This window comes from Macaca mulatta, chromosome 11 (assembly GCF_049350105.2).
Source record: "Macaca mulatta isolate MMU2019108-1 chromosome 11, T2T-MMU8v2.0, whole genome shotgun sequence".
Taxonomy (NCBI): Eukaryota; Metazoa; Chordata; class Mammalia; order Primates; family Cercopithecidae; genus Macaca; species Macaca mulatta.
The window spans coordinates 10,090,687-10,150,362 of record NC_133416.1 but is presented as its reverse complement, the minus strand read 5'-3'; the positions used below and the strand labels follow the sequence as shown (position 1 = coordinate 10,150,362).

The window sequence follows — 59,676 nt, the reverse complement described above, 5'->3', positions numbered from 1 at the left end:
GTCCAATCAAACTTTCAGAAAGCTCCTATGGTTGTAGAAGTCAGTGAAGGTCGCTTTGGTTGTATAAGTAATTGTAATAGTTCAGATAATGTAATTTAATAATCTAGTCAATGAGCTCTGTAGTCAGTGAGACTACAATTAATTCTAGCTTTGCAAGTTATAATGGGTGACCTTTACTAAATTACTGCGTGTCTACTAACCTAGTTTACTAATCTACATTGGGAAAAATAATTTATAAAGTATACTACATGCAAAACTAAACACACAACCTGGGACATGTTAGCACTGAATATATAATATATATTTTGCCTATTTTTAACACAATTGCCATTTTATTATTTCTGATTGGCATTAGAGTGTGTAAAATAACTCATTAATTAGGCATCTCATGTCAGTGTGGTACATCTGTTTTGCAATGTTCGGTTCAATTGTTTCAGGTCTTCCAATTGTTTATAATTCAGGTCAGATGCATTTTATGGAAATGACTTCATCCTTGCTTTTATTAAAAATTAAAACTACTTTCATTAAATCCAGGTATGAGATTGAGAATTAATGTTTGACATTCACAATTTGAGGTATCCATTTTAAAAAAAATTTTTAGAGGTTGCTCTAAATGTAATATACAATTAAGCCAGTAAGGATTACAAAATCCAAAATGAATTGTTCATTGTCATGATGGTTATGGGTTTCACTCTGAATTACATTGATTGGCAAACCTATTATTATGTGTGCATCTACTTGAGTGATTCTCCACAGGCAATAACTCTAAGAAATTCTCAAACGTATTTTATATTTTGGCTCGTTTTTCACCTTGAATTATTCACATGAAGAGAGTTCTACCTTGATTTTACTCTATATAAACTTTATGTCAGGTGCATCACAGTCAGTATTTACAATCTTCTACTAAATGAGATGAGCAAGTAGAGAAACAGGGAGAGTAGCAACACATACCTTCTGTCACCAGAAAGCCACACGCCCTTCAGTGGAGAGGTCAGGTTACCTCCTAAAGACACAAACCTTATCTGTGATCTTCACAGACTGCCCTTTGAAGGGTCAGAGTGAGGCAAGAGTGGAAAAAGTAGATTCCTCGCCAATGTGTCACTCCAGATTTGAACAGGAAATTCTCACCCTAGGGCTATTTTGAATCAGTTTATCTCATCACACACTTTAGAATATAGGAGACTTAGGGTGGCTAGTGTGTCATTTAGTTTGTCCATTTTCAAGTGCCTCTTAGAAATTATTTTTATAGTCGCCAGGATGGGCGGAGAGCAGAGATTTGACCCATGGAGTTGATTGTTTCCTTCTCAGTCACAAACACCAAAATCTTGTAACTTTTTTAAAGTATCATAGATGTTTACTTTCTACCTTTAGACAAGCTGCCTAAAAGTTGGCATTATATACTTCTTTATCATACACCTCTATCACTGTTATCATACTAAAAAATTTAAATAATCTTATCAATCGGAATTTAATGTACTTGTCACTTTTCAGAAAATGCTACGTTTTCAACTTTACTGTAACTGACATGAATTTTCAAACTTATCTTCTTGATTTCTTTGCCGTAGTTCTTAAAATTCCCTCATTCATTTTTCTTCTTTATGTAAGTTAACCAGATTCCTCTGATTAAAATAAATCTCTTGAAAGAATAAAATATTAAACAATACTGAACTATATCTTTATGCCAGAGACTGATCTAATAAAAAACTACCTACAATATTGTTCACCGATTCCTTCTCTAATCATGACTTATTGTCTCCATTTTAATAGAAATATTTGTTGTAAATGATTAAAGCTTAAGTTAAACTAAGTAGGGAGGTAAAAGCAATTTTTAAGATATCACCTACTTAAAAATGGGGAGGACAGAAAACAGAGATTTTTTAAAACATAAGTAAAATGATACATGAGTGCCGGGGTGTGGTAGCTCATGTCAGTGATCCCAGGATCCAGAATCACTGGAGCTCAGGAGTTTGAGGTCAGCATGATACACAGGATGAAACCCCATCTCTTCAAAACAAACAAACAAAAAAAATTAGCCGAGGATGCTGGTGTTTGCTTGTAGTCCCAGCTGCACTGGAGGCTGAGACTGGAGATCGCTTGAGCCCTGGAGGTCAAGGCTGTAGTGAACTGAGTTAGTGTCACTGCACTGCAGCCTGGCTGACAGAGCCAGACCTTGTCTCAAAAATAAGTAAACAAAAATTAAAAAAAAAAAATGGTATACGAATATCAGGAAAAAAACTATAAATTATCTAGTCGTATTAAATAAAATCTTTTCATCATTTATTTTCTATCAAGAAAAGGGTGAATGTTTATGCATAATTCTATTGCCCAGGCTGGAGTACAGTGGTGCCATCTCAGCTCACTGCAACCTCCACCTGCTGGGCTCAAGTGATTCTCCTGCCTCAGCCTCCCGAGTAGCTGGGATTACAGGCGTGCACTAGCATGCCTAGCTAATTTTTTGTATTTTTAGTAGACGAGGTTTCACCGTGTTAGCCAGGATGGTCTCAATCTCCTGACCTCGTTATCCATCTGCCTCAGCCTTCCAAAGTGCTGGGATTACAGGCATGAGCCACTGTGCCTGGCCATTCTCTGAAATCTAAAAAGTTGAAATTTAAATCTATATTTATTTCTTTGCACTGAGAATTATTATTTGCCCTTCCATCAGAATGGCTAATGTTGGTAGGTGTATATGTTTTTCTGTAAAATATATTGTAATATATTTTCACAAAATAAATTAATAATGTTATATGCATATATGCTTGTGTTTATATTGTATCTATTTCTACTACAAGTACATTTTTTATATGTACATTTTATTACATTTTCATTAACTAGGTTTTTTCTGTTAGTCATATTATGGAATTAAAACAGTAAAATCATTCACTAAGGATGCCACATAACATAACATATCATTCACTAATGTTTTCTGTTTCAGTTTGAAATACTGATGTCTACTACTGCTACAAACATCCACTTGGAGTTTTCCATTAAATAGTGTTATACTGTTATTGTTTGCTTAATGACAGGGATACTTCTGAGGAATGTGTCTGTAGGCAATTTCATCCCTGAGTCAACACCATAGAGTGTATTTACATAAACCTAGATGGTACAGCTACTACACACCTATGTTATATGGGATAGCCTATTGCTCCAAGGATACAAACCTGTACAACATGTTACTGTAGTGAATAACGTAAGCAATAAACAGAATGATAATTTTTGTTTATCTAATCATATATAAACATAAAAAAACAGTAAAATATCATTTTAAAAAAAGGGGGAAAAAATGGCATGCTTTTATAGGGCACTGACTATGAATGAAGCCTGTGGAAATGGCATTTTCCCTGGGTAAGTCAGTGAGTAAGTAGCAAGTGAAAGTCACGGTCTAGGATATTACAGCACACTACTGCAGGATTCATAAACTCTACACTAGGGTACACTATAGTTATGCAGCACGTTTTTTCTTTAGCTAATAATAAATTAGCTTACTGCAATTTTGCTGGTTTCTAAATTTTTCAATTTTTGAAAACTTTCTGCCTCTTTTTAAATATCCTTTATTTAAAAACAGAAATTGCACGGCCTTAAAAACTATTTTCTTTATATTCTTATTCTACAAGCTTTTTTCTATTTTTCATTTTAATTTTTCTTTTTAACCTTCTAAAAAAACTAACACAAACACACGCATTAGCCTAAGCCTACACAGTGTCATCCAGATCAATATCACTGTCATCCCCTCCACATCTTGTCCCACTGGGAGGTTCAGGGGCAATAACACATGTGCAGCCGTCCTCTCCTATGGTAACAAGGCCTTCTTCTGGAATTCCTCCTGCAGGACCTGCCCAAAGTTGATTTTCAGGTAACTGATTTTGCAGAAGTAAAAGGAGTACACTCTAAAATAATAATTAAAAGTACACTACATTAAATACATAAACCAGTAACACTGTTTATGTATTATCATTATCAAATGTTATGTAGTATATGTAATTGTGTGTGCTATACTCTATTCCACTGGCAGCATGGTAATTTGTTTACATCAGCATCACCACAGACATGTGAATAATACACTGTACTGCAACTATTGCTATGACATCACTAAGTCATAGGAATTTTTCAGCTCCGTAATAATCTAATGGGACCACTATCTATGTGCAGTCTGTCATTGACCAAAACATTTTGTGCCATGTGACTGTATATCATGTTCTTTGTTAATCGAAATACAGGTTTCTACTGTTTGAGCATTTAATGTGAATGAAATTTATGCTTATACAAAGGCACAATAAATATATAAAAAGAAAACAAAAATTACACAAGATAACTGGAGTAATTAGAATTTACTGTATATGATGTGTACATATATATATGTTTATATGACCTAAATACACACACACACACAGAACTTACAATGATTAATATTAGGCGTCAACTGGATTGGATGGAAGGATGCCTAGATAGCTGCTAAAGTGTTGTTTCTGGCTGTATCTGTGACGGTGTTGGCAGAGGAGATTGATATTTGAGTCAGCGGACTGGGCGTAGACGACCCATCCTCAATGTGGGTGGGCACCATCCAATGGCTGCCAGAGCGAGTAGAACAAAGCAGCGAGAAGAAGGTGGGGTAAGCTGCCTTGCTGAGTGCTCGACTTTAATTTTTCTCCCGTGCTGGATGCTTCCTTCCAACCCTCCTGCCCTTGGACATCAGACTCCAAGTTCTTCAGCCTTTGGACTCTTGCAATTACACCAGTGGTTTTACAGGGGCTCCTGGGACTTCGGCCGCAGACTGAAGGCTGCACTTTTGGCTTCTCTGACTTTAAGGCTTCTAACTCAGACTGAGCCACTACTGGCTTCGTTCTTCCCCAGCTTGCAGATGGCCTATTGTGGGACTTTGCCTTGTGATTGTGTGAGCCAATTCTCCCTAATAAACCCCCTTTCATATATACACGTATCCTCTTAGTTCTGTCAGTCAGGAGAACCCTAATGCCGAACGTACATATGTATTACTGTGACTATTGCAAATAATGGCAATATCTGGTTTCCTATGGGTTATGGGTAAGTTGGAATTCAATAAGAACTGAAAATGTACTTTTAATGTAACATGAAATAATTTTCAATGAATTTAAGATATTAGAGTGAATTAGTTATTAATGAAAATAAAATTTAAATATCTTCAATAGATTAAACACAGATTCCCAATGAAAACTTGGATATTCAAAAAGAAGACTTAAAGGAATTACGTGGATATACCGAATTGGATATTGAATAGTGTATTAATGACAAAGTTTCCAACACTGAAATAAATATTTATATTAGAATTTGGGGAGCAGATACAGGCTAATTGGTAAACAAAATAGAGAGTAATCTTACTTTGTTTGTACTGGTATAATAAAATATCACAAACCAAGCAATGTATTAACCATACAGATATATTACTCACAGTTCAGAGAGCAGGGAGGCCCAAGATCAAAGTGCCAGCAGGTTTGGTGTAAATTGTATTAAATTAACAAGTTTGCATGTGGAAAGTAAACAATGAAAATATTTATTATGAAAACATAAGTGAACAACAGAGTTTAAACACTTGGTAATGTTCAATCAGAATGTAATAAAATTAAGTTATAATTAACACCTGTGGTTCTATATTTCAATACAAATAAAATACATAAGGATTATCTTTTAGAGATTGATAATTATATTAAGTATAGAGTAATTTGAAGGTAAAAGCAAAGAATGTATATATTCAGTAATAACTGTTGTCTTTATGAGACATTCCTTTCATGTAAGCATAAAGAAAAATGAATATGAAAGTAGAGCTACCATATGATCTGGCAATCCCACTCCCAAGTATATACGCAAAAGAAAGAAAATCAGTATATCTGAGGGATAGCTGTAATCCCATGTTTGTTGCAGTACTGTTCACGATAGGCAAGATGTGGAAGCTACCTGAGTGCCCATCCACAGAGGAATGGACAAAGAAAATGTGGTATATATAAACAATGGAGTAATATTCAGTCATAAAAAGAATGAGACCCTGTCATCTGCTACAACATGAATGGAACCAGGGGTCATTATGTTCAGTAAAATAAGCCAGTCACAGAAAGACAATCATCACATGCTCTCACTTACTTGTGGGATTTAAAAATCACAACAATTGAACTCATGGAGAGAGAGACTAGAAGGATGGTTACCAGAGATTGAGATGGATAGTGGAAGGGTAGTAGTATGGAGGTGAAAATGTTTAATTAATTTCTATAAAAATATTTACAAAGGATGAATGAGACCTAGTGTTTGATAGCACAACAGGGTCACTACAGTCGATAATAATTTAATTGTACATTTTAAAATAATTAAAGAGTATAATTAGATTGTAACACAAAGGATAAATCCTTAGGGAGATGGAAACACCATTTTTACATGATGACATTATTATGCATTGCACGTCTGTCTCAAAACAACTCATGTACCCAATAAATATATACACCTACTATGTACCCACTGAAATTAAAATTGAAATATTTAAAAAAGAAAAGATGAAGATAAAATATTTAAAAACATACCTTGCCCCACGAACTGGTAGAACACTATTACAGTTAATGTGCTGTCTTAATATAAGGCAAGCCCTTTACTGGAATTGAAGAAGCATGCTTCATAATGTTAGATTAACTTTCCAAACCACTAGTAATATACATTTTTATCATTGCATGTACCTAATGATACAAGTTCAACATATAATTGAAGAAAGTGAATGAGTAAACAATCATAAATGGGATTTTTAAACACTTTTCTCTCAGTGCTTAACACATAAACAGGCCAGGGAGCCTATAGAAAGATTAGAACTAGACAAGTAGTTATCACTCATATGCACACACTCACACATATGTAGAATACTCACATATTTAATTTCACATATTTTTCTCAAATACACTATAAGCTCATAATTCTAAGCATATTAGTAAAAAATATAGGACTACGATTTCAATGTAGTGCCACTAGCCAAGCTTGGCCAGTGGACAGTTAAAAAATAGCTATTCTAACACAGCATTAATTAATACAAAATAAAGAACATGTAAAACCAGTTTCTCAGCACACTAGCCACATCTTTGTGTACAAAGATGAAGAATATTTCCAGCTTCATAGAAAATGTTCTAACTACAGTTTACCTACCACAGAAGTCAATAAAAAAATCTGCCAACCTTACATGGTTTTAAATTCAATAACACATGTCTAAATAACATATGGGTGAACGAAATTATCAAAGTGAATGGTCACAAATTTTATATGAATTATACGGAAAAAAGAAAGTCTTTCTTGTAAAAACTGATTGCCCTCAATGTACATATATTACAAAAGATGGCCTAAAAATTAAATTACCTGTGAATGCACTGAAATAAATTAAAAATAGAAAAGCTAAAATTAAATACAAGTAATGTATAAGAAAAAAATGAATAAACAGTAAACAATCACAATAAAGAATAATGTTACAATAGAGAGAAGAGAAAGGCCAAAGGTATTTTCATTGAAAATGTCTTTAAAGTTTGATGAAAGACTACTAAGAATATACACCTATTAACACATCCACAAAAATAATAAATTTAACATTTTAAAAAATTGATAAGGGCTGGGCACAGTGATGCCTCCCAAAGTACTGGGATTATAGACTTGAGCCACCAGAACTGGCCTATTTCTAGATTAAGCATGGAAATACCATTATGGTCTGTACAGTTATTTAGAGGCAATAAAAGTATATTTTTATTACATTTTAATGTCTATATGAAATAGAAAATTCATGAATACTCATTACCAAATGCAGTACCTCAAATAGAAATCTGAGTATATCCTACATGTATTAAAGAAACTCAGTTTAGACATAAACTTTCCTACAAAAATAGTCTACAAACAGATGGCATAACAGGGAATGATAACATTTAAAAATAAAGCAGTACTCTCAACAAATGCTTCCAGGTTATAGAAAAACAGAAATTCTTCCCGAGATAGCCTGGATACCGAACCTTTCAAGAATATAGTTATGAATAAAAACATGGTCAAATATCCTTGCGAACACGGATGAAGAAACAAATCTTACCCTACATAAAATACATCTGCACCGATTTTTTTTTTTTTTAAGACAGAGTCTCCTGTTGCCAGGTTGGAGTGCAGTTGTGCGCTCTCGGCTCACTGCAACCTCCCACCCCTGGTTTAAAGTGATTCTCCTGCCTCAGCCTCTCCAGCAGCTGGGACTATAGGTGTGAACCACCATGTCCAGCTAATTTTTGTATTTTTAGTACAGATGGGGTTTCAGCACGTTGGCCAGGATGGTCTCGATTTCTTGACCTTGTGATCCCCTTGCCTCAGCCTCCCAAATGGGTTGGATTACAGGCCTGAGCCACCACACCCAGCCAGCACTGATACTTTGATATTTTATGAGGGAAATATACAATGATCATCATGGATTTATTTCAGAAACAAAGGCGGGTTTAACATTTGAAAAAATAAAAGTAGTTTATAAAAAGTTATATAAACAAAACATATATCACTCCAACTGACACAAATTAATAAAAAATGTTACAATTGATAAAAATCTATTAGAAAATAGGAATATTACAAAACTGCTTCAATACGAGAAAAATAGAATGAAAAAGACACCAAGCTTTGTAAATATGAATAACATGTTGAAGTATTTTTTGCCAAAACCAGAAAACGATACATATGATACACACAGAACTTTGATTGTACCTTCTGTTCAACTATGGGTATAAAACCCTAGCCAGTGAAAATAAATGAAAATAAAACTAAGTTATAGCACAGGGATTAAAAAAATAAAAGTGTGATGATTTGCAGATAAATGCTCTTTATATAGAACATCCAGAAAAAATCAATAGTTGACATAATAGATTCAAATATATAAAATCAGTGGAATAAGTAGATATAAAATAAAAATGCAGACATCAATTGTATTTCTAACAACAAACATTACTAAAGAGAATTTTAGAATCAGGATGCCACTTACAAAAGCATGAATATAAAATACCTACATTTCTGTATGACTTCAATCCCCCAAAATACAAAATACAATAGAAGTTAAAGATAACACAGTATATTGAAGGAAACACTATGTCGATTAGAAAAGTGAATATTATAAACAAGCTAATCTTTGAAAATTAGAGAATAAATGCAGTCACAAACAATCCCACGAGAGGCTTTTTTTTTCCCTGATGGCTTTATTGAAGGGTCATGTACAAAGTATAAATTTCATCCACTTAAAATGATTAAAAATCAATGATGTTTAGTATATTCACAGAGTTACAACCATCACCACTACTGAAATTTAGAAAGTTTTCATCATGACAGAAAGAAACTTTCTATCAATTAGTGGTCATCTCCTATTTCCACCTCCCTTAGGCATTGGCAACCACTATTCTACTTTCTGTCTCCATGGGTTTGACTGTTCTTGATACTTCACAGAAACTGACTCATAAAACATGCAACTTTTAGAAAGGCTGAATACCACAAATATCATGTTGTGAAAAACGAGCCTGACACGAATGCTGGGATATCTGTACTTTAGTAATTGTGTGTATCCTACTTCAATAATTGACTTAGAATTTTCTTATTAGAGCAAATAACATAATTCATTTCAAGATTTATGCAATCATATTATTTCTATTTTAAGAAATATAAAATTTATCTGATGCACTGCAAATGCAAACGCTTTACTTCTAAAGCTTATGCTTACAATGATATATTTTTGAAGATCCACACTCGTCTGAAAAAAGTCCACGTACATGTAGCATTGCACAGTTATGTTCAGCATTATCTGACTCTTTTATCCTGTAATGGAAAGAAATCCATATTCTGTTACATTTTAGGCAAATGATCCATGAGACAAAAACATTTTCCATGTACTGTAAGAAAAGAACTTTATGGAAAAGGGCAATTAAATTTCTCATAATATTAGTAAGAGTCATTATTCTGAACACTCAATAGCGTGGTTCCCCTTCATCCATGGGTGATATGTTTCAAGACCCCAGTGGATGCCTGAAACGGCAGATAGTACAGAACCTATAGAGAGATTATGTTTTCTCTACACATTCATAACTATGATAAAGTATAATTTCTAAATTAGGCACAGTAAAAGATTGACAACAATAACTACCAATAAAAATTATAGCAATATGCCAACAGCACTACTACTGTGCTTTGAGGATATTCTTAAGAAAAAAGTAAGCATGGCTTTTTAATAAAAACAAGTTCTGCAATTCCCTGAGAGTCCATCTCAAGCTTGTCCAACTCGCTGCCCATGGGCCGCACGTGACCCAGGACAGCTTTGAATGCGGCCCAACACAAATACATAAACTTTCTGAAAACATTCTGAGATCTATATATATACATTTTTAGCTCGTCAGCTATCATTAGTGTTAGTGTATTTTATGTGTGGGCCAAGACTATTCTTCTTCTTCCAATGTGTCCCACAGAAGCCAAAGATTGGACACCCCTGGTCTATTTGATAACCAAGAGGGTTACTAGGTGACTAATCAGTGGGTAGACATTATGGACTACTATGATCCTTTGTAAAATATTTATGTCAACATTTCACTAACTTTCCACATCTTTCTTCATGTCAATGAGTCCACATATATTTATTCATATTATTCTTCTGAATTTACCATTTATATATATTTTTATATAGCACCATACAAAACAACTTACTCATGTTTGAAAGTCAAACCGTTGATTGTCACCCATGGATGATGACTGCTGTCACGAAACACATCAATCCATGAGGAAGATAAAATGGAGGTCAGGAATTTCTAAAAGAAAAGGAAGATTTTTCACTTAAATAATAATTATGAAAACATTATAAAAGCAATATATTAAAGTTGAAAACCACTATTTGCAGTACCAAAATTTTTCATAAATGTTTATAATTTTGATATAAATGAACTCTTCAACATTTATACTTAGTACTTTCATTCTTATTGTCATGTTAATAAGGACCTTTTAATTCTTGCATTATAATAGTGACCACAATTGACCAAATAAACCCAGGAAGGATTTAATAAGTTTAGTGATACTGCGCATTCATTCCTCCAGATACTGTGACTAAATCAATCTATTTTTGTACTATATGTCCCAGAGTTGGAGATTTAGAAGCGGAATGAGAGGTTGTCATTTGGAAATAAATGACATAGAAGCTACAGATTGGGTTTTCTGGGCACCACACCATTCTTTAACTAGATAAGCCCTCACTTTTAACTGATTTGGTTTTGGTGGAATAACAGTGGTCCTGACCGGGTGGTGTAGACTCATCTCTCTCTGGTACTCCCGGCTAAAAACAATTATAACCCTGTGATTAATGAAAGATAACAACAATGGAGAACTCTGAAAGGCGGAAAGAGATAGATGACATTGTCTGGGACCCTAGCATCAGGGATCAACAAAGTGTCCAAGCGAGCATGTGAAGTCCCCCATCCGACAGAAGAAGGTGACCTAGGCCTGCTGTTTCACCACACCCAACCTGGCAACAGGAGGAGGCCCAGCAAAGCTCACTCCTGCTCTGTATTGAAGGGGAGTCCCCTCCACAACACCAGGCGAGGCTGGTACCACTGGCGAGGATGAGCTACCAGGAGACCTGCTATCAATACAGCCAGAGGAAGTGCTTCCTTCTCATTCCAAGAGAAAGCAGGGTGGATGTGGGTGAGGGGGATCAGCAAAGCGACCCCATGACTACCAGTGCACCACCCAGGGTCCTCTTTGTCCCTGAGGGCAGGAGACCCACTTCCCCATCCAGAGACAAGGACTCAATGGATTCTTAGTGTTCTTTGTACATAGTACAGCAGTGAACAGTAACATACTACTGATAACTGCAATAATATGGAGGAATTGCACAAATATCAGATAGGAGTGAAAAACACAGACATGAAATTCACATTGTATGATTCCCTTTATATAAATTCAAGAAGAGGCAAATGCTATTTATAATATTAAAAGTCAAGACAGTGTTTTGGAGAGGAGTCAGGGTAAGTGACGGGTGTACACACAGGGGTGGAACTGCTAGAGCTGGAAACTTTTATTTCATGATCTGACTTGTATCACATGAGTTCATGCACTTTGCAATCGATCTGCATGACCAGATCATATCATACCCGATAAAATTAGATGCAACATTTATTGTGTATTCAAAGTATTTATAGAAGTATGGTTTTCCTTGAAAACAAAAACTGATAATGAAAGTACATTAGCAGTATATAACTTTAAACACATTATTAAGTCAATCAATTGAATAATACATAAACTTGAAATTATATAAGATAAATACATGTACACACATATAGATGTTTACTACAAATGTATTATTCACTGAAAGAAGCTTTTCATAAAATCTTTGAAACATTTATATCTTACCATTTCTTCTTCATTATCTATAGAAAGCAGACTAGAGTTCTTTGAAGTACAGGCCAGCAAACTCTCTGCCCAAGTTCTTTTTTCCTTGCCAATGTAATAACAACTTTTGGAATATGTAATCCACTCCTCAGGACAATGGCCACAGTGACGTACTAAATAACGATATGAATTACTATGCAGAACAATATGAATGTTTACAAATGAAAATTCGTTTACATATTTGCAACAGTATAAACCTATATGTGCTTAACATATTTATGCATCCTTACAGGCTTATAAATATATGTTTTTAAATAACCGAGTCAGTCATACACACATGCACAGACAAGGGTTAGCCTCTCATCCCTAACTGTGTTCCCATATAAAGCAAACCAACAAACAAAAATACACTCTCCACATGTCTTGAACATCACTGATACACAACTGCTTTTTTAGGATAGTAAAATTATTCATTTCATATCATCTCATAGCAGTAGGAAACTTCTGTTAATTGGGAGAAAGAGGATAGAATGATTTTAAGTGAATATTTCTACTTATTGGAGAAAAGGAAATGCTGCCTTATAATCTTTGTTTATAAATATTTATGGCTGAATTTTGTGGCTTATTTTCTGCAAAAATGCCATTATTCTCTTACATGCCTTAAAACAGACACAAAATATAAATTGTACTAATATCAGAATGTTGAAAATAAATATGTACCTTTCTGGGTTCTTGTATTCGGGAAAGAATTGTTCTGTTCCAGGACTGTAATAGAAAAATTAAAATGAGTTTTATAAAAACTAATATCTAGATAAACCATAATGAGTTTACTTTCTTACTTTGAAACTTTGTGTGTTATTTAAAATGGGAACAATCTTTAATAAAATTAACTTTTCCTATAAGAATAAATGAATAGATCTTTGAAAGAAGCATTTTTAAAGACTTTAGTACAAAACTTCACCATCGCTTATAGTATTTGATGAAACCACTTTCAAAAATTAATTTGTTTTTCTAAATTCTTTTCTCCTATAGCATGCCTTTGAATTATGAAATCAGGAAATACATTGTGTGTGTATGTGTGTATATATATATAGGTAGATAGATAGATTACAAACACAAAAAAATAAATACATGTTCTCTACAATGATTTTGTTATTTGTGTTGTGAAAAGTTCAGAATAACCATATCACTTTTGGGTCCAAATTATACTAATATCTGAACATTGAAAATAAAAATGTACCTTTCTGGGTTCTTGTATTCGGGGAAGAATTGTTCTGCTCCAGAACTGTAATATAAAAATTAACATGATTTTCGTAAAAACTAATATCTAGATAAACCATAATGGGTTTAGTTTCTTACTTTGAAACTTTGTATGTTATTTAAAATGGGGACAATCTTTAATGAAATTAACTTTTTCTATAAAAATAAATGAAGTAATAGATCTCTGAAATAAACATTACAATGAGAGTTCTATTCTTCAACAGTATGAAATATTTTGAGGCACTTCCAAGCCTTAAAGTAAAACTTTCCCATCTAATCTTTCAAGAATGTGCTTACAAGGAATAAGAACTATTGTTTTTAACAGAGTGGCCATCAGGACAATGCAAATGATTCCCAGGACCTCAGCAGTGAGCTTCTCTGGAGGTGGCAGTAAACCTGCAGGGAGAGAAACAGAGGCACTGAGAGAGGGGAGATAGAGAGTTGATTAGGATTCCATACTAGAGAACCCACATGCACAGGGAAACATAATGATAACCTCTGGCCTCTAAATCTACATCTACTCTGGTAACCTTTCTCTCAGAATATACCAGTTCATTTTCAGGAAACATAATGTTCCATGAGTGGATCGCTGATTATGGTTGAACAATGCCCTAATAAAATTAGTCTTCTGATGTCATATTAGAATATTAGATCCCAATTATGAACTCTGATTCTCACAAGTGCAAAATATTCCCTAATCTTTCCCCACCCTTCTGCATTCAACTGCACGTCCTAGAACAATAATATCGAAGATCTATTTAATGTGTTACCTTGGCAGTCATATATTTCATCAATCCCTTGATGATTCAGAGAAGGATTTTGAAGGTTTAATTCTACTTGGAATATTTCCTGTTCGGTTCCTGAAATGGAGCTTTTATTGCCTTTAGGTTTCCTTTGTTGCCTCTTTGGATCCTGGGCCAGACTCACTTCTGAGAAGGTTCCTCTTTGTTTATTCATCTCTGCAGCTGTGTGATGTCAGGGACTGTGCTCTATGATAACTGCACTTAAGAAGCTATGAATGGTGTATATTTTGACAGGATCCCTGGCATAGGCAATCTGCATGTGTTGGGGCTGAGCAGTAATGTTTACTTCGCTGTTGACCAATGTAAAATGCTGGTACTAATTTCCTAAAGCTTTAAACAAAAATCTCATGATATAATTGGTAATTTTTTAGATGTATTCTGTATTTGACATAATATTACTAGTGGGAACAATAAAAACATTAAACTTGTGAGAACTAAGAAGTTCATGAAAAAATATTTGTATTAAATTAAGGTTAGATTCTTCAAAAACACTTAACACCAATAGACTGCATATGTTAACAATTAAAATACTGTATTTAGAAATACACAAATTTTATTATAGCTTTAGGATTCATTGATAGTTAAGGATTGTGTGCCATAAGATGAAATAATTCTGCTAGCATATAGAGTAACTTCTTATACTAAATTTCTAAATTAGGAAATCAGAAAAACTATTAAAGTTTTAAAAATACATCTAATATCTTGTAAAACATTACATTACCCTATGCATAAACTAAATACTACTGAAAACAAAATATATTTTTAAATTGTTTCTTTTACACAAGAAATTGGTAATTGATTTAATGATTAAAATAGGAAAACCTAAATGATAAATAAACGTGTGGGCCATCTACGGAAGAACAGTGTCCAATCAAACTTTCAGAAAGCTCCTATGGTTGTATAAGTCAGTGAGGGTCGCTTTGGTTGTATAAGTAATTGTAATAGTTCAGATAATGTAATTTAATAATCTAGTCAATGAACTTTAGTCAGTGAGACTACAGTTAATTCTAGCTTTGCAAATTATAGTGTGTGACCTTTAGTAAATTACTTAGTGTCTATTAACCTAGTTTACTAATCTACAGTGCGAAAAATAATTTATAAGGTATAATGTATGTAAAAAACTAAACACACAAACTGGCACATATTAGCACTGAATACATAATAGACATTTTAACTATTTTTAACACAACTGCCATTTTATTATTTCTGATTAGCCTTACAGTGTGTAAAATAACTCATTAATTAGGCATCTCATGTCAGTGTGGTACATCTTTTTTGCAATATTTGATTCAATTGTTTTAACTCTTCCAATTGTTTATAATTCAGGTCAGATTTGCATTTTATGGAAATGATTTCATCCTTGCTTTTATTAAAAATTAAAACTGCTTTCATTAAATCTAGGTATGAGATTGCGAATTAATGTTTGACATTCATCATTTGATGTATCCATTTCAAAAATTTATTTTTAAAGGTTGGTCTAAATGTAAAAAACAGTTAAACCAGTAATGATGACAAAATCCAAAATTAATTGTTCATTGTCATGATGGTTATAGGTTTCACTCTGAATTACATTGATTGGCAAACCTGTTATTAGGTATGTATCTACTTGAGTGATTCTCCACAGGCTATAATGTGGATACTCTAAGAAATTCTCAAACATGTTTTATATTTTGGCTCATTTTTCACCTTGAATTATTCACATGAAGAGAGTTCTACCTTGATTTTACTCTATATAAACTTTACCTCAGGTGCATCACAGCCAGTATTTACAAACTTCTACTAAATCAGAGGAGCAAGTAGAGAAACAGGGAGAGTAGCAACACATACCTTCTGTCACCAGAAAGCCACACGCCCTTCAGTGGGGAGGTCAGGTTACCTCCTAAAGACACAAACCTTATCTGTGATCTTCACAGACTGCCCTTTGAAGGGTCAGAGTGAGGCAAGAGTGGAAAAAGTAGATTCCTCGCCAATGTGTTACTTCAGATTTGAACAGGAAATTCTCACCCTAGGGCTATTTTGAATGAGTTTATCTCATCACACACTCTATAATATAGGAGACTTTGGGTGGCTAGGGTGGCATTTAGTTTGTCCATTTTCAGTGCCTCTTAGAAATTATTTTAATAGTCGACAGGATCGGGGGAGAGCAGAGATTTGACCCATGGAGTTGATTGTTTCCTTCTCAGTCACAAACACCAAAATCTTGTAACTTTTTAAAAGTATCTTAGATGTTTACTTTCTCCATTTAGACAAGGTGGCTAAAACTTGACATTATACACTTCTTTATCATATACCTCTATAATATCACTGCTATCATAATAAAAAAATTTAATAATCTTACCAATAAGAATTTAATGTACTTGTTTTGAGAAAATGCTACATTGTCAACTTAATCGTAACTGACATCAATTCTCCAACTTATCTTCTTGATTTCTTTGCCGTAGTTCTTAAAATTCCCTCATTCATTTTTCTTATGTAAGCTAACCAGATTCCTCTGATTAAAATAAATGTCTCTTGAAACAATAAAATATTAAACAATACTGAGCTATATCTCTATGCCAGAGACTGAAATAATAAAAAACTACTCACTATATTTTTCACTGATTCCCTCTCTAATAATGACTTATTGTCTGCATTTTAATAGAAATATTTGTTGTAAATGATTAAAGCTTAAGTTAAACTATGTAGGGAGGTAAAAGCAATTTTTAAGACCTCAACTACTTAAAAATGGGGAGGCCAGAAAACGGAGACTTTTAAAACATAAGTAAAATGGAACATGAGTGTCTCGGTGTGGTAGCTCATGTCAGTGATCCCAGCATCCAGAATCACTTGAACTTGGGAGTTCGAGGCCAGCATGATACACAGGATGAAACCCCATCTCCTCAAAACAAATACAAAAATTAGCCGAGGATGCTGGTGTTTGCTTGTAATCCCAGCTGCTCTGGAGGCTGAGGTGGGAGGATCGCTTGCGCCCTGGAGGTCGAGGCTGCAGTGAACTTAGTGTCGCTGCACTGCAGCCTAGGCGACAGAGCCAGACCTTGTCTCAAAAATAAATAAACAAAAATTTAAAGAAATAAATGGTATACAAACATCAGGAAAAATACTATAAATTATCTCGTCATATTAAATAAAAATCTTTCATCATTTTCTGTCAAGAAAAGGGGGAATGTTTATGCATGATTCGATTGCCCAGGCTGGAGTGCAGTGCTGCATCTCGGCTCACTGTGACCTCTGCCTCCTGGGCTCAAGTGATTCTCCTGCCTCAGCCTCCTGAGTAGCTGGGATTACAGACACACGCCACCATGCCCAGCTAATTTTTTTTGTATTTTTGTAGAGACGAGGTTTCATCCTGTTAGCGAGGATGGTCTCGATCTCCTGACCTTGTTATCCATCTGCCTCGGCCTCCCAAAGTGCTGGGATTACAGGCATGAGCCACCGTCTCCAGTCATTCTCTAATATCTAAAATGTTGGATTTAAATCCATATTTATTTCTTTGCAATCAGAATTACTATTTGCCCTTCCATCCGAATGCCTAATGTTGGCTAGGTATAGATGTTTTTCTGTAAAATATATTGTAATATATTTTCATAAAATAAATTAATGTTATATGCATATATGCTTGTGTTTATATTGTATCTATTTCTATTATAAGTAAATTTATTTATATTTACATTTTATTATATTTCATAAACTAGGTTAATTTTTTCTGTTAGTCACATTATGGAATTAAAACAATAAAATCATTCACTAAGGATGCCACATAATGTATCATTCACTAATGTTTTCTGTTTCAGTTTGAAGTGCTGATGTCTACTATTGCTACACACATCCACTTGGAGTTTTCCATTAAATAGTGTTAAACTGTAATTGTTTGCTTAATGACAGGGATACTTCTGAGGGATGTGTCTTTAGGCAATTTCATCCCTGAGTCAACATCATAGAGTGTATTTACATAAACTTAGATGATACAGCTACTACACAGCTATGTTATACGGAATTGCCTATTGCTCCAAGGATACAAATCCATATAACATGTTATTGTAGTGAATAATGTAAGCAATGAAGGGAATGGTAATTTTTGTTTATCTAATCGTATGTAAACATAAAAAACAGTAAAATATGGTTTAAAAAAGGTTAAAATGGCATCCTTTTATAGGGCACTGACTATGAATGAAGCCTGCGGAAATGGCATTTTCCCTGGGTGAGTCAGTGAGTAAGTAGCAAGTGAAAGTCAAGGCCTAGGATATTACAGCGCACTACTGCAGGATTCATAAACTCTACACTAGGGTACACTATAGTTATGTAGCAGTTTTATCTTTTGCTAATAATAAATTAACTTTAGTTTACTGCAACTTTGTTGGTTTCTAAATTTTTTATTTTATAGAAACCTTCTGCCTCTTTTTAAATACCCTATATTTAAAAACACAAATTGCACAGTCTTAAAATCTATTTTCTTTATATTCTTATTCTACAAGCTTTTTTCTATTTTTCATTTTAATTTTTTTTCTTTTTAACCTTTCTTTTAAAAAATCTAAGACACAAACACGTGCATTAGCCTAAGCCTACACAGTGTCAGCAAGATCAGTATCACTGTCATCCCCTCCACATCTTGTCCCACTGGGAGGTTCAGGGGCAATAACACATGTGCAGCCGTCCTCTCCTATGGTAACAAGGCCTTCTTCTGGAATTCCCCCTGCAGGACCTGCCCAAGGTTGATTTTCAGGTAACTGATTTTGCAGAAGTAAAAGGAGTATACTCTAAAATAATAATTAAAAGTACACTACGTTAAATACATAAACCAGTAACACTGTTTATGTATTATCATTATCAAATGTTATGAAGTATATGTAATTGTGTGTGCTATACTTTATTCCACTGGCAGCATGGTAATTTGTTTACAACAGCATCACCACAGACATGTGAATAATACACTGTACTGCAACTATTGCTATGACGTCACTAAGTCATAGGAATTTTTCAGCTCCGTAATAATCTAGTGGGACCACTATATATCTACTATAGTAGCAATATATAATATATAATTTATTATTTGGTCTGTCATTGACCAAAACATCATTTTGTGGCATGTGACTATATATCATGTCCTTTGTTAATTGAAATAATACAGGTTTCTACTGTTTGAGCATTTAACGTGAATGAAGTTTATGCTTATACAAAGGCACAATATATAAAAACAAAAAAATAGAGAAGAAGTGGAGTAGAATTTACTCTATTTGATGTGTATATATATATGTGTGTATATATATGTTTATATGATGCAAATACACACACACACACAGAGTTTACGGCGATTAATATTAGGTATCAACTGGACTGGATGGAAGGAAGCCTAGACAGCTGGTAAGTGTTGTTTCTGACTGTATCTGTGACGGTGTTGGCAGAGGAGATTGACATGTGAGTCACTGGACTGTGCAAAGATGACTCATCCTCAATGTGGGTGGGCACCATCCAATGGCTGCCAGGCGAGTAGAACAAAGCAGCTAGAAGGAGGTGGGGTAAGCTGGCTTGCTGAGTCTTCTGGCTTTCATTTTTCTCCCATGCTGGATGCTTCGCTTCTGTTCCTCCTGCCTTTGGACATCAGACTCCAGGCTCTTCAGCCTTTGGACTCTTGTACTTACACCAGTGATTTTACAGGGGCTCCTGGGACTTCAGCCACAGACTGAAGGCTGCACTTTTGGCTTCTCTGCTTTTGAGGCTTTTGACTCGGACTGAGTCACTATTGGCTTCTTTCTTCCCCAGCTTGCAGATGGCCTGTTGTGGGACTTTGCCTTGTGATTGTGTGAGCCAATTCTCCATAATAAACCCCCTTTCATATATACATGTATCCTATTAGTTCTGTCCCTCTGGAGAACCCTAACACCGAACGTACATATGTATTACTATGACTATTGCAAATAATGACAATATCTGGTTTCCTATGAGTTATGGGTAAGTTGGAAGTCAATAAGAAGTGAAAATATACTTTTAATGTAACATGAAATAAAATAATTTTCAATGAATTTTAAAAATTGGAGCGAATTAGTTATTGCAAACTCTAAATAAAATAAAATTTAAATATCTTCAATAGATTAAACACAGATTCCCAACGAAAACTTGGATATTCAAAAAGAAGACTTAAAGTAAAGGAATTGTGTGGATATACCTAACTGGATATTGAACAGTGTATTAATGATAAAGTTTCCAACACTGAAATAAGTATTTATATTAGAATTTGGGGAGCAGATACAGGCTAATTGGTAAATAAAACAGAGAGTAATCTTACTTTGTTTGTACTGGTATAATAAAATATCACAAACCAAGCAATGTATTAACCATACAGATATATTACTCACAGTTCAGAGAGCAGGGAGGTCCAAGATCAAAGTGCCAGCAGGTTTGTTGTAAATTGTATTAAATTAACAAGTTTCTATGTGAAAAGTAAACAATGAAAATGTCTATTGTGAAAACATAAGGGAACAACAGAGTTTAAACAATTGGTAGAGTTCAATCAGAATGTAATAAAAATTAAGTTATAATTAATACCTGTGCTTACGTATTTCCATACAACTAAAATACATAAGGATAATATTTTAGATATTCATCATTATATTAAGTGTAAAGTATTTGAATGTAAAATCAAAGAATGCATATATTCAGTAATAACTGTTTGTTGTCTTTATGAGGTATTCCTTTCATGTAAGCATAAAGAAAAATGAATATAAAAGTAGAGCTACCATATGATGCGGCAATCCCACTCCCAGCAAAGACTTCATGTCTAAAACACCAAAAGCAACGGCAGCAAAAGCCAAACTTGACAAATGGGATCTAATTAAACTAAAGAGCTCCTGCACAACAAAAGAAACTACCATCAGAGTGAACAGGCAACCTACAGAATGGGAGAAAATTTTTGCAATCTACTCATCTGACAAAAGGCTAATATCCAGAACCTACAAAGAACTCAAACAAATTTACAAGAAAAAAACAAACAACCCCATCAAAAAGTGGGCAAAGGATATGAACAGACATTTCTCAAAAGAAGACATTCATATAGCCAACAGACACATGAAAAAATGCTCATCATCACTGGCCATCAGAGAAATGCAAATCAAAACCACAATGAGATACCATCTCACACCAGTTAGAATGGCGATCATTAAAAAGTCAGGAAACAACAGGTGCTAGAGAGGATGGGGAGAAATAGGAACACTTTTACACTGTTGGTGGGATTGTAAACTAGTTCAACCATTATGGAAAACAGTATGGCGATTCCTCAAGGATCTAGAACTAGATGTACCATATGACCCAGCCATCCCATTACTGGGTATATAATCAAAGGATTATAAATCATGCTGCTAGAAAGACACATGCACATGTATGTTTATTGCAGCACTATTCACAATAGCAAAGACTTGGAATCAACCCAAATGTCCATCAGTGACAGATTGGATTAAGAAAATGTGGCACATATACACCATGGAATACTATGCAGCCATAAAAAAGGATGAGTTTGTGTCCTTTATAGGGACATGGATGCAGCTGGAAACCATCATTCTTAGCAAACTATCACAAGAACAGAAAACCAAACACCGCATGTTCTCACTCATAGGTGGGAACGGAACAATGAGATCACTTGGACTCGGGAAGGGGGACATCACATACCGGGGCCTATCATGGGGAGGGGGGAGGGGGGAGGGATGGCATTGGGAGTTATACCTGATGTAAATGACGAATTGATGGGTGCTGACGAGTTGATGGGTGCAGCACACCAACATGGCACAAGTATACATATGTAACAAACCTGCACGTTATGCACATGTACCCTAGAACTTAAAGTATATTAAAAAAAAAAATCCCACTCCCAGGTATATACCCAAAAGAAAGAAAATCAGTATATCTGAGGGATAGCTGTACTCCCATGTTTGTTGCAGCACTGTTCACAATAGCCAAGATCTGGAAGCTACATGAGTGCCCATTAACACATGAATGGATAAAGAAATTGTGGTATATATAAACAATGGAGTAATATTCAGTCATAAAAAGAATGAGACCCTGTCATCTGCTACAACATGAATGGAACCAGGGGTCATTATGTTCAGTAAAATAAGCCAGTCACAGAAAGACAATCATCACATGCTCTCACTTACTTGTGGGATTTAAACATCACAGCAATTGAACTCATGGAGAGAGAGATTAGAAGGATGGTTACCAGAGATTGAGATGGATAGTGGAAGGGTAGTAGTAGGGAGGTGAAAACACTTAATTAACGGCTATAAAAATATTTAGAAAAGATGAATAAGACCTAGTGTTTGATAGCACAACAGGGTCACTACAGTCGATAATAATTTAATTGTACATTTTAAAATAACTAAAGAGTATAATTAGATTGTAACATAAAGGATAAATCCTTAGGGAGATGGAAACACCATTTTTACATGATGATATTATTATGCGCTGCATGTCTGTCTCAAAACAGCTCAGGTGCCCAAGAAACATATACACCTACTATGTACTCACTGAAATTAAAATTGAAATGTTTAAAAAAGAAAAGATGAAGATAAAATATTTAAAAACATATACCATATCTCACAAACTGGTAGAACACTATTACAGTTAATGTGCTGTCTTAATATAAGGCAAGCCCTTTACTGGAATTGAAGAAGCATGCTTCATAATGTTAGATTAACTTTCCAAACCACTAGTAATATACATTTTATTCATTGCATGTATCTAATGATACAAGTTCAACATATAATTGAAGAAAGTGAATAAGTAAACAATCATAAATGGGATTTTTAAACACTTTTCTCTCAGTGCTTAACACATAAACAGGCAAGGGAGCCTATAGAGAGATTTGAACTAGACAAGTAGTTATCACTCATAGGCACACACTCACACATATGTAGCATACTCACATATTTAATTTCACGTATTTTTCCCAAATACACTATAATCTCATAACTCTAAGCATATTAGTAAAAAATATAGGACTACGATTTCAGTGTAGTACCACTAGCCAAGCTTGGCCAGTGAACAGTTAAAAAGTAGATATTCTAGTTCAACTTTAATTAATACAAAATAAATACCATGTAAAACAAATTTCTCAGCACCCTAGCCACATCTTTGTACACAAAGATGAAGAATATTTCCAGCTTCACAGAAAATTTTCTAACTACAGTTTACCTACGATAGAAGTCAGTAAAAAAAATCTGCCAACCTTACATGGTTTTAAATTCAGTAATACATGTCTAAATAACATGTGGGTGAACGAAATTATCAAAATGAATGGTCGCAATTTTTATATGAATTATAAGGAAAATAGAACAGAACTCTTTCTTGTAAAAACTGATTGTCCTCAATATATATATATTACAAAAGATGACCTAAAAATTAAATTAACTGGAATGCACTAAAATACAAATAGAAAAGCTAAAATTAAATACAAGTGATGTATAAGAAAAAAATGAATAAACAGTAAAAAGTCACGATAAAGAATGTTACAGTAGAGAGAACAGCAAGGCCAAAGGTATTTTCAATGAAAATGTTTTTAAAATTTGATGAGACCACTAAAAATATATGCCTACTAATGTATCCACAAAAATAACAAATTTAACATTTTAAAAAATTGATAAGGGCCGGGCACTGTGATGCCTCCCAAAGTGCTGGGACTATAGGCTTGAGTCACCACAACTGGCCTATTTCTGGATTAAACATGGAAATACCATAATGGTATTTAAAGTTATTTAGAGGCAATAAAACTACATTTTCATTACATTTTAATGTCTATATGAAGTAGAAAATTCATACTCTTTACCAAATGCAGCACCTCAAATAGAATTCTGAGTACATCCCATATGTATCAAAGAAATTCAGTTTAGACATAAACTTTCCTACAAAAATAGTCTACAAACTCAGATGACATTACTAGTGAATTATAACATTTAAAAATTAAGCAGTACTCTCACCAAATGCTTTCAGGTTACAGAAAAACAGAAATTCTTCCTAAGATAGCCTTGATACCAAAACCTTTCAAGTTTATAGCTATGAACAAAAACATGGTCAAATATCCTTGTGAAATGGATGAAGAAATAAATCTTACCCTACATAAAATAGATATCCACTTTTTTTTTTTTTTTTTTTGAGACAGAGACTCCCTCTGTGGCCAGGTTGGAGTGCAGTTGTGCGCTCTCGGCTCACTGCAACCTCGGAACCACGGTTTAAAGTGATTCTCCTGCCTCAGCCTAGAGGTGCCTATAGGTGTGCACCACCATGCCCAGCTAATTTTTGTATTTTTAGTACAGATGGGGTTTCAGCATGTTGGCCAGGATGGTCTCGATCTCCTGAGCTTGTGATCCGCCTGCCTCAGCCTCCCAAAGTGCTGGGATTCCAGACGTGAGCCACCGCACCCACCCAGCACTGATATTTTATGAGGGAAATATACAACGATCATCATGGATTTATTTCAGAAACAAAAGCTGGTTTAACATTTGAAACAATAAAAATAGTCTATAAAAATGTTATATAAAGAAAACATATGTCATTCCAACTGATACAAATAAAAATGTTACAACAATTGATAAAATCTATTAGAAAATAGGAATATTATAAAACTGCTTCAATATGAGAAAGATAGGATGAAAAAAACCAGCAAGCTTTGTAAATATGAATAACATGTTGAAATATTTTTTGCCAAAACCAGAAAACGATACATATGATACACACAGAACTTTGATTGCATCTTCTATTCAACTATGGGTATAAAATCCTAGCCAGTGAAAATAAATGAAAATAAAACTAAGTTATAGCACATGGATTAAAAAAAATAAAAGTGTGATGATTTGCAGATAAAATGTTCTTTATATAGAACACCCAGAAAAAAATCAATAGTTGACATAATAGATTTAAATATATAAAATCAGTGGAATAAGTAGATATAAAATCAAAATGCAGACATCAATCGTATTTCTATTTATAACAACAAAAATTATTAAAGGGAATTTTAGAATCAGGATGCCATTTACAAAAGCATGAATGTAAAATATCTACATTTCTATATGACTTCAATCCCCCAAAATACAAAATACAATAGATATTAAAGATAACACAGTACATTGAAAGTAACACTTTATGTTGATTAGAAAAGTCAATATTATAAAGAAGCTCATCTTTGAAAATTAGAGAATAAATGCAGTCACAAACGATCCCATGAGAGGCTTTTTTTTTTTGCTGGTGGCTTTATTGAAGTGTCATGTACAAAGCATAAATTTCATCCACTTAAAATGATTAAAAATCAATGATGTTTAGTATATTCACAGAGTTACAACCATCACCACTAATGAAATTTAGAAAGTTTTCATCATGACACAAAGAAATTTTCTATCAATTAGTGGTCATCTCCTATTTCCACCTCCCTTAGGCATTGGCAACCACTATTCTACTTTCTGTCTCCATGGGTTTGACTGTTCTTGATACTTCACAGAAACTGACTCATAAAACATGCAACTTTTAGAAAGGCTGAATACCACAAATATCATGTTGCGCAAAACGAGCCCGACACGAATGCTAGGATATCTGTACTTTAGTAATTGTATGTATCCTACTTCAATAATTGATTTAGAATTTTCTTATTAGAGCAAATAATATAATTCATTTTAAGATTTATGCAATCATAATATTATTTCTATTTTAAGAAATATAAAATTTATCTGATGCACTGCAAATGCAAACGCTTTACTTCTAAAGCTTATGCTTACAATGATATATTTTTGAAGATCCACACTCGTCTGAAAAAAGTCCACGTACATGTAGCATTGCACAGTTATGTTCAGCATGATCTGACTCTTTTATCCTGTAAGGAAAGAAATCCATATTCTGTTACATTTTAGGCAAATGATTCATGAGACAAAAACATTTTCCATGTACTGTAAGAAAAGAACTTTATAGAAAAGGGCAATTAAATTTTTCATAATATTAGTAAGAGTCATTATTCTGAACACTCAATAGAGTGGTTCCCCTTCATCCACAGGGATATGTTTCAACCCCAGTGGATGCCTGAAACGGCAGATAGTACAGAACCTATAGAGAGATTATGTTTTCTCTACACATTCATAACTACGATAAAGTTTAATTTCTAAATTAGGCACAATAAGAGATTGACAACAATAACTACTAATAAAAATTATAGCAATATGCCAACAGCACTACTACTGTGCTTTGAGGATATTCTTAAGTAAAAATGTAAGCATGGCTTTTTAATAAAAACAAGCTCTGCAATTCCCTGATAGTCCATCTCAAGCTTGTCCAACTCGCTGCCCATGGGCCGCATGTGACCCAGGACAGCTTTGAATGTGGCCCAACACAAATACGTAAACTTTCTGAAAACATTCTGAGATACATATATATATTTTTTAGCTCATCAGCTATCATTAGTGTTAACGGATTTTATGTTTGGGCCAAGACTATTCTTCTTCTTCCAATGTGGCCCACAGAAGCCAAAGATTGGACACCCCTGGTCCATCTGATAACCAAGAAGGTTACTAGGTGACTAATGAGTGGGTAGACATTATGGACTACTATAGTCTATTGTAAAATATTTATGTCAACATTTCACTAACTTTCCACATCTTTCTTCATGTCAATGATTCCACATACATTTATTCATATTGTTCTTCTGAATTTCTCACTTATATGGATATTTTTATATAGCACTGTACAAAACAACTTACTCATGTTTGAAAGTCAAACCGTTTATTGTCACCCATGGATGATGACTGCTGTCACGAAACACATCAATCCATGAGGAAGTTAAAATGGCGGTCAGAAATTTCTAAAAGAAAAGAAAGAATTTTCACATAAATAATAATTATGACAACATTTAAAAACAATATATTAAAGTTGAAAACTACTATTTGCAGTACCAAAAACTTTCACATATGTTTATAATTTTGATATAAATGAACTCTTCAATGTTTATACTTAGTACTTTCATTCTTATTCTCATGTTAATAAGGACATTTTAATTCTTGCATTATTATAGTTACCCCAATTGACGGAATAAACCCAGGAAGGATTTAAATAAGTTTCCTGATACTGTGCATTCATTCCTCCAGATACTGTGACTAAATCAATCTATTTTTGTACTATATGTCCCAGAGTTGGAGATTTAGAAGGAAATGAGAGGTTGTCATTTGGAAATAAATGACACAGAAGCTACAGATTGAGTTTTCTGGGCACCACACCATTCTTTAACTAGATAAGCCCTCACTTTTAACTGATTTGGTTTTGGTGGAATAACAGTGGTCCTGACCAGGTGGTGTAGACTCATCTCTCTCTGGTACTCCCGGCTAAAAACAACTGTGATTAATGAAAGACAAAAGTAATGGAGAACTCTGAAAGGCGGAAAGAGATAGATGAAATTGTCTGGGACCGTAGCATCAGGGATCAACAAAGTGGCCGAGCAAGCATGTGAAGTTCCCCACCTGACAGAAGAGGGTGACCTAGGCCTGCTGTTTCCCCGCACCCAACCTGGCAACAGGAGGAGGGTATTGAAGGGGAGTCCCCTCCACAACACCAGGCGAGGCTGGTACCACCGGCAAGGATGAGCTACCAGGAGACCTGCTATCAATACAGCCAGAGGAAGTGCTTCCTTCTCATTCCAAGAGACACCAGAGTGGATGTGGGTGAGGAGGATCAGCAAAGCGATCCAATGACAACCGGTGCACCACCCAGGGTCCTCTTTGTCCCTGAGGGCAGGAGACCCACTTCCCCACCCAGAGACAAGGACTCAATGGATTCTTAGTGTTCTTTGTACATAGTACAGCAGTGAACAGTAACATACTACTGATAACTGCAATAATATGGAGGAATTGCACAAATATCAGATAGGAGTGAAAAACACAGACATGAAATTCACACTGTATGATTCCCTTTATATAAATTCAAAAACAGGCAAATGTTATTTATAACATTAAAAGTCAAGACAATATTTTGGAGGAGTCAGGATAAGTGATGAGGGCACACACAGGGGTGGAACTGCTAGAGCTGGAAACTGTTATTTCATGATCTGACTTGTATCACAGGAGTTCATTCACTTTGTGATCAATCTGCATGACCAGATCATATCATGCCCGATAAAATTAGATAGCAACATTTATTGTGGATTCAAAGCATTTATAGCAGCATGGTTTTCCATGAAAAGCAAAAACTGAAAATAATCAAAAGCAAGTTAGCAGTATATGCATTTTTAAACATTATTAAGTCAATCAATTAACTATTACATAAACTTGAAAACATATAAGCTACTCCCTACTAAAAACATAAGCTAAATATATATACCCACACATATGGATGATTTCTACAAATATATTATTGACCGAAATAAGCTTTTCATAAAGTGCTTATAACATTTACATCTTACCATTTCTTCTTCATTATCTATAGAAAGCAGACTGGAGTTCTTCGAAGCACAGGCCAGCAAACTCTCTGCCCAAGTTCTTTTCTCCTTACCAATATAATAACAACTGTTGGAATATGTAATCCACTCCTCAGGACAATGGCCACAGTGACGTGCTAAATAAAGATATGAATTACTGTCTAGACTCATATGAATTTTTAAAAATGAAAAATTTTTAACATATTTGCAAATGTATAAACCTATATGTATGCAACATATCTATGCATCTTCAGAGGCTGGTAAATATGTAGTTTGAAAATACCCAGTCACTTATATACATATGCGCAATAAAGGGTCAACCTCTCATCTCCTAATTGTGTTCCCATATAAAGCAAACCAGCAAACAAAAATCTACTCTATACATGTGTTGAAAATCAATGAACTAATCTGATTTTTAAGGAGCAATAAATAACTTGTATCTTATAGCAATAAGAATTTGAACACAATAGATAAAAACAAAGTATAGTGATTTTACTTACAGTTGATGACAAGGGAATGCCTTACTCTAATCTTTATTTATGAACATTTATTGCCAAATTTTATAATTTTTCACCCCAAATTTTATTTTTGTACAGCCTAAGATCAAGAAAAAGTAAACTGTACAATATTAAAACTTTAAAAATTATTATATACCTTTCTGAGTTCTTGTATTCAGGGAAGAATTGTTGTGCTTCTGTGTTAATGTAGCTAGAAAAATTAAAGTAATCTTTTTTAAAAATTAGCATCTAAATCAATCATAATAATTTTAAGTTTTTGTTTGAAATTTTTTGTGTTAGAGTTAGAATAATATGGAATAAAAATAATTTTAAGAAAAATTTGATAAAGTAATAATGGTTTTTTGGAAAAGTATTTCATAGATCTAAAGAACCAAATTTCACCCTCTCATATGGTTCTTATAATTCTTGATTTAACTACTTTCAAAAATTAATTTCTATTTCTCAGTAAGGTTTTTCAGACTCCTCAAACATATTTTTGAGTTATGAAATCAAAATATATACATGCAATTGCATCGGAAGCAAATACTTTCAACAATTATTCTTTCATTTATTCTTTGACAAATTCTGAATGACCATTCCACATTCAGTCCAAAGATATACATTACAATGAGAATTCTATTCCCTGAAAATATGAAATGTATAGAGGCACATTCAATCATTAACGTGAAAATTCCCCTTGTAATCTTCTAAAATAGACTTACAGGGAATAACAACTATTGTTACCACAGAGGCCATTAAGACAAGACAGATGATTCCCAGTATCCCAGCAATGAGCTTCTCTGGAGCTGAGAGTAAATCTGCAGGGAGCGAAATGGGAACAGTGCGAAAGGAGAGGTGGACATAGTTATTTAGAAGATTCAAAAACAAAAGAACCTGAATGCACAGGAATCATACGGAGAAACTTGGACCCCAAACCCTCATCTCCCATTGTAATCTTTTTCTCAGAATAATATACCATTGCATTTTCAGTAAAAATAATGCTCCATGAATTCTTTGACGAAGACTACACATTTCAACAATGAGTTAAATCAGTCTTCATATTTTATATTGAAATAGCATATCTCAACTTGAAATTCTGATCTTTACAAATAGAAAACATGTGAGTACTCCCTGCTCTTTCCCCACATCCCTGTACCCCAAGCTGCACATCCTAGACTGTTATATTGAGGATCTTTTAAATGCTTTACCTTTGCAGTGATTGGTTTTGTCATTCCCTTGAAAATCCTGCGAAGTTTTTTGAAGGTTTAATTCCGCATAGGTTATTTCCTGTTCAGTTACTAAAATGGAGCTTGTATTACCCTTAGGTTTTTGCTGCTGCCTCTTTGGGTTTGGGGGCAGATTCAAGTCTGAGTAGATTACTCCTTGGTTATCCATCTCTGCAGTGTGTGATGTCAGGGACTGTACTCTACAATAACCGTAGTTAAGAAGTTAATAAATGGTTTATATACAATATTCCCTAGTGCAGTTAAAAGGGTGAGGTGGAGAACGAGTATTGGAGCTCATTTTGCATTAAAGAATCTAAAGTTCTTTCTCTAATTTTCTTCAAGCCTAAACAAGTTTCTTATGGTAAAATATTTGTTTTAAAAAATATATTTTTGGGTCGGGCGCGGTGGCTCATGCCTGTAATCCCAGTACTTTGGGAAGCCGAGGCGTGCCGATTACAAGGTCAGGTGATCCATACCATCCTGGCTAACACGGTGAAACCCCGTCTCTACTAAAAATACAAAAATTAGCCGGACACGATGTCAGGCGCCTGTAGTCCCAACTCTCAGGAGGCTGAGGCAGGAGAATCGCTAGAACACGGGCGGCAGAGGTTGCAGTGAGCAGAGATCGTGCCACTGCACTCCAGCCTGGGCGACAGAGTGAGACTCTGACTCAAAAAAAAAAAAAGAGAGAAATTTCTACGTTTGACAAAATATTATTGCTGGGGCAATAAGAAGCAATAAATTACTAAGGAATAAAGAAGTTCAGGAATAAAAATACATTTCTTAAAGTCTGATGCTTTACCTGTATTAAAAATTAAAATGTATTAGAAAAAGTTCTGCACTCATTTTTTATGTTAATTTTGAAATCCAGTAATGGTTAAGACGATGTGGTCTGCACATGAGTAATAGTAAAGTTGAGATATATACACACACACACATATATATAAATTTCTTGCACTAAATTACTTTTATTTAGTAATTTATATACATTAATAAAAATCAATAGGGGTAATTAAATGGTCTTTTCTTAATGGTTGAAATGTTCTAAGAAATTATTACAAATTATTTAAATTATTAAAAATGATTACAAATGTGAATATTTGTACATGTCAGACAATGCTATGTGACACTGTTAACTTATGAATAACCTAAATAGTATTAGGAACACCACATAAATTGTTAATACTTATAGAAGTATTGGTAATTTAATAAGTAATTGGTAATTTATTTCCTGGCTAAATTATGAACCAAAAAATGATAAATAAAAGTACAGGTAATTCATGTTAAAGCACATTTCATTTAAACTTATAGAAAGATTTTACAGTTGTCAAGGTGAGTAAAGGCCACTTTTGTTGTATAAGTACTTGTAAAATTTCAGATAATGTAATTAAATCATTTAGTCAATGGGCTCTGGAGTCAGTGAGATCTAGAATGAATTCTAGCTTTGACACTTACAATGTGTGACCTTTAAAAAGTTATTCTATGTTTAATAACCCAGTTTGTTAATCTAAGACGGGAATAAGAACATATAAAACGTTGCACGTAAAACATTTACCACTCAACCTGGCACTTAAAGTTCTCAATAAGCATTAGCTATTTTAATTATTATTTTAGTCACAATTGTTATGTTACTATTTCTGATTCGTGTCAGTTAAAGAATGGAAAATGAATCTTCAGATAAGTCTCCTATATCCGTGTGCTACATCTTTTTTTGCAATATTTTGATAAACTTTAAAAAAGTATTTTGATTGTTTTGTATTACCTTTAGCATTTTATGTACTCTACCTCATTGTGATTTTTATTAAAAATAAAAACGCTTTTATTTAATCTACATGTCTGAGGAACTGTATTTGGCTTTCATCAATTGATTCATTTATTTTAATAATTTTTAATGGCTAAGCTAAATATAAATTATTATTCAAAGATACATGATGTACTGATTACAAAATACAAAATTAATTGTTCATTATTGTGATGTTAATAGGTTTCACCTAAATTATATTGATCAACAAACCCACTAGGTTTCCACAAACAAGAATTTGAAAACTTTAAGAAATCCTTCAACATATTTCATATGGTTTTTACCCTGAGTTATTCAAATGAAGACAGCAATATTCTACTTTGATTTTACTGTATATTAATTATACCTCCTTTGTACCATATTGAGCACTTGTAATCACCCACTAAATGAGGTAGGCTAGTAGAGAGTTGGAGAGTAGCAACACATACCTTCTGTCCCCAGAAAGTCACACATCCTTTAGTGGAGAGGCCAGGTTAGTCTCAAAAAAAGGCCTGCTATAGCTGGGTAATAAAAGGTGAAATTTAAAGGCATAAATCCAGGATAAGAACAAACAATGCCTACAATCTTCGCAGACTGCCCTGTGAAGGCTCAGAGTGAGTCAAGAGTGGAAAAAGTAGATTTCTCATCAACATGTTACTAAGGTTTGAACAGGAAATTCTACACATGGGCTATTGTGAAATCAGTTTAATCTCATCACACACCTCCAAAATATAGGATACTCTGGTCTGTTAAAAGTACAAGGTTGACTTTGAAAGTGGGTCATTTAGTTGGTCCATTTTTCAAGCGCCTATGAGAATTTTTTTTTCTGTTTTGATCACAAACATTGCCAATCCTCACCTTGTTAAGAGTGCCTTTTAGACTAGCTTGCTAAATCTTAACATTGCATACTTCTTTTCTTTATATTATTTTGTTATGTCACCTCCATTATAATAGAAAACATTCTAAAACTCATAGTAACATTATCAACTGATAGCTACTGATTTTTTCCTTAATTATTCTGAAAAATTACTGCAGTAATTACTCAGTTGACTGTAGCTGACACAAAAACCATCATTGCCAAAGTTATGTTATTAACTTAGTTCTTAAATTTTTGCATTTAATTTTTAAAAAATAGATTATTTAATCTTCAGATTACCGTTGATGAAAATAAATGTATCTTGGAAAGGTAAAATATTAATCAATTTTGAAATATATTAGCATACCAGAGATTGAAATATTAAATAGCTATTCATCACATTCTTCATTTATCCATTCTCCACCATAACAAATTATCTCAACTTCGATAGAAATATTTAGTTGTAAATGACAAAAACTGAAGGCAAGCTCTGTATCGGGAAAAAGTAATTTTAAAATCTCACTAGGAGGAAAGTCAGCAAATTGGCAGAATAGGTGGTCCCCCACACATATGCCCCAACAGCAACAATAATGTTTCAGCCATCCACAGACAAAAGTGGAGGAAACTCCCTTTGAGGGAGTTTTGGAATTCAAGTAGGAGTTTGTAAAATGCCAGTGGAACCCAAGGCCTAGGAGGGTTGCTTTAGAGAATAGATTTGCATCCAAGTGGCAGACTTACCAACAGTGATTCCATCTCCAGACCTGAAAAGAGACCCATCCTCCTGTGGACTTGCCTTCAGCCACATTAGGACTTCGTCATGCTGCCAAAACCATCTGTCCAGGGGCCCAGGAGGAGACTCAAACACTAGTGTCTCAGGAGGTAGGCATATCAACTGTAGTCTCAATGTAGACCCTGAAACAGCCCTCTAACTTGGCTTTAGCTACTCTCAGCCACAACTTTTGAGATCAGTCTTTCACCCACAGAGACTTCCTGGGAGACATACACATCTGTTCCCCTGGGGCATGCTTGCTGACCTCTGTCCTCTAGAAGATATTAAAATGGCCCTGAATCTCCACTCAAACTCCTCTCAACTGTGGCCTGAATTAATCACAGGAAATTGCTGTGAGACTCACTCATCTTTGGCAGCAGTACAGGCTTGCTGACTTCAGTTCCATGGTAGTTTCTGAAACAGCCTTGAATCATGACCCTCATCCTTCTCAGCTGTGGGCTGTGAGCAGTCTTGCCAGCTCAGGGATACAGAGGGAGGGCATGTGCATCCATGTCCCGACTGGGAGACCATTGACCTAGGTTTCACAGCACATCCTGAAATGGGCCAGAAAAGGGGGTTCAACCCTTCTCAGCTATGCTAGAGAGCAGTTTGCCCACACAGGGACCTGGAGAGAGACACCATAAGTGCCCCTAAAGGTACAGACCTTAGTTTTATTTCAGATCTTGAAACAATCCTGTGATCCAGCTCCAGCCCATCTTAACTACAGTCTGAAGCAAGTTTGCCTGCCCAGATACCTGCCAGAAAACACACTCATCCATGACCCCAGAGACAGACATGAAGACACTGGTTTCAGCTATAGACTCCGAGGAAACCTTGTGACTTAGCACTAACTCCTCTCAGCCACAGGTTGAGGAACCCACTCAGAGACCCATGAGCAGCCTTCCCAGAAAACTAGATAAACTCTCCCCCAACTACACACCTAATAATAGACCCACCATCTACAGACCCTGAAGTGGACCCTCATTCCCTCCCCAGCCCTATAGAGTATGATGCTAGAGCCAGTTTGGTCCTCTGAGGGACTAAGGAGGATACAAGCCTGCTAGAAGCCCTAGTAACAGGATCATGAACCAAAGATCCCACTCTGGACCCATAAGCAACCATGTGATCCGGCTGTAACCCCATTCAACCATGACACTGAAGGCAATCTCATCAGCCCAGGACCCTAATAGGAGAAGGTCTTAACCTACCGAAACCAGTCTGTAAAGACTGAAAGAGATGTCTGCTCTTTCAAGTGCACAGACACCAGTACAAGGATAAACAAATAACAAAGCATCAGACATATATGACACCACCAAAGGAAATGAATAAAGCTTTAGCAACTGATTCAAATAAATGGAGATCTATAAGTTTTCTTTAAGATAATTCAAAACAATCATCTTTAAAAATCTCAGTGAGATGCAAAAGAAGAGAGTACTAAAAACTCTAAAACAAAAATACATGAACAAAATAAGAATTTAATAAAGAAATATAAGCCACTAAAAACAACCAAACAAAAATTCTGGAGCTGAAGAACACAATGAAAGAAAGAAATAAGTCAATAAAGAGTTTCAATACCTGACTCAAACACACAAAAGAATTAGTGAACTCAAAAAAGAGTCATTTAAAATTAACAAATTAGAGTAAAAAAAGAAAAAAGAATAAAAAGTGGCAAATAAAGCATAAGAGACCTTTGAGACACCACCAAGAATATGGTATAGAAAGTATAGAAACTTCAGAAGGAGAAGAGAGAGATAAAAGGTCAAAAATATTTTTTCTTTAAAGACATACTGTCTGGAAACCTTCCTCACTTGGGAAGGATATGGAAATCCAGATTCATGAAGCTCAATGAATCATAAGCAAGATCAGCCCAAAAAACACTATTATGAAGCACAATATAATCACATTGTCAAAAGTCTAAGATAAGAGAATCTTGTGGGGGGTTTTGTTTATTTTTTAGCTTAACGTGATCCCATTTGTCCATCTTTGCTTTGGTTTCCTCTGCTTGTGGCGTATTACTCAAAAAATCTTTGGCCAGTCAATTGTCCTTGATAATTTTTCCAATTTTTTTTCTTTCAACTTTTATTTTTAGATACAGGGAGTACATGTGCTGGTTTGTTACATGAATTTTTCCAATTTTTTTTCTTTCAACTTTTATTTTCAGATACAAGGAGAACATGTGCTGGTTTGTTACATGGGTATATTACACCAGGATAGTGAGTATAATCCAAAGTAGGTAGTTTTCTGAACCATTCTTCCCTACTGTCCTCTCCCCTCTAGTAGTCTGCGGTACCTGTCGTTCCCATATTTTTGTCTAAGTGTGCTCAGTGCTTGGTTTCCACTCATAAGTAAGAACCTTCAGTAGTTGGTTTTCTGTTCCTGCATTGATTTGCTTAGGATTATGGCCTCCAGCTCTGTCCATGTTGCTGTAAAGAACATGGTTTTATTCTTTTTTATGGCTGTGTACTAGTCCATGGAGTATATATGCCACATTTTCTTTATGCAATTAATCACTGATGAGCACGTAAGTTGATTCCATATCTTTGCTGTTGTGAATAGTGCTGTGATAAAATGTGTGTGTGCATCTTTTTGATATAATGATCTATTTTCATTTGGATATATTCCCAGTAGTGCAATTGAGGGTCAAATCGTAGCTCTGTTTGAAGTATTATGAGAAATCTCCAAACTGCTTTCCACAGTGGTTAGTCTAGTTTACATTCCCACCAATAGTGTATTAGCATTTTCTTTTTTCTACAGCCTCACCAGCATCTGTTGTTTTTGGACTTTTAAATAGTGGTCATTCTGACTAGTGTGAGACGGTATCTTATTGTGGTTTTGATTTGCATTTCTCTGATGATTAGTGATGATAAGTGTTTTTTAATACGCTTGTTGGATACTTGTATGTCTTCTTTTAAGGAGTGTCTGTTCATGTCCTGTGCCCATTTTTAAATGAGGTTATTGTTTTTCCTTGTTGTTCTGTTTAAATTCCTTACAGATTCCGGATATTAGACTTTTGTCAGATGCATAGTTTGCAAATAAATTTTCCCATTCTGCAGGCTGTCTGTATATTTCATTAACAGTTTATTTTGCTGTGCAGAAGCTTTTTAGTTTAATTAGGTCTCATTTGTCAATTTTTGTTTTTATTGCCATTGATTTTAAGGACATAACCAAAAAATTGTTTGCCAAGGATGATGTTGAGAAGGGTATTTCCTAGGTTTTCTTCTAAAATTTTTAGATTGAGGTATCACATTTAAAATTTTAATTATCTTGAGTTAATTATTCTATATGGTGAAAGGTAAGGGTCCATTTTAACTCTTCTGCACATGGCTAGCCAGTTATACCAGTGATACAGAAACTAGAAAGAAATTATTTAGGCAGATAGTGAGGGTAAAGGAATCCTCAGCAAGGCTTCCCTTTTAACAAAAAGCAGCCCCAAATAACTTCTTTTCTAACAAAGAGTAGCCTGAAAAATCGAGCAGCAGACGTAGATAAGCAGCCTGGAAGGTTGCATGCATGAATGATGGCAGCTGTGCCAATAGAAAAGGGACTGACTGGAAGTCAGGTATTTTCAACATGGAGGCTCCATCTTCCCTTTTCTTTGTCACTAGTAAAGAACCAGGGAACATGGCACAGGCCAGGTAGACAACCATCTGCATAATAAAAGATTAGGGTTGAGTGGCCAGCTTCTTTAAGCGCTATGCAAATGGCATGCCTGGTCTGACCAATCTTTCATGCCCTATGTAAATCAGACCCTGCCCCCTCAAGCTCATCTATAAAACCCACATTTCACTGCAGAAGCAGCAACCCATTTTCTCCAGTATACCTCCCTGTGCAGAGATCTCTTCTCTTTCTTTTGTCCATTAAACCTCCTCTCTTAACCTCACTCTGGTGGGTTCACGTCCTGGTTTTCTGTGGTCATGGGACAACAAACCTCAGAAATTACCCCAGACAACAAGGCGATTTCATCAGCATCATTTATTGAATAGGGCGTCCATTTATATCCCTTTTTTTTTTTTTTTGTCTTTTTCAAAATCAGATGGCTGTTAAGTGTGCAGCTTTATTTCTGAGTTTTCTATTCTGCTCCATTAGGATAGATGTCTACTATGTACCATACCATGCTGTTCTGATTACTGTAGTCTTATTGTAAAATTTGAAATTGGACAATGTAATGCCTCCAGCTTTCTTCTTTTTGCTTAAAATTGCTTTAGCTATTCAGGCTCTTTTTTGGTTCCATATGAATTTTAGAACAGTTTTTTCTAATTCTCTGAAGAATGGCATTGGTAGTTTGACAGGAATTGCACTGAATCTGTAAATTGCCTTAAGCAGTATGGCCATTTTAACAATATTGATCCTTTAAATACATAAGCTTGGAAAGTTTTTCCATTAATTTGTGTTATCTTTGATTTCTTTCAGTAGAATTGTGTAGTTCTCCTTGTAGAGATCTTTCACCTCCTTGGTAGGCTGTATTCCTATGTATTTCATTTTCTTTGTGGCTTACATAAATGGGATTGTGTTTTATATTTTACTCTCAGCCTAGACATTATTAGTGTATGGGAATGCTATGCTTTTGGTACATTGATTTTATTGATAACAAAAGTCTCTATCCTGAGACCTTAGACTAAGATCATTTACCAGTTCTAGTAGCCTTTTGGCAGTCTTTTTTCATCTTTTAATTTTAGGTTTAGAATACATGTGAGGGTTTATTACATAAGTAAACTCATGTCGTGAGGGTTTATTTACAAATTATTTCATCGCCCAAGTATTAAGCCCAGTACCCAATAGTTATCTTTTCTGCTCCTCTCCCTCCTCCTACCACTCTCCACTCTCAAGTAGACCCCAGTGTCTGTTGTTTCCTTCCTTGTGTTCATAAGTTCTCATCATTTAACTTGTACTTATAAGTGAGACCATGCAGTATTTGGTTTTCTGTTCCTGTTAGTTTTCTGAGGATAATAGCGTTTATCTCCATCCACATTCCCACTGAATATATAATCTTGTTCTTTTTTATGGCTGCATAGTATTCCATGATGTATATGTAGCACATTTTCTTCATCCAGTCTGTCACTGATGGGCATTTAGATTGATTCCTTGTCTTTGCTATCATAAATAGTGCTGCAGTGAACATTGACATACATGTGTCATTAAGGTGAAATGATTTATATTCCTCTGGATATATACCCAGTAATGGGATGGCTGGGTCAAACGGTAGTTCCTCTTTTAGCTTTCTGAGGAATCACCATACTGCTTTCCATAAAGGTTGAACTAATTTACACTCTCATCAATGGTGTGTAAGTGTTCCCTTTTCTCCACAACCTTGCCAGCCTTTTTTTTTTTTTAACTTTTATATAGTCATTTTTACTAGTATAAAGTGATATCTCATTGTGCCTTTGATTGCATTTCTGTAATGATTTGTGACATTGAGCTTTTCTTCATATGCATGTTGGCTGCATGTATGTCTTCTTTTGGAAAGCGTCTGTTCATGTTCTTCGCCCACTTTTTAATGGAGTTTGTTTTTCTCTTGTAAATTTATTTATGTTCCTTATATATTCTGGTTATCAAACCCTTATCAGATACATAGTTTGCAAATATTTTCTCCCATTCTGTAGGTCGACTGTTGACTCTGTTGATAGTTTAAGAAACTCTTAAGTTTAATTAGATCCCACTTGTCAATTTTTGCTTTTGTTGCAATTGTTTTTAGTGTCTTTGTCATGAAATCTTTGCTCATTCCTATGTCCAGGATGGTATTGCCTAGGTTGCCTTTCAGGGTTTTTATGGTTTTGAATTTTACGTTTAAGTCTTTAATCCATTTGGAGTTAACTTTTGTATATAGTGTAGGGAAGGGGTTCAGCTTCATTCTTCTGCATATAGCTAGACAGTTATCCAAGCACTATTTATTGAATAAGGAGTCTTTTCCCCATTTCTTGTTTTTGCCAGCTTTCTTGAAGATCAGATGATCATAAGTGTGCAATCTTATTTCTGGGCTCTCTATTCTGTTCCATTGGTCTATGTGCCTGTTTTTGTGCCAGTGCCATGTTGTTTTGGTTACTATAGCTCTCTATTATAGTTTTAAGTCAGATAATGTGATGCTTCTAGCTTTGTTCCTTTTGCTTAGGATTGCCTTAGCCACTGAGACTCTTTTTTGGTTCCATATGAATTTTAAAATAGTTTTATTTATCTAGTTCTGTGAAGAATATCTTGGTAGTCTGATTAGATATGGCACTGAATTTGTAAATTGCTTTGGGTAGTATGGCCATTTTAACAATAATGATTCTTCCTATCCATGACCATGGGATGCTTTCCCATTTGTTTGTGTCTTCTCCGATTACTTTGAGCAGTGTTTTGTAATTCTCACTGTAGACATCCTTTAACTCCCTGGTTAGCTTTATTCCTAGGTATTTTATTCATTCTGTGGCAATTGTGAACAGGATTGCTTTCTGATTTGGCTCTCAGATTGACTGTTTTTCATGTACAGGAATGTTAGTAATTTTTGTATGTCAATTTTGTATCCTGAAACTTTACTGAAGTTGTTTATCAGCTGAAGAAGATTTTGGGGTGAGACTATGGGGTTTTCTAGATATAAAATTACGTTGCCTGCAAAGACAGAGAGTTTGACTTCCTCTCTTCCTATTTGGATGTCCTTTATTTCTTTCTCTTGCCTGATTGCTCTGGCTAGGACTTGTAATACCATGTTGAATAGGAGGGGTGAGAGAGGTCATTCTTGCCTTGAACTGATTTTCAAGGGAAATGCTTTCAGCTTTTGCTCATTCAGTATGATGTTGACTGTGTGTCTGTCATAGACAGCTCTCATTATTTTGAGGTGTGTTACTTCAATACCTAGTTTGTTAAGAGTTTTAAAATGAAGGGGTTTTGAATTTATTGAAAGCCTTTTCTGTATCTATTAAAATAATAATTTAGCTTTTGTCTTTAGTTCTGTTTATGTGATGAATCACATTTATTGATTTGCATATGTTGAACCAGCCTTGCATCCTGGGGATGAAGCCTGCTCAATCATGGTGAATTAGCTTTTTGATGTGCTGCTGAATTTTTTTGCAAGTGTTTCATTGAAGATTTTTGCATTGATGTTCATCAAGGATATTGGCTTGAAGTTTTTTTGCTTTTTGTTTTGTTTGTTTTTTCGATGGAGTCTTGCTCTGTCGCCAGGTTGGAGTACAGTGGCGCCATTTTGGCTCACTGCAACTTCTGCCTCCTAGGTTCAAGTGATTCCCCTGCCTCAGCCTCCCGAGTAACTAGGGCTACAGGTGCACACCATCATGCCCAGTTAATATTTTGTATTTTAGTAGATATGGGGTTTCACCGTGTTGACCAGGATGGTGTCAATCTCCTAACCTCGTGATCCACCTGCCTCGGCCTCCCAAAGTGCTGGGATTACAGGCATGAGCCACCATGGCCAGTCTGAAGTTTTCTTTTTTTGTTGTGTCTCTGCCAGGTTTGGTATCAAGATGATGCTAGCCTCACAGAATAACTTAGGGAGGAGTCCCCCCTCTTCTATTTTTGGAATACTTTGTATAGGAATGGTAACAACTCTTCTTTGTAGAACTGGTAGAATTTGGCTGTGAATCTATCAGGTCCTGGGCTTTTATTAATTGGTAGGCTATTTATTACAGATTCAATTTCAGAGCTTGCTATTGGTCTCTTCCTGGTAGTCTTGGAAGGGTGTATCTGTCCAGGTGTTTATCCATCTCTTCTAGGTTTTCCAGTTTGTGTGCATAGAGGTGTTTGTGGTAGTTTTGGTGGTTGTTTTTATTTCTGGGGGATCAGTGGTAACATTCTATTCATCATTTATAATTGTGTTTATTTGGGTCTTCTCTATTATTCTAGCAAGTGGTCTATCTATTGTATTAATTTTTTCAAAAAACAACTCTTGGACACATTGGTCTTTTCAGTGGCTTTTGGTGTCTTGATTTCCTTCAGTTCAGCTCCAATTTTGGTCATTTGTTGTCTTCTGCTAGCTTTGGGGCTGGTTTTTTCTCGCTTCTCTAATTCTTTCAGTTGTGATGGTAGGGTGGTTAATTTGAGACCTAACTTTTGATGTGGGTATTTAGTGTTATGAATTTCTCTCTTAATGCTGCCTTAGCTGTGTCCCAGAAATTCTGCTATGTTGTAACTTCTTTCTCATTATATTCAAAGAACTTTTTTACTTTTGCCTTAATTTCGTTATTTACCCAAAAGTCATTCAAGAGCATGTTGTTTAGTCTCCATGTAATTGCATGGTTTTGAGCAATTTTTATAGATTTGACTTCTATTTTTTATTGTGCTATTGTCTGACAGTGTGCTTGGTATGGTTTTCATTCTTTTGCTGAGGATGGTTTTATGTTTAATTATGTGGTTGACTCTAGAGTATGTGCCATGTGATGATGAGAAGAATGTATATTCTGTTGTTTTGGGGTGGAGAGTTCTGTTAAGGTCTATCGGATCCACTTGGTCCATTGTTCAGTTCAGGTCCTGAATCTCTTTGTTAATTTTCTGCCTCAATGATCTGTCTAATAGTGAAGTGTTGGAGTCTCCCACTATTATTGTGTGAGAGTCTATGTCTCTTTGTAGGTCTCTAAACTTGTTTTATAAATCTGGATGCTCCTTTTTTGGGTGCGTATATACTCAGGATAGTTAGGACTTCTTGCCTAATTGAACCTTTACCATTATGTAATGTCCTTTGTCTTTTTTTGATCTTTGTTGGTTTAAAGTCTGTTTTCTCTGAAATTAGGATTGAAACCCCTGCTTTTTTCTGTTTTTCATTTGCTTGGTAGACTTCCCTCTATCCCTTCATTTTGAGCCTGTGAGTGTCATTACATGTGAGATGGGTCTTTTAAAGACAGCATGCCATTGAGTCTTGCTTTTTTATCCATCTTGCCACTCCTCTGCCTTTTAAGTGGGGATACTTAGCCCATTTACATTCAAGGTTAGTATTGATATGTGTGTTAGCTGGTTATGTTTGCTTGTTTTATAGTGACACTGGTCTGTGTGTTTATGTGTGTTTTTGTTTTAGCGGGTAGTGGTCTTTCCTTTCTATATGTAGTGCTCCTTTCAAATTTTCTTGTAAGGAAATCTAGTGACAACAAACTCCCTCAAGATTTGTATCAGAAAAGAATCTTATTTCCCCTTCACTCAGGAAGCTTAGTTTGGTCAGATAAGAAATTCTTGGCTGAAGATTTTTTTCTTTAAGAATGTTGAATATAGGCCCCCAGTCTCTTCTGGCCATTGAGTTTCAGCTGAGAAGTTTGCTGTTAGCCTGATGGGGTTTCCTTGAAGGTGACCTGCCCTTTCTCTTGAACTGACTTTAACATTATTTCTTTCATTTCTACCTTGGAAAATCTGACGATTATATGTCTTGGGGGATAATCTTTTTGTGCAGAATCTTGCAGGAGTTCCCTGTATTTCCTGAATTTAACTGTCGACCTCTCCAGCAAGGTTGGGGAAGTTTTCATAGATGATATCCTGGAATATGTTTTCCAAGTTATTTGCTTTCTCCCCCTCCCTTTCAAGGATGCTAATAATTCATAGATTTGGCCTCTTTATATGGAATCCCATACTCCTCAGAGGTTTTGTTCATTTCTTTTTATTTTTGTCTGACTGTCTAATTTCAGAGAACCAGTCTTCAACCTCTGAGATTATTTACTCAGCTTGGTTTACTCTGTTGTTAATTCTTGTGATTGCACTGCGAACTTCTTGTATTGCGTTATTCAGCTCTGTCAGAGCTGTTAAATTCTTTTTTACACTGGCTATTTCATCCTTCAGCTCCTATAGCACTTTACTGTGATTTTTAGTTTCCTCAAATTGGGTTTTATTATCCTCTTGAATCTCAATGATCTTCATTCGTATCCATATTCTGAATTCCATTTCTGTCATTTCAGCCAGCTCAGCCTGGTTAAGAACTCTTGTTGGATAACTGGGGCAGTTGTCTGGAGACATTCTGGCCTTTTGAGTTATTGGAGTTCTTGCTTTGGTTCTTTCTCATCTCTGAGTGTGGATGGTCCCACAATGAGATACCATCTCATTGCATTTTGATTTGCATTTCTCTAATGACCAGTGATGAGCTTTTTTTCACATTTGTTGGTCGCATCAATGTCTTCTTTTGAGAAATGTCTCTCCATATCCTTTCCCACTTTTTAATGGGGTTGTTTGCTTTTTTCTTAAGTTCTTTGTAGATTCTGGATATTAGACCTTTGTCAGATGGATGGATTCCAAAAATTTTCTCCCATTCTGTAGCTTGCCTGTTTACTCTGATGATAGTTTCTTCTGCTGTGCAGGAGATCTTCAGCTTAATCAGATCCCATTAGTCAATTTTGGCTTTTCCTGCAATTGTTTTTGGTGTTTTAGTCATGAAGTCTTTGCCCATGCCTATGTCCTGGATGGTATTGCCTAGGTTTTCTTCTAGGGTTTTTATGGTTTTAGGTCTTACATTTAGGTGTCGAATCCATCTTGAGTTAATTTTTGTATAAGGTGTATGGAAGGGGTCCAGATTCTGTTTTCTGCATATGGCAAGCTAGTTTTCCCAGCACCATTTATTAAATAGGGAATCCTTTCCCCATTGCTTGTTTTTGTCAGGTTTGTCAAAGATCAGATGGTTGTAGATGTATGGGGTTCTTTCTGAGGCCTCTGTTCTGTTCCATTAGTATATATAACTGTTTACCCACTGAGCAATACCACTGGGCTCCCTGGTTTCAGTCCCCTTTCCAACGAAGTGAACAGTTCTGTCTTGCTGAGGTTCCAGGTGCCACTGGGGTATGAAAAAAACTCCTACAGCTAGCTCAGTGTCTGCACAAACAGCCACCCAGTTTTGTGCTTCAAACTCTGGGCCCAGGTGGCGTAAGCACACAAGGGAATCTCCTGATCTGCAGATTGCAAAAGCTGTGGCAAAAGCATAGGAAAATGTGTAGTATATGGGCCAGGTAGCACAGTCCCTCATGGCTTCCTTTGGCTGGGGGAGGGAGGTCCCCCCAGCTCCTTGCATTTCCAAGGTGAAGTGACACCCCACCCTGCTTCTGCTTACCCTCCATGGGTTTCACCCAGTGCCTAGCCAGTACCAATGAGATAAACTGGGTATCTCAGTTGGAAATGCAGAAATCACCTGCCTTCTGCATTGGTGTCAATAGGAACTGCAGACTGGAGCTGGCCCAAAATCCTGTAATGTCATTCTTTGTCCTTTTTTGTTGGTTTAAATATTTTTTTCTGATGTGATAATATGACTCCTGTTCTTTTTTTTTTCTTTCCCAGTTGCATGGCAGTCCTTATTCTACCCCTTCAAGACTGTGTGTGTTGCTACTGGTGAGATGAGTCTCTTGAAGACAGCAGATGGTTGGTTATTTTGTTTTTATCCAGCTTGCCACTCTACGTCTTTTAAGTTGGGTGTTTAGCCTGTTTTCATTCATGGTTGGTATTGATATGTGTGATTTTGAAACTGTCATCATGTGGTCAGCAGGTTGTTATGTAGATTTGATTGTGAACTTGCTTTATGGTACCTGTGGGCCATCCGTTTAAGTGTGTTTTTGTGTTAGCAGGTGTCAATCTTTTAGTTCCATGTTTAGCTCTCCCTTAATAACCTCTTGTAAGGCTGATTTATTGACACAAATTCCCTCAAAATTTGCTTGTTTGAAAAGGATTCCTTTTCTCCACTTACGAAGCTTAGTTTGGTGGAATAGGAAATTCTTGGTAGGATTTTTTTTCCTTATGGATGCTGAAAATAGGCCCCCAATATCTTCTGACTTCTAAGGTTTTTGCTGAGATGTCTGCCGGTAGCCTAATGGCATTCCCTCTGTCTGTGACGTCACCCTTCAATCTAGCTGCCTTTAAGATATTTTTCTTTTGTATTGACATTGTTAATTTGATGACTATGTGCCCTCAGTCTGGTCATCTTGTATAGTATCTCATTGGGATTCCCTATATTTATTAGATTTGTGTGTCAACCTCTTTAGTGAGATTAGGGAAATTTTCCTGGACTATGTCCTCAAATATATTTTCGAAGTTGTTTATTCTCTCTCCTCCTCTCAAAGATGCCAAGGAGTTGCAGATTTTGTCTCTTTACATAATCCCACATTTCTTGAAGGATTTGTTCATTTTTTAAAATTCTTTTTTCTGTATTTTTGTCTGACTGAGTTGATCTGATGATCTGGTCTTCGAGCTCAGAGATTATTTCCTCAGTTTGGTCCATTCTGCTGTTAGTACTTCTGATTGTATTATAAAATACCGTATTAAAATTTTTAGCTCCAGAAGTTCAGTTTAGTTATTTCTTAAAATGACTATTTCATCTTTCAGGTCATTTATTGTCTTACTCTATTTGTTGGATTCCTTGGATTAGGTTTCAACTTTCTTGTGAATCTTGATGAGTTTTCTTGCCACCCAGATTCTGAATTCTATGTTTGTCCAGTCATTTCTGACAGGTGAAGAACTATTGCTGGGGAGCTAGTGGACTGGAGGAAAGAGAGAACTCTGGCTGCTTGAATTGCCAGAGTTCGTGCATTAGTGTTTTTCTTATCTAGGAGGACTGATGTTCTTTTAACTGTGGGGTAAGTTTAGTTAGTTGGCTTCATTTCTGGAAACCTTCAATGGGACTCATGGAGAAGACAGTTTGGCTGTCTCTCCACAGGGTGTCTGTGATGTATTGGAGGCATGAACAAAGAAGCAAAGCAATCAAGTCTTTGTTCCCTCCCCAGCCCAGGAACAGCAAGGGTGGGTACCATAGTAGGCAGTCATAGAGGGGCTGTCAGTTGCCTCTGGGAGAATCACAGATCCACTGCCAATCAGAGTAATCATCCAGGGGTAGGGTGGTTGCACTACAGGCCCAAGCCAGAGGGCTATGCCTGGCAAAACCAGAAGGGTCAGAGACTATGGGGGAAGACAAGCTGTCCTCTTTGTAGGATGGCCACTGGCACTTTAATTGCCGGAAATTAGTCACACTCTTTGTATCCTCCATATCCTAGGGGGAGAAGGGACTGGAATCATTGTGGAGGCAATGACAGTCTCATGGTTGCCTCTGGAAGCTCCACTTTAGAGAAATACAGGACTGCCATTGCCATTGAATAAAGTGATCAGGCAAGGGAAGGGCAGCTGCACTGGGCCCCAGGCCAGGAGATCCTGCCCAGTGAGACGTAGCAGGGGCAAGAAGCCATGTGGCCTGGCCACTTTTCCATATGGCAGTGCAGCACACTAGAGTCCAATGACAATTCTTGGGCTATTCACTCCCTCCCCAGTCTGAGGGCAGCAGTGGCAGGAAGCATGACAGCAGCATTCACAGCAAGCCTGTCAGTTACATGTGGGAGCTCCATTACAGAGAAATAAAGAGCTACAACCAGCTGTAGTGCTCAGGCAGGAATGGAGTGGCTGCGTCATGGTAACAGGCCAGTTGGCTTTGCTTGGAGAGATACAGCAGAGGCAAGGCCTGAAGTCCATCTGTTCCTCAGCACTGTGGATGTGGCCAATATCATGAGGGTGTTTAAGATACCTGACAACCCTTGTTGGGAGGCCTATGGGATCTGTTGCTGAGGCAAGACCTGTGTGACTACACATGGGCCTGAGCAGTCTCTCTACCCAGATAGCCGGCAGCTCTTCATGTTGGTCTGAAGTCTAGGGGAGAGAAAGAAGTTAGGAGAGATCTCCCATGCCCAGGATTGTGAAGTTCTGTCACAGAAGTGTTGGTATCCTGGGATTCTTGCTCACTCACCCTTTCTCCATGGTAGAAAGGTCCCCTTGGCTCTGTGCCTATCCCAGGCCAGGAGAGAAAGAGTTGAAATCAGTAAGAAATGACATAATTAAATACAGGGTACACTACAGGGGAAACTACATAAGACTATCAGCAAACATTTTAACAGAAATTTTAACAGAAGAGAGTGGGCTGATATATTCAAAGTGCAGAAAAAGAAAAAAATCTTCCAACCAAAATACTAAATCTGGAAAAACTATTCTTCAGGGACGAAAGGAAAATAAAGACATTTCCAGATAAACAAAAGCTGAGGGAGTTCACCACCACTAGACTTGTCTTACAAGAAATGCTCAAGAGAATTTCCACAGTTGCAATGAAATAACGCTAATTAATAACATTAAAAACAAAAATAAAAAATACTCACTTGTAAAGGTAAATACGTAGTCAAATTCAGGATACTCTAATACCATAATGGTCATGTGTAAATCATTTATATTACTAGTATAAACTTAAAAGACAAAACTATCAAAAAGACTTATACCTACAATAATTTGTTAAAGGATAGACAATATTTAAAAATGTAAATTGTGTATCGAAAACATTGAATGAGGGAAAGAGTAAAAGTGCAGAGTTGTGATATGCAATCAAACCTGAGTTGTTATTAGTTTAAAATAAATTGGCATGACTGCAAGATGTTCTATGTTAGCTTCATTGTAATCACAAATCAAAAATCTATAGTAGACACACAAAAGAAAAAGAGAAAGAAATCAAAACATACTGATATGGTTAGGCTCTGTGTCCCCACCCAAATCTCATCTCAAATTGTAATCCCCATAATCCCTACATGTGGAGGGCAGGATCTGGTGGGAGGTGATTGGATCATGAGGTCAGTTGCCCCCATGCTGTTCTCATGATAGTGAGTGAGTTTTCACTTGAGATCTGATGGTTTTATAAGGGGCTCTTCCCCCTTCACTTCCTTCACATGTTCTCTCACTTGTCACCATGTAAGACATGCCTGCTTACCCTTCTGCTGTAAGTTTCCTGAAGTCTCCCCAGCCATGCAGAACGGTGAGTCAATTAAACCTCTTTCTTTTATAAATCACCCAGTCTCAGGTAGTATTTTCATAGCAGTGTAAGAATGAACTAATATATATACCATTACAGAAAATAATAAAATCACAAAAGTATAAAACAAGAGAAAAAGAAAGGAGCAAAAGATCTCCAAAAAACCAGAAACAATAAAATGGTAGTAGCAAATTTTTTATCTATCAATGATTACCTTGAATTGAAAAAGATTGAACTATTCAATCAAAAGACACAGATTGGCTGAATGGGAAAAGAAAACACCCAGCTATATAGTGCCTACAAGAGACCCACTTCAGCTTTAAGTACACATGTAGACTGAAAGGGAAGGAATAAAGAAAGATAATTCATGCAAATAGAAACCAAGAGACTGCAGGAATAGCTATACTTCTATCAGACAAAATAAACTATAACTTAAAAACTGTAATATATACACTTAGCAAGAGATCGCCTAAATATATAGGGCAAATATTAATAGATCTAATGAGGAAGAGAGATAGCAATATTTTTTATTATTAATATATATTTTTAATTGTGTACTAAGGTGAAATTCATATAACATTAAATTAATGCCTTTAAGGTGTACAATTCAGTAGCATTTAATACATTCACAATTTTGTATAACCATTCATGTCTAATTAGTTCCAAAATATATGAATTTATTTTAGTCCTTGTGCAGGGGGTTGCATTTTAGTGACACACCTTAGTTCAAGGCATATCAATATCTTCATCAGGGCAGGGCCCTTGCTTCAAGTCACTTATTTATGCCTCCCCTTCATCTTTCATCCCAGGAGTTATGGCCCCAACCACACTAACATGTCTAATGCCTACCTTCTTGTTTACCTGTGCTTTGTTTTATAAAACCCTGATGACTTTCCAACTTTGATCTTTCATTTTCCCTTAAAATTAAGAAAATAACAGGACTTTACAATTTATCTGTCTTAAGGAGGCAGCTTAGATAGCAATACATTAATAGTAGAGGATTCCAATATGTCAATTTAATAACAGATTATTCAGACAGAAGTTCAATAATACACAGGACTTGAAATAAACTTTAAACCAAATAAGTCTATCAGACATATATAGAACATTTCATCCCAAAGCAGAAGAATAAACATTCTTCTGAAGTGCACATAAACCATTCTCCAGGATAGAACATATTTCAGGCCACAAACAAGTCTTCAAAAAATTTAAAAAGATTGAAATCATATTAAGCACTTTTTCTGACCACAAAGGTATGAGATTAAAAACCATTAACAGGGTGAAATTTTAAAAATACCCAAATATGCAGAAAGTAAACAACATCCTCCTGAATAACAATGGATCAGAGAAGAAATCAAGAAGGAAATAAAAAAAATCTTGAGACAGACAAATGAAAATGGAAATAGTGAAACTTATGGTATGCAGAAAAAACAGTTCTAAGAGAAAGTTTATAGCAATAAACACCTTCATAAAAAAGAAGAAAGATCTGAAATAAAGAATTCAGTTTTACAACTCAAGGAACTAGATAAAGAAGAACAAAGCACAAATTTTGTAGAAGAAAGAAAATAATAAAGAACAAATTAGAAATAAATGAAATAACCTATAAAACAATAGAAAAATTAATGAGCTTAAGAGTTAGTTTTTTGAGAAGATAAACAAAATTGACAAACATTTAGCTAGACTAAGAAAAAAAGGGAGAATAATCAAGTAAATAAAATCAGATGTGAAAGAGGCAGCATTATTACACTATATAAATGTACAGTGTCATAAAAGACTATTATGAACAATTATACATCAAATAGTTGGATTAACTTGGAAGAAACTGATATAGTCCTTGAAACATACAATCTATCAAGAATAAATCATTAAGAAATAGGAAATATCAACTGATCAATAATAGTAAGGGCATTGAAAAAGTAATCAAAATTTGTCAAGGACTGCAGGGCTTCACAACTTTGTAACAAACATTTAAATAAAAGCTAATACCATTGGCCTACATACCTACTTTTTTTTTCCAGTACCATGTTGTTTGGGTAACTATAACCCGGTAGTATAGTTTGAAGTAAGGTAATGTGATGCTCTAGATGCAGTTTTTATTTTTATTTTATTTTTTTTTTTTTTTGCTTAGTCTTGCTTGGGCTATGTGGGCTCTATTTTGGATTCAAGAATTTTGTGTCAATGTGATGAAAAGGGAACACTTTTACACTTCTGATGGGAATATAAACTTATACAACCACTATGGAAAACAGTATGGAGATTCCTTAAAGAACTAAAAGTAGAAGTGCCACATGATCCAGCAATCCCACTACTGGGTATCTACCCAGAGGAAAAGAAGTCATTACATGAAAAAGATAGTTCTACATGCATAGAACTAGCCTAAATGCCCATCAACCAAGGAGATGATAAAGAAAATGTGATATATATATATATACATGTGTATATATATCTATGTATATACACACATCTATATATACACACACATATGTATATACATATATATGTATATATATGACTTAGTATTCCAGAGTGCATGTATATACACACATTCTGTATATATATATGTATATATACACACACACATTCTGTATATATATATGTATATATACACACACACATTCTGTATATATATGTGTATATATATACACACACATTCTGTATATATATATATGTGTATATATATACACACACACATTCTGTATATATATATGTATATATATACACACACATTCTGTATATATATATGTATATATATACACACACATTCTGTATATATATGTATATATATACACACACATTCTGTATATATGTGTGTGTATATATATATATACACACACTCTGGAATACTACTCAAGTCATAACAACAACAAAATAGCATCCGCAGCAACCTAGATGGAGCTGGAGACCATTATTCTAAGTGAAGTAACTCAGAAATGGAAAATCAAATATTTTACGTTCTCACTTATAATTGGGAGCTAAGCTACGAGGACACAAAGGCATATGAATGATATAATGGACTTTGGGGATTCAGGGAAAGGGTGGGAGGGGGATGAGGAATAAAACACTATATACTGTGTACAGTGTACACTGCTTGAGTGATGGGTGCACCAAAATCTCCAAAATCAGCACTAAAGAACTTATCCATATAATCAAAAACCACCTGTTGCCCCAAAACTATTGAAATTTAATTTAATTTAAAAAGAAAAATGAATACTAGTCCTTCACAAACTCTTGTAAAAATTCAAAGAGGAGGGAATACTTTCAAACTCATTTTATGAGTTCAGCATTACCCTGATACTAAAGCAAGACAAGCACACTACAAAAAGAAAATAACAGGACAATATCCCCAATGAACATAGGTTAAAGGGTATATATGACAAGCCCACAGCTAACATCATACTCCATGGTGAAAAACTAAAAGATATTTCTAATTTCAGGATTAAAACAAGGATATTCACTCTCACCATTTTTATTCAACATAGTACTGAAAGTTCTAGCCACAGCAATAAGGCTAAAAAAAATTAAAGGTACCCAAATTTGAAAGAAAAAGGATAAACTGTCTCTGCAGATAACTTGATTGTATATATAGAAAACCATAAAGTTTTAACAAAAACAAAACTGTTATAAATAATAAATTAATTCAGTAAAGTTACGGGATACCAAAACAACATACAAAAATTAACAATGTTTCAATGCACTAATGGTAAGCCATTTGAAAACAAATTGAGAAAACAATCTCACTTTACAAAAGCATTAAAAAATGCTTAGGAATATAGTTGATCAAAAAAATAAAAGATCTGTACACTGAAAACTACATAACAATGATGAAAAAACTGAAGAAGACAAAAATAAATGGAAAGATATCTTGTTTTCATGGACTGGAATAATCAATGTTATTAAAATGTTTGTAACACCCAACACAACCTACAAATTCAATGCAATCTTCATCAGTATCCCAGGGGCATTTTTACTGAAATAGGAAAAAAAAAGTCTTAAAATTCATATAAAATCACAGAAGACCTCAAATAGCCGACAAATTCAGCAGAAAGGGCAAAGCTGAAAACATCACTATTTTAGTTCAAATGTACTACAAAGGTGAATAATCCAAACAGTTTGGCATTGGCACAATAGAGATATGTGGACCAACTAAACATTCGGAGAGCCTAGAAGTAAATCCACACATTTATGGTCAACTGGCTTTCAACAAGTGCCAAGTAAACACAATAGACAAAAGACAATCTTTTCAATAAATAGTGTAAGGGAAACTGGATATTCACAAGCATAAAAAAGAAGTGGGACCCTTTTCTTACCATATATATATATAACACAAAGTAAAGAACTAACTGTAAGACATGAAACTGTAAAACTACTAAAGGAAAACACAATGAAAAATCTTCTTGACATTGATCTGGGCAAAGACATTTTGACATTACCTCAAAACAAAAGCAAGAGGGTAGCTGGCAAGATGGCCAAATAGGAACAGCTCCTGTCTGCAGCTCCCAGCAAGATCAACGCAGAAGGTGGGTGATTTCTGCATTTCCAGCTGAGGTACCTGGCTCATCTCACTGGGACTGGTTAGACAGTGAGTGAATCCCACAAAGAGTGAGCTGAAGCAGGGTGGGGTGTTGCCTCACCTGGGAAGTGCAAGGGGTTGAAAAACTCCCTCCCCTAGCCAAGGGAAGCCACGAGGGACTGTGCCATGAGGAATGATGCATTCCGCCCCATATACTACGATTTTCCCATGGTCTTCACAACCCGCAGACCAGGAGATTCTCTCAGGTGCCTACACCACCAGAGCCCTGGGTTTCAAGCACAAAACTGGGTGGCCATTTGGGCAGACACCAAGCTAGCTGCAGGAGTTTTTTTTCACACCCCAGTGGTTCCTTGAACACCAGCAAGACAAAACCATTCACCCCCCTGGAAAGGGGGCTGAAGTCAGGAAGCCAAGTAGTCTAGCTCAGCAGATCCCACTCCCACGGAGCCCAGCAAGCCAAGATCCACTGGCTTGAAATTCTCACTGCCAGCACAGCAGTGTGAAGTTGACCTGTGACGCTGGAGCGGGGTAAGGCGTCCGCCATTACTGAGGCTTGAGTAGGTGGTTTTCCCCTTACAGTGTAAAAAAAGCCACCAGGAAGTTTGAACTTGGCGGAGCCCACCACAGCTCAGCAAAACTGCTGTAGCCAGACTGCCTCTCTAGATACCTCCTCTCTGGGCAGGGCATCTCTGAAAGGCAGCAGCCCCTGTCAGGAACTTATAGATAAAACTCCTCTCTCCCTGGGACAGAGCACCTGGGGAAAGGGTGGCTGTGGGTGCAGCTTCAGCAGACTTAAATATTCCTGCCTGGCAGCGCTAAAGAGAATGGCAGGTTTCCCAGCACAGCACTCAAGCTCTGATAAGGGACAGATTGCCTCCTCAAGTGGGTCCCTGACCCCCATGCCTCCTGACTGAGAGACACCTCCCAGTAGGGGTGACAAACACTTCATACAGGAGAGCTTCTAGTGGGTGCTCTTCTGGGGCGAAGCTTCCATAGGAAGGAACAGGCAATAATCTTTGCTGTTCTGCAACCTCCACTGGTGATACCCAGGCAAACTGGGTCTAGAGTGGACCTTCAGCAAACTGCAGCAGACCTGCAGCAGAGGGGCCAGACTGTTAGAAGAAAACTAACAAACAGAAAGGAATAGCATCAACATCAACAAAAAGGAAGTCCACACCAAAACCCCATCCAAAGGTCACCAACATCAAAGATCAAAGGTAGATAAATCCACGAAGATGAGGAAAAACCAGTGCAAAAAGGCTGAAAATTCCAAAAATTCCAAAAACCAGAAGGTCTCTTCACCTCCAAAGGGTCACAACTCCTCACCAGCAAGGGAACAAAATGATGGAGAATGAGTTTGACAAATTGACAGAATTAGGCTTCAGAGGGTGGGTAATAACAAATTTTGAGCTAAAGGAGCATGTTCTAACCCAATGCAAGGAAGCTAAAAACCTTGAAAAAAGGCTAGAGGAATTGCTAACTAGTATAACTAGTTTAGAGAGGAACATAAATGACCTCATGGAGGTGAAAAACACAGCAAGAGAATTTCGTGAAGCATTTACAAGTATCAATAGCTGAATCGATCAAGTGGAAGAAAGGATATCAGAGATTGAAGACAAACTTAATGAAATAAAGTGTGAAGACAAAATTAGAGAAAAAAGAATGAAAAAGAACAAACAAATCCTCCAAGAAATACGGGACTATGTGAAAAGACCAAACTTCTGTTTCTTTGGTGTACCTGAACGGGATGGAGAGAATGGAACCAAGTTGTAAAACACTCTTCAGGATATTATCCAGGAGAATTTCCTGAACCTAGCAAGACAGGCCAACATTCAAATTCAGGAAATATAGAGAATACCACAAAGATACTCCTCAAGAAGAGCAACCCCAAGACACATAATCATCAGATTCACCAAGGTTGAAATGGAGGAAAAAATGTTAAGGGCAGCCAGAGAGAAAGGTCAGGTTACCCACAAAGGGAATCCATCAGACTAATAGCAGATCTCTCTGCAGAGACCCTACAAGCCAGAAGAGAGTGGGGGCCAATACTCAACATTCATAAAGAAAAGAATTTTCAACCCAGAATTTCATATTCAGCCAAACTAAGTTTCATAAGTGAAGGAGAAAAAAATCCTTTACATACAAGCAAATGCTGAGAAATTTTGTCACCACTAGGCCTGTCTTACAAGAGCTTCTGAAGGAAGCACTAAACATGGAAAGGAAAAACCAGTACCAGCCACTCCAAAAACATACCAAATTGTAAAGACCATTGACACTATGAAGAAACTGTATCAACTAATGTGCAAAATAATCAGCTAGCATCATAATGACAGGATTAAATTAACACATAACAACATTAACCTTAAATGTAAATGGGCTAAATGCCCCAATTAAAAGTCACAGACTGTCAAATGGATAAAGAGGCAAGACCCATTGGTGTGTTGTATTCAGGAGACCCATCTCACATGCAAAGACACACATAGGTTCAAAATAAAGGGATGGAGGAAGATTCATCAAGCAAACAGAAAGAAAAAAAAAAAAAAAAGCAGGAGTTGCAATCCTAGTCTCTGGTAAAACAGACTTTAAACCAATAAAGATCAAAAGAGACAAAGAAGGGCATTACATAATGGTAAAGGGATCAATTCAACAAGAAGAGCTAACTATCCTAAATATATATTCACCCACACAGGAGCACCCAGATTCATAAAGCAATTTCTCAGAGACCTACAAAGAGGCTCAGACTCCCACACAGTAATAGTGGGAGACTTTAACACCCCAATGTCAAAATTAGATAGGTCAATGAGACAGAAAAATTAACAAGGATATTCAGGACTTGAACTCAGCTGTGGAACAAGTGAACCTAATAGACATCTACAGAACTCTCCACCCCAAATCAACAGAATATACATTCTACTCAGCACCACATCACACTTATTCTAAAATTGACTACATAATTGGAAGCAAAACACTCCTCAGCACATTCAAAAGAACAGAAAAAATAACAAACAGTCTCTCAGATCACAGTACAATCAAATTAGAACTCAGGATTTAAAAACTCACTCAAAATTGCACAGCTACATGGAAAGCGAACAACCTTCTCCTGAATGACTACTGGGTAAATAACAATATTAAGGCAGAAATAAATAAGTTCTTTGAATCCAATGAGAACAAAGACACAACATAACAGAATCTCTCGGATACAGCTAAAGCAGTGTTTAGAGGGAAATTTATAGCACCAAATGCCCACAGGAGAAAGCGGGAAAGATCTAAAATTGACACCCTAATATCACAATGAAAAGAACTAGAGAAAAGCAAGAGCACACAAATTCAAAAGCTAGCAGATGACATGAAATAATATCAGAGTAGAACCAAACGAGATAGAGAGAACAAATACTTCAAAAAATCAATGAATCCAGGAGGTGGTTTTTTGAAAAGATGAACAAAATAGAATAGACCACTACCCAGATTAATAAAGAAGAAAAGAGAGAAGAGTCAAATAGACACAATAAAAATGATAATGGGAATATCACCACTGATCCCACAGAAATATAAATTACCATCAGAGAATACTATAAACACGTCTATACGAATAAACTAGAAAACCTAGAAGAAATGGATAAATTCCTGGACATATACACCCTCCCAAGACTAAATCAGGAAGAAGTAAAATCCCTGAATAGACCAATAACAAGTTGTGAAATTGAGGCAGTAATTAATATCATACCAACCAAAAAAAGCCCAGGACCAAACAGGTTCACAGCCAAATTCTACCAGAGGTACAAAGTGGAGATGTACCATTCTTTCTGAAACTATTCCAAACAATAAAAAAAGAGGAACTTCTCCCTAACTAATTTTATGAGGCCAGCATCATCCTAACACTCAAATTTGGCAAAGACACAACAAAAAAAAGAAAGTTTCATGAAAATATCCCTGATGAACATCAATGTGAAAGTTCTCAATAAAATACTGGCAAACCAAATCCAGCAGCACATCAAAAAGTTTATCAACCACGATCAAGTTGGCTTCATCCCTGAGATGCCAGGCTAGAGTAACATATGCAAATCAATAAATGTAATCCATTACATAAACAGAACCAATGACAAAAAACACGATTATCTCAATAGATGCAAAAAAAAGGCCTTCAATAAAATTTAACACACCTTGATATTCAATAAACTGGGTATTGATGGAATGTATCTCAAAATAATAAGAGCCCTTATGACAAACCCACAGCCAGTATCATACTGAATGGGCAAAAACTGGAAGCACTCCCTTTGAAAACTGACACAAGACAAGGATGACCTCTCTCACCACTCCTATTCAACATAGTATTGGAAGTTCTGGCCAGGGAAATCAGGCAAGAGAAAGAAATAAAAAGTATTCAAACGGGACAAGAGAAAGTCAAATTGTCTCTGTTTGCAGATGACATGATTGTATATTTAGAAAACCCCATCGTCTCAGCCCAAAATCTTAAGCTAATAAACAACTTCAGCAAAGTCTCAGGATACAAAATCAATGTGCAGAAATCACAAGCAATCTTGTACACCAATAATAGACAAACAGAGAGCCAAATCATGAGTAAACTCCCATTCACAATTGCTACAAAAGAATAAAATACCTAGGAATCCAACTTACAAAGGATGTGAAGGACCTCTTCAAGGAGAACTACAAACCACTGCTCAAGGAAACAAGAGAGGACACAAACAAATGGAAAAATATTCCATGCTCGTGGATAGGAAGAATGAATATCATAAAAATGGCCATACTGCCCAAAGTAATTTATAGATTCAATGCTATTCCCATCAAGTTACCACTGACTTTTTTCAAAGAATTAGAAAAAACTACTTTAAATTTCACATGGAACCAAAGAAGAGCCTGTATAGCCAAGACAATCCTAAGCAAAAAGAACAAAGTTGGAGGCATCATGCTACCTGACTTCAAACTATACCACAAGGCTACAGGAATCAAAAGAGCATGGAACTGGTATCAAAACAGAAATATAGACCAATGGAATAGAACAGAGGCCTCAGAAATAACGCCACACATCTACAACCATCTGATATTTGACAAACCCAACAAAAACAAGCAATAGGGAAAGGATTCCCTATTTAATAAATGGTGCTGGGATAACTGGCTAACCATATGCAGAAAACTGAAACTGGACCCCTGTCTTACACTTTATTCAAAAATTAACTCAAGATGGATTAAAGACTTAAATGTAAGACCTAAAACCATAAAAACCCTAGAAGAAAACCTAGGCAATACCATTCAGGACACAGTCATGGGCAAAGACTTCATGACTAAAACACCAAAAGCAGTGGTAACAAAAGCCAAAATTGGCAAACGGAATCTAATTAAATTAAAGACTTTCTGCATAGTCAAAGAAACTACCATCAGAGTGAACAGGCAACCTACAGAATGGGAGAAAATTTTTGCAATCTATCCATCTGACAAAGGGTTAATATCCAGAATCTACAAGGAACTTAAACAAACTTACAAGAAAAAAAAAAACAATCCCATCAAAAAGTGGGCAAAAGATATGAAAAGACACTTCTCAAAAGAAGACATTTATGCAGCCAACAAACATATGGAAAAAAGCTCATCATCACTGGTCATCAGAGAAATACAAATCAAAACCATAATGAGATACCGTCTCACGCCAGTTAGAATGGCGATCATTAAAAAGTCAGGAAACAACGGATGATGGAGAGGATATGGAGAAGTAGGAACACTTTGACACTGTTGGTGGGAGCGTAAATTAGTTCAACCATTCTGGAAGACAGTGTGGCGATTCCTCAAGGATGTAGAACCAGAAATGTCATTTGACCCAGCAATCACCTTACTGGGTACATACCCAATGGATTATGAATCATTCTACTATAAAGAACATGCACATGTATGTTTATGGCAACACTGTTCACAATAGCAAAGACTTAGAACCAACCCAAATGCTCACCAGTGATAGACTGGATAAAGAAAATGTGGCACATATACACCATGGAATACTCTGCCGCCATAAAAAAGGATGAGTTCATGTCCTTTGTAGGGACATGGATGAAGCTGGAAACCATCATTCTCAGCAAACTACCACAGGAACAGAAAACCAAACACCACATGTTCTCACTCATAAGTGGAAGTTGAACAATGGGAACACATGGACACAGGGAGGCAAATATCACACACCAGGGCCAGTTGGGGAGTGGGGGGCTAGGGGAAGGATAGCATTTGGAGAAATACCTAATGTAGATGACGGGTTGATTGGTACAGCAAACCACCATGGCACATGTATACCTATGTAACAAATCTGCACGTCTTGCACATGTATCCCCAGAACTTAAAAGTATAATAATAATAAAAAAAAGCCAGGGACAAACAGAATTACATGAAACTTAAAAAGCTACTGCACTGAAAAAGAAAAAAAAAAACAACAGAGTAAAGAAGCAATCTAAA

At 35.7% G+C, this 59,676-nt stretch overlaps 2 protein-coding genes across 7 annotated transcripts; both read right to left on the bottom strand.

The window, feature by feature from the left end:
• Positions 1–9,183: 9,183 nt before the first annotated feature.
• On the bottom strand, positions 9,184–14,719 carry KLRC2 (killer cell lectin like receptor C2). 3 transcript variants are annotated; one of them, XM_077952276.1, is made up of 7 exons: positions 14,397–14,719; positions 13,924–14,022; positions 13,607–13,651; positions 13,087–13,131; positions 12,388–12,539; positions 10,693–10,793; positions 9,184–9,813 (listed from the first exon to the last, which is right to left on the bottom strand). In XM_077952276.1, exons 1-7 carry the CDS (start codon positions 14,581–14,583, stop codon positions 9,702–9,704), a joined length of 741 nt encoding a protein of 246 aa, XP_077808402.1. In that variant the 5' UTR covers positions 14,584–14,719; the 3' UTR covers positions 9,184–9,701.
• Positions 14,720–25,637: 10,918 nt separating this feature from the next.
• Positions 25,638–34,195, bottom strand: KLRC1 (killer cell lectin like receptor C1). Of its 4 annotated transcripts, XM_077953554.1 has the most exons (8): positions 33,952–34,195; positions 32,807–32,878; positions 30,560–30,777; positions 30,074–30,169; positions 29,509–29,562; positions 28,840–28,991; positions 27,149–27,249; positions 25,638–26,271 (listed from the first exon to the last, which is right to left on the bottom strand). In XM_077953554.1, exons 3-8 carry the CDS (start codon positions 30,744–30,746, stop codon positions 26,160–26,162), a joined length of 702 nt encoding a protein of 233 aa, XP_077809680.1. In that variant the 5' UTR covers positions 30,747–30,777; positions 32,807–32,878; positions 33,952–34,195; the 3' UTR covers positions 25,638–26,159. The 4 variants fall into 4 exon arrangements, with proteins under 4 accessions (XP_077809680.1, XP_077809682.1, XP_077809681.1 ...); XM_077953556.1 differs by lacking the exon at positions 29,509–29,562 and having other exon boundaries at positions 33,952–34,194; XM_077953555.1 differs by lacking the exons at positions 29,509–29,562; positions 33,952–34,195 and having other exon boundaries at positions 32,807–32,986.
• Between the last annotated feature and the right edge of the window lie 25,481 nt (positions 34,196–59,676).

Coding starts and splice junctions, on each gene's coding strand:
- KLRC2 (XM_077952276.1), bottom strand. CDS start 14,583: ATGAATAAACAAAGAGGAACCTTCTCAGAAGTGAGTCTGGCCCAGGAT. Junction 13,652..13,923: donor AACAATAGTTCTTATTCCTT/GTAAGCACATTC, acceptor TTTATATTACAG/TTCTGGAGCAGAACAATTCT. Junction 12,540..13,086: donor GAATACAAGAACCCAGAAAG/GTACATATTTAT, acceptor ATCGTTATTTAG/TACGTCACTGTGGCCATTGT.
- KLRC1 (XM_077953554.1), bottom strand. CDS start 30,746: ATGGATAACCAAGGAGTAATCTACTCAGACTTGAATCTGCCCCCAAAC. Junction 29,563..30,073: donor AACAATAGTTGTTATTCCCT/GTAAGTCTATTT, acceptor TAATTTTTCTAG/CTACATTAACACAGAAGCAC. Junction 28,992..29,508: donor GAATACAAGAACTCAGAAAG/GTATATAATAAT, acceptor ATCTTTATTTAG/CACGTCACTGTGGCCATTGT.